This window comes from Pseudophryne corroboree, unplaced genomic scaffold (assembly GCF_028390025.1).
Source record: "Pseudophryne corroboree isolate aPseCor3 unplaced genomic scaffold, aPseCor3.hap2 scaffold_900, whole genome shotgun sequence".
Classification (NCBI taxonomy): domain Eukaryota; kingdom Metazoa; phylum Chordata; class Amphibia; order Anura; family Myobatrachidae; genus Pseudophryne; species Pseudophryne corroboree.
The window spans coordinates 38,511-99,458 of NW_026970480.1; the positions used below are offsets into that span (position 1 = coordinate 38,511).

The following is a 60,948-nucleotide window of genomic DNA, read 5'->3' on the forward strand; positions in this document are numbered from 1 at the left end:
CCAACTGAGGCAGCACAAGGGAACTCTCAAAAGAAGAACAAGGCTAGAGGAAGATCTGAGACAAAGAAATCTGACTTTTACCAGAGCTGACCAGAGGAAAGCACAAACACAGTCCACCACTACCACAAATAATGCAGTCGAGTTTCCCACATTTGGGGAAATCACAGGGGTCAGCATACCCAGAATGCAATGAATGAACCTCACCCTGGGAGAACAATCTTCATGACAATAGTATCTCCTATGCAAAATAAGTATGATTTGGGATAGGGCTGGGGAGGGCCGTTGCTCAGGCACATCTCTGTCAAGTAAAGGAGATTCAACTGAGGCAGCACAAGGGAACTCTCATCTGGGGACAACAACTGCAGGGAGAACACATATTTTCAGATGAACATGGGGTGGCAGAAGGCTGCCTAATACTGAAGCACCCCCAAACAACAAACCAAATGCAACAACTAGTGCAAGCATTCCTGGGGGATGGCCTGCAGCAGATGGATTTGAATATGGTGATGTCATCCAAGCAGTGGGTCAAAGTTGGCTTCAACCCTCGTCTGCATATGAAAAGAGAAAAGGAGCGTGCAGGGCATGGAGGCCTTTTGTGGTGCTTGGATGACCCCTAGTTCGCATTAAGCACCCCCACCCTCCTTCGGTGTGGGGCTCATGTTGGCCATTCCCCAGCCCCTGAAGCATTCAAGCTGATTTCTTGCAGCAGCTGGGCACTGTAACAGCTCCAGAGCTGCTCTGTAAAGCAAGTAAAAGGGTGTGGGCCCTGCAGCACTACCCGTAGTTTGCATTGTGCATTGGGAGGCACAAAGTAAGCAGACGGGAGGAGAAGTCAGGATAGTGCACAAGGGTATAGAAGGGAGGGGCTCAAGAAAAAAGAAGTGGAACCAGACAGCAAACTAGGCTGGAGAGAGACCTGAGACAAAGAGATCTGAATTACATGAGAGCCGACCAGGGAAAACTCAAATTATGCAGTCAAGTTTCCCACATTTGGGGAAATCGCAGGGGCAGCACACCCAGAGTGCAATGGGTGAGCCTTGCCCTGGGAGAAGCAACTTCATGATCATAGTATCTCACCTGGCAGGTAAGTAGGAGTTGGGCTAGAGCTGGGGAGGGTCGCTGCTCGGGCACCCCCCTGTCAAGTGAAGGAGATCCAACTGAGGCAGCACAAGGGAACTCTCGAAAGAAGACAAAGGCTAGAGGAAGATCTGAGACAAAGAAATCTGACTTTTACCAGAGCTGACCAGAGGAAAGCACAAACACAGTCCCCCACTACCACAAATAATGCAGTCGAGTTTCCCACATTTGGGGAAATCACAGGGGTCAGCATACCCAGAATGCAATGAATGAACCTAACCCTGGGAGAACAATCTTCATGACCATGGTATCTCCTATGCAAAATAAGTATGATTTGGGATAGGGCTGGGGAGGGCCGTTGCTCAGGCACATCTCTGTCAAGTAAGTTGCATTTGATTTGTTGTTTGGGGGTGCTTCAGTATTAGGCAGCCTTCTGCCCTACCATGTTCATCTGAAAATATGTGTTCTCCCTGCAGTTGTTGTCCCCAGATGAGAGTTCCCTTGTGCTGCCTCAGTTGAATCTCCTTTTGGAGAAGACCTCAATAAGATTGTAGCTGATCTGGCTACTGCTAAAACAGCTTGCCTACCTAGTATGACTCCTACCACGCAGAAGGCTAAAAGTACTTTTCTTGGCCCTTTCATCCTCCAGGTAAAGCGTACCCAAGGTCAGGCATACCCAAAGCAAGCTCATGTTTCCAGACCTGCCAAGCCCAGACTGAAGCAATCCTGGGCTGCCCATCAGCCTGCTTCCAAAACGGACAAGCCTGCCGCATGACGGTGCAGGCCTCCCTCTGGGGGATCCCAGGGTGGGGGGCCCGACTTCTAGGTTTGGCAAAGAAAGGTATAATTCTAAGCTAGAGAATTCTGTTTGGAGCTCACCTTGTACTTTGTGAAGAAATAATCAGCATTGTGGCTGAGCAGATACATGTAGTGTGTGGCTGCAAACTGCATGGATCTGCTGCGTTGTAATGCTGATTCTTTTTTTTTGCAAAGTACCAATAGCTTCATATAATGTTCACAATTTTTATGCAGGATCAAATAGCTCAATAGGTAGGGTGTTTGATTAGAATTCAACAGGTTATAGGTTTGAATCCTGGGTATGGTAGTTTGAGATGTGTTATTTAATAAAGTATGTTGTTCTGACTGCCGGCATCCTATCACCTGGGATATCATACTAAATAAATGGAGTTGATCAAATTTTTTTTTTTTTTTTAACTAGGGACAATTTCCAGATACTTCCCTTTATAACTGAGATTGCCCCCTGGAACTTCACATCAGTTGACAACTATGCATGAGTGGGCAGTGCTTGCCCTGGATCTGTCCACCCATTTATGTGCCGCCATAAAATAAAGCATGACTAACAGTTATCCTGGGCGTACACTACACAATTATCTGTCAGGCTATCTATCCAGTCTGGATGGTTGGAATGAAAATCTGGTAATGTATAGGAGCAAATGTCAATTAACCATTTGCTCCCAAACACTAGAAAAGTGGTCAAAAATGGTCATTACACAAATTGGTTAAACCCAAAATTTAACCAATTTGTTTAGGGGACCATTTTTGTCCATTTTTTAGTGTTTGAGAGTAAATCGTTGATGGTCATTTGCTCACATAGATAACCGGATTTCTATTCCAACCAGCCAGTGTTGGAGAGATGGTCTGCCAGATTACATAATGCATACCAGAGCCATAACTAGACTTTTTGGTGCCCTGTGACAGAGAATTATATGCCCTCCCCCCCATTTTTGCAATATGGACAAAAGGCGCATGCCTTGTGGGGAAGGGGCATAACAAGATTGGTCTCAGAGAAAGCACATGAGATATGAAGATATATCTAGTATACTTGACACTCAATGGTTTGTGGTATTGCAGGGGTGCCCTCCTTAAATGCATATACAGTCACACATGGCATGTTTGTGTAAATGGCATATCAGCAGTCAGCACTAACTGGTGACATGCCATTTGTACAAGTAAGCCATGTGTGACTAATATATAAACATACTTTATTAAATAACACCTCAAACTATCATACCCAGGATTCAAACCTAAAACCTGTTAAATTCTAATCAAACACCCTACCCATTGAGCTACTTGATCCTGCATCTATTCTAACCTCCAAAAACAGATTCAGTTGCATTTTCCAGCGTGTTTTGTTTGCGCCTTTGCAAATGTCTTACATCGACAAACTTATTTAGTACTATTTTGCAAATAGGGTTACATTGTCGCAACATTGTGTTCCCTAATTGCTTGATTTTTTAAATGCAAAAATTGATAAAGACACCTGATAATTGCTCTGTGGAGTCTTCTTTTGTGTCTACTTCTTATCTACATTTAATTCCCTACCTATAATCAAGGCATTTTTAAATGCTGGGTGCTGCCAGGACGTGAGGCCTACCTAGTCTTTAGATCTGAATTTGAATGTACTTGTGAACTAACTTAATTTCCTACTTCTAAATTCATTCCTAAATTCACTACTTACATTAATCCTGTAGTTGGGCATTTTGAGCCTTCAATTGTGGGCATTGTTTTGTGTCCAGACCAGCAGCTGGTGGTGTGCATTTGCTGGAAAGGCATCGAAGACCTCCGATATGCTGCATCTCCTGATGTGTGTCTGCCTCAAGTGGCTGTCAGCAAATGCATGCTAGACACCCCATTCCAAGCTGATTGTGACATCACGGAACATGCATCATAGAACAGGCATGCTAGAACATGGGTCTTCAACCTGCGACCCTCCAGCTGCTGTGGAACTACATATCCCAGCATGCCCTGCCTCAGTTTTAGCATACCTTAAAAGCAAAACTGTGGCAGGGCATGCTGGGATGTGTAGTTTCACAGCAGCTGGAGGGCCACAGGATGAAGACCCATGTGCTAGAACCAAACCGCAGGTACATTGAATGCTAGCAAGCTGAATGTTTAAATCCTTTTTGTTCCGCAGCATTCCAATGCGGAAGATTCCATGGAACCAGAGATTATTCCATTGAGAAGGACATGCTGCCTGGATGACTGCACTGTGCAAATTAAATCACGGAGCCAGTTGGCTTGTGGGTGGCTCTGGTGACTGGGTGGTTGGGTGGGCGGTGTGTCGGAGGTGGAGCACATGCAAATGAATGTGTATCATCCAGCTAGTGAGAGAGAAAACTCATGTAGGAGTGTGCCTGCTTGTCAGTGAGTTATGCACCTTGCCAGACGTCAAATCTACATGGAGCAACTGGAGGGGACAAGAGCAGGTTTGGAAAATATAGACAGAAGAGCATATATGCTGGCGCATTCTCCATGATTGTGTCAGCTTATGTTTTGGTGCACTGCACTTTCCTCCACTAAGTTTTAGCCATTTTGTTTAAACGCAAGTGTAGTTGCTTCTCGCTCTTTTGGCTGTGATATTGTATTGTGGTTGAAGAGTCTGCTGGAGGGATTGTTTTCTTCATTGGCGAGAGACTGAAGATATTCCAGGATGGAAGGCTTGGGAACACTATCCGTTTTTCAGTTGTGGAAGAGTTGAAAGACCGGATTGGACTACATTCTATAGTAAAGGGTATCTTTGTATTTATTAATCCTCCCTTTATATGTGTCTGTCTTTCAATAAAGCTTTGGGCTTGTGATTCCGTCACCCTCTTACACTCCACACCCATAGCCTTATTAACTATTGTATTGTTTAAATGTATAGTGCAGTTCATGATTTATAGTGTAGGCTGACCTGTGCTGTAGTTCTTGAACTGTACTATACCGACAGCATTTGTATTGTGTTTTGGCTGTGCTGCAACACAGTACTTATGTGTGTAATGTTTATGTATGTTTTTTTGCTTCTTTATGTCAATAAAGACTGCTTTTTTAATCCAATATCTGAAAACAATCAATGTTTATCTTTGATGGCAATAGAAGTGGTATGATATTTGCTGCTTTTGAAAGGCAATATCTGATATGTCCCCTATCTGGGAACCATATATTAAATGGCTTTTCAGAAAAGGGAGATGGGAGAAGAGCTTTCAGTACTTGTAGGACCGATGCACATTTCCTATTCTAGCCTCCAAAAACAGATTCAGTTGCATTTTCCAGCGTGTTTTGGATGCGCCTTTGCAAATGTCTTACATCGACAAACTTATTTAGTACTATTTTGCAAATAGGGTTACATTGTTGCAACATTGTGTTCCCTAATTGCTTGATTTTTTAAATGCAACAATTGATAAAAACACCTGATAACTGCTCTGCGGAGTCTTATTTTGTGTCTACTTCTTATCTACATTTAATTCCGTACCTCTAATCAAGGCATTTTTAAATGCTGGCGGCTGCCAGGACGTGAGGCCTACCTAGACTTTAGATCTGAATTTGAATGTACTTGTGAACTAACTTAATTTCCTACTTCTAAATTCATTCCTAAATTCACTACTTACATGAATCCTGTAGTTGGGCATTTTGGGACTTCGATTGTGGGCATTGTTTTGTGTCCAGACCAGCAGCAGGTGGTGTGCATTTGCTGGAAAGGCATCGAAGACCTCCGATATGCTGCATCTCCTGATGTGTGTCTCCCTCAAGTGGCTGTCAGCAAATGCCTGCTAGACACCCCATTCCAAGCTGATTGTGACATCACGGAACATGCATCATAGAACAGGCATGCTAAAACATGGGTCTTCAACCTGCGACCCTCCAGCTGCTGTGGAACTACACATCCCAGCATGCCCTGCCTCAGTTTTAGCATACCTTATAGCAAAACTGTGGCAGGGCATGCTGGGATGTGTAGTTTCACAGCAGCTGGAGGGCCACAGGATGAAGACCCATGTGCTAGAGCCAAGCCGCAGGTACATTGAATGCTAGCAAGCTGAATATTTAAATCCTTTTTGTTCCGCAGCATTCCAATGCGGAAGATTCCATGGAACCAGAGATCCTTCCATTGAGAAGGACATGCTGCCTGGATGACTACACTGTGCAAATTAAATCACGGAGCCAGTTGGTTTGTGGGTGGCTCTGGTGACTGGGTGGTTGGGTGGGTGGTGTGTCGGAGGTGGAGCACATGCAAATGATTGTGTATCATCCAGCTAGTGAGAGTGAAAACTCATGCAGGAGTGTGCCTGCTTGTCAGTGGGTTATGCACCTTGCCAGACGTTAAATCTACATAGAGCAGCTGGAGGGGACAAGAGCAGGTTTGCAAAATATAGATAGAAGAGCATATATGCTGGCGCATTCTCCATGATTGTGTCAGCTTATGTTTTGGTGCACTGCACTTTCCTCCACTAAGTTTTAGCCATTTTTGTTAAGCTCAAGTGTAGTTGCTTCTCGGCCTTTTGGCTGTGATCTTGTATTGTGGTTGAAGGGTCTGCTGGAGGGAGGGATTGCTTTCTTCATTGGCGAAAGACCAAAGATATTCCAGGATGGAAGGCTTGGGAACACTATCCGTTTTTCAATTGTGGAAGAGTTGAAAGACCGGATTGGACTACATTCTATAGTAAAGGATGTCTTTCTATTTATTAATCCTCCCCTTATATGTGTCAGTCTTTCAATAAAGCTTCGGGCTTGTGATTCCGTCACCCTCTTACACTCCACACCCATAGCCTTATTAACTGTTGTATTATTGTACAGTTTAAATGTATAGTGCAGTTCATGATTTATAGTGTAGGCTGGCCTGTGCTGTAGTTCTTGAACTGTACTATACCGTCAGCATTTCTATTGTGTTTTGGCATTGCCGCAACGCGGTACTTATGTGTGTAATGTTTATGTATGTTTTTTTGCTTCTTTATGTGCATCGGTCCTACAAGTACTGAAAGCTCTTCTCCCATCTCCCTTTTCTGAAAAGCCATTTAATATATGGTTCCCAGATAGGGGACATATCAGATATTGCCTTTCAAAAGCATCAAATATCATACCACTTTTATTGCCATCAAAGATAAACATTGATTGTTTTCAGATATTGGCTTGAAAAAGCAGTTTTTATTGACATTAAAAAAACATACATAAACATTACACACATAAGTACAGTGTTGCAGCACAGCCAAAACACAATACAAATGCTGACGGTATAGTACAGTTCCAGAACTACAGCACAGGCCAGCCTACACTATAAATCATGAACTGCACTATACATTTAAACTATACAATAATACAACAGTTAATAAGGCTATGGGTGTGGAGTGTAAGAGGGTGAGGGATTCACAAAACCGAAGCTTTATTGTAACACAGACACATATAAGGGGAGGGTCAATAAATAGAAAGATATCCTTTACTATAGAATGTAGTCCAATCCGACCTCTGTGCTCTTCCACAACTGAAAAACAGATAGTGTTCCCAAGCCTTCCATCCTGGAATATCTTTGGTCTTTCGCCAATGAAGAAAACAATCCCTCCCTCCAGCAGACCCTTCAACCACGATACAAGATCACAGCCAAAAGGCCGAGAAGCAACTACACTTGAGCTTAACAAAAATGGCTAAAACTTAGTGGAGGAAAGTGCAGTGCACCAAAACATAAGCTGACACAATCATGGAGAATGCGCCAGCATATATGCTCTTCTATCTATATTTTGCAAACCTGCTCTTGTCCCCTCCAGCTGCTCTATGTAGATTTAACGTCTGGCAAGGTGCATAACCCACTGACAAGCAGGCACACTCCTGCATGAGTTTTCTCTCTCACTAGCTGGATGATACACAATCATTTGCATGCGCTCCACTTCCGACACACCACCCACCCAACCACCCAGTCACCAGAGCCACCCACAAGCCAACTGGCTCCGTGATTTAATTTGCACAGTGTAGTCATCCAGGCAGCATGTCCTTCTCAATGGAAGGATCTCTGGTTCCATGGAATCTTCCGCATTGGAATGCTGCGGAACAAAAAGGATTTAAATATTCAGCTTGCTAGCATTCAATGTACCTGCGGCTTGGCTCTAGCACATGGGTCTTCATCCTGTGGCCCTCCAGCTGCTGTGAAACTACACATCCCAGCATGCCCTGCCACAGTTTTGCTATTAAGGTATGCTAAAACTGAGGCAGGGCATGCTGGGATGTGTAGTTCCACAGCAGCTGGAGGGTCGCAGGTTGAAGACCCATGTTTTAGCATGCCTGTTCTATGATGCATGTTCCATGATGTCACAATCAGCTTGGAATGGGGTGTCTAGCAGGCATTTGCTGACAGCCACTTGAGGGAGACACACATCAGGAGATGCAGCATATCGGAGGTCTTCGATGCCTTTCCAGCAAATGCACACCACCTGCTGCTGGTCTGGACACAAAACAATGCCCACAATCGAAGTCCCAAAATGCCCAACTACAGGATTCATGTAAGTAGTGAATTTAGGAATGAATTTAGAAGTAGGAAATTAAGTTAGTTCACAAGTACATTCAAATTCAGATCTAAAGACTAAACACAAAACACAAAATAAGACTCCACAGAGCAATTATCAGGTGTCTTTATCAATTGTTGCATTTAAAAAATCAAGCAATTAGGGAACACAATGTTGCGACAATGTAACCCTATTTGCAAAATAGTACTAAATAAGTTTGTCGATGTAAGACATTTGCAAAGGCGCAAACAAAACACGCTGGAAAATGCAACTGAATCTGTTTTTGGAGGTTAGAAAAGATGCAGGATCAAGTAGCTCCATGGTTAGGGTGTTTGATTAGAATTCAACAGGTTATAGGTTTGAATCCAGGGTATGATAGTTTGAGGTGTTATTTAATAAAGTATGTTTATATATTAGTCACACATGGCTTACTTGTACAAATGGCATGTCACCAGTTAGTGCTGACTGCTGATATGCCTTTTGCACTAAAACAAATTAAAATGGTAAAAGTTATTGTACTTTAAGTAAAAATAAAAGCTAAAATATCAATCCCAGTTTTGGATTACTTTAATGAACAAAAAAAAAATGCATATAGCAAAGGATAGTTTCAATCTGCCTACCTCTGGGTTATGGGCCCAGCATGCTTCCATTGCAGTACTCTGCTGCACATGTAAGTGCAAGAGATCCTGAAGCACTCACTCATCATGCGAAAGTACCAATGTGTTTCTTCATTGGTAGCTGGAAGAAACATCTTACAAAAACTCTCCAGATTATTGACTTTTTAAAGTTTTTCTAGGAAACGTTCTAGATGAATGCTTATTAATCTTTGTCAGTATGTACTTTTTGCAAAGTGTCTCTGTGGCGCAATCGGTTAGTGTGTTCAGCTATTAATCAAAAGGTTGGTGGTTCAATCCCACCCAGGGACGTAATTGACCTTGTAATCAGATTTTGGTGATATTTAAGTAGACAAGTCAAAATTGCAAACCCCCTCTTATGGTGTAGGGTACCTGGCCTTCTCTGATGTAATCAGAGTTAGATTTGATTAAGTGATTTTATAAAAAAAACAGATAGGAAGCACAATTTAGCAGTGGGTTGCAGAGAAAAAGAAAAATGCTGGCAGAAAAATCCAATTGAGTGATTAAACAGCTCTTCATTTTCTGGGTTTATTTTTATGATAACAAATTTGTTCTCTGAAAAGTGTCCACAAAGCCAAGTATCTGATTAACATCTTTGTAGGGATGTTTTTTCACCTATTACTAAATTAAACTTGCTTCATTGGAAAGGCAGCAAGATGCATCCTCATTTCAATATCTACGGAAATAATACAGGTTGACACCAGGAAACATTAACGCCACTGCATCTTTGTTGTTTTCTCATGTGGAAGTCTGTTTAATGTGAAAACAAGGTGATATCTAATTAGCACACAGGTAAGGAATTAAGAAAATCTTTATTTAAGGGTGAAGATGTTTCTCACAAAATCGTTGCCCCAATGCATCATTGAAATTCAAGCTGGAAAGATGATTTTAATATATCACTTGTACATTTTGTATTGCTCTTCTGGTGACAATGTAGTTTGTTTTTGTCAATTACCATTTTAATAATCGGGTAAAGAAAATTAATTGGATTTTTGAAAGAAAACAATACTGTCAATATACTATTAAAACAAATTAAAATGGTAAAAGTTATTGTACTTTAAGTAAAAATAAAAGAGCAAAAATATCAATCCCAGTTTTGGATTAATTTAATTAACAAAAAAAAATGCATATAGCAGAGGATAGTTTCAATCTGCCTACCTCTGGGTTATGGACCCAGCATGCTTCCATTACAGTACTCTGCTGCACATGTAAGTGCAAGAGATCCTGAAGCACTCACTCATCATGGGAAAGTACCAATGTGTTTCTTCATTGGTTGATGGAAGAAACATCTTACAAAAACTCTCCACATTATTGACTTTTTAAAATGTTTCTAGGAATCGTTCTAGATGAATGCTTATTAGCCTTTGTCAGTACGTACTTTTGCAAAGTGTCGCTGTGGCGCAATCAGTTAGTGTGTAAGGCTATTAACCAAAAGGTTGGTGGTTCAATCCCACCCAGGGACTTAATTGACCTTGTTATCAGATTTTGGTGATCTTTAAGTAGACAAGTCAAAATTTCAAACCCCCTGTTATGGTGTAGGGTACCTGGCCTTCTCTGATGTAATCAGAGTTAGATTTGATTCAGTGATTTTATAAAAACAGCTAGGAAGCACAATTTAGCAGTGGGTTGCAGAGAAAAAGAAATATGCTGGCAGAAAAATCCAATTGAGTGATTAAACAGCTCTTCATTTTCTGGCTTTATTTTTATGCTAACTAATTTGTTCTCTGAAAAGTGTCCACAAAGCAAAGTATCTGATTAACATATTTGTAGGGATGGTTTTTCACCTATTACTAAATTAAACTTGCTTCATTGGAAAGGCAGCAAGATGCATCCTCATTTCAATATCTACTGAAATAATACAGGTTGACACCAGGAAACATTAACGCCACTGCATCCTTGCTGCTTTCTCATGTGGAAGTCTGTTTAATGTGAAAACAAGGTGATATCTAATTAGCACACAGGTAAGGAATTAAGAAAATCTTTATTTAAGGGTGAAGATGTTTCTCACAAAATCGTTGCCCCAATGCATCATTGAAATTCAAGCTGGAAAGATGATTTTAATATATCACTTGTACATTTTGTATTGCTCTTCTGGTGACAATGTAGTTTGTTTTTGTCAATTACCATTTTAATAATAGGGTAAAGAAAATTAAGTGGATTTTTGAAAGAAAACAATACTGTCAATATACTATTAAAACAAATTAAAATGGTAAAAGTTATTGTACTTTAAGTAAAAATAAAAGCTAAAATATCAATCCCAGTTTTGGATTACTTTAATGAACAAAAAAAAAATGCATATAGCAAAGGATAGTTTCAATCTGCCTACCTCTGGGTTATGGGCCCAGCATGCTTCCATTGCAGTACTCTGCTGCACATGTAAGTGCAAGAGATCCTGAAGCACTCACTCATCATGCGAAAGTACCAATGTGTTTCTTCATTGGTTGCTGGAAGAAACATCTTACAAAAACTCTCCAGATTATTGACTTTTTAAAGTTTTTCTAGGAAACGTTCTAGATGAATGCTTATTAGTCTTTGTCAGTATGTACTTTTTGCAAAGTGTCTCTGTGGCGCAATCGGTTAGTGTGTTCAGCTATTAGTCAAAAGGTTGGTGGTTCAATCCCACCCAGGGACGTAATTGACCTTGTGATCAGATTTTGGTGATATTTAAGTAGACAAGTCAAAATTGCAAACCCCCTCTTATGGTGTAGGGTACCTGGCCTTCTCTGATGTAATCAGAGTTAGATTTGATTAAGTGATTTTATAAAAAATCAGCTAGGAAGCACAATTTAGCAGTGGGTTGCAGAGAAAAAGAAAAATGCTGGCAGAAAAATCCAATTGAGTGATTAAACAGCTCTTCATTTTCTGGCTTTATTTTTATGATAACAAATTTGTTCTCTGAAAAGTGTCCACAAAGCCAAGTATCTGATTAACATCTTTGTAGGGATGGTTTTTCACCTATTACTAAATTAAACTTGCTTCATTGGAAAGGCAGCAAGATGCATCCTCATTTCAATATCTATGGAAATAATACAGGTTGACACCAGGAAACATTAACGCCACTGCATCTTTGCTGTTTTCTCATGTGGAAGTCTGTTTAATGTGAAAACAAGGTGATATCTAATTAGCACACAGGTAAGGAATTAAGAAAATCTTTATTTAAGGGTGAAGATGTTTCTCACAAAATCGTTGCCCCAATGCATCATTGAAATTCAAGCTGGAAAGATGATTTTAATATATCACTTGTACATTTTGTATTGCTCTTCTGGTGACAATGTAGTTTGTTTTTGTCAATTACCATTTTAATAATCGGGTAAAGAAAATTAATTGGATTTTTGAAAGAAAACAATACTGTCAATATACTATTAAAACAAATTAAAATGGTAAAAGTTATTGTACTTTAAGTAAAAATAAAAGAGCAAAAATATCAATCCCAGTTTTGGATTACTTTAATTAACAAAAAAAATGCATATAGCAGAGGATAGTTTCAATCTGCCTACCTCTGGGTTATGGACCCAGCATGCTTCCATTACAGTACTCTGCTGCACATGTAAGTGCAAGAGATCCTGAAGCACTCACTCATCATGGGAAAGTGCCAATGTGTTTCTTCATTGGTTGATGGAAGAAACATCTTACAAAAACTCTCCACATTATTGACTTTTTAAAATGTTTCTAGGAATCGTTCTAGATGAATGCTTATTAGCCTTTGTCAGTATATAGTTTTGCAAAGTGTTGCTGTGGCGCAATCAGTTAGTGTGTAAGGCTATTAACCAAAAGGTTGGTGGTTCAATCCCACCCAGGGACTTAATTGACCTTGTTATCAGATTTTGGTGATCTTTAAGTAGACAAGTCAAAATTTCAAACCCCCTGTTATGGTGTAGGGTACCTGGCCTTCTCTGATGTAATCAGAGTTAGATTTGATTCAGTGATTTTATAAAAACAGCTAGGAAGCACAATTTAGCAGTGGGTTGCAGAGAAAAAGAAATATGCTGGCAGAAAAATCCAATTGAGTGATTAAACAGCTCTTCATTTTCAGGCTTTATTTTTATGCTAACTAATTTGTTCTCTGAAAAGTGTCCACAAAGCCAAGTATCTGATTAACATATTTGTAGTGATGGTTTTTCACCTATTACTAAATTAAACTTGCTTCATTGGAAAGGCAGCAAGATGCATCCTCATTTCAATATCTACTGAAATAATACAGGTTGACACCAGGAAACATTAACGCCACTGCATCCTTGCTGCTTTCTCATGTGGAAGTCTGTTTAATGTGAAAACAAGGTGATATCTAATTAGCACACAGGTAAGGAATTAAGAAAATCTTTATTTAAGGGTGAAGATGTTTCTCACAAAATCGTTGCCCCAATGCATCATTGAAATTCAAGCTGGAAAGATGATTTTAATATATCACTTGTACATTTTGTATTGCTCTTCTGGTGACAATGTAGTTTGTTTTTGTCAATTACCATTTTAATAATCGGGTAAAGAAAATTAATTGGATTTTTGAAAGAAAACAATACTGTCAATATACTATTAAAACAAATTAAAATGGTAAAAGTTATTGTACTTTAAGTAAAAATAAAAGCTAAAATATCAATCCCAGTTTTGGATTACTTTAATGAACAAAAAAAAAATGCATATAGCAAAGGATAGTTTCAATCTGCCTACCTCTGGGTTATGGGCCCAGCATGCTTCCAGTGCAGTACTCTGCTGCACATGTAAGTGCAAGAGATCCTGAAGCACTCACTCATCATGCGAAAGTACCAATGTGTTTCTTCATTGGTTGCTGGAAGAAACATCTTACAAAAACTCTCCAGATTATTGACTTTTTAAAGTTTTTCTAGGAAACGTTCTAGATGAATGCTTATTAGTCTTTGTCAGTATGTACTTTTTGCAAAGTGTCTCTGTGGCGCAATCGGTTAGTGTGTTCAGCTATTAATCAAAAGGTTGGTGGTTCAATCCCACCCAGGGACGTAATTGACCTTGTGATCAGATTTTGGTGATATTTAAGTAGACAAGTCAAAATTTCGAAAACCCCTGTTATGGTGTAGGGTACCTGGCCTTCTCTGATGTAATCAGAGTTAGATTTGATTCAGTGATTTTATAAAAACAGCTAGGAAGCACAATTTAGCAGTGGGTTGCAGAGAAAAAGAAATATGCTGGCAAAAAAATCCAATTGACTGATTAAACAGCTCTTCATTTTCTGGCTTTATTTTTATGCTAACAAATTTGTTCTCTGAAAAGTGTCCACAAAGCCAAGTATCTGATTAACATCTTTGTAGGGATGGTTTTTCACCTATTACTAAATTAAACTTGCTTCATTGGAAAGGCAGCAAGATGCATCCTCATTTCAATATCTACTGAAATAATACAGGTTGACACCAGGAAACATTAACGCCACTGCATCCTTGCTGCTTTCTCATGTGGAAGTCTGTTTAATGTGAAAACAAGGTGATATCTAATTAGCACACAGGTAAGGAATTAAGAAAATCTTTATTTAAGGGTGAAGATGTTTCTCACAAAATCGTTGCCCCAATGCATCATTGAAATTCAAGCTGGAAAGATGATTTTAATATATCACTTGTACATTTTGTATTGCTCTTCTGGTGACAATGTAGTTTGCTTTTGTCAATTACCATTTTAATAATCGGGTAAAGAAAATTAATTGGATTTTTGAAAGAAAACAATACTGTCAATATACTATTAAAACAAATTAAAATGGTAAAAGTTATTGTACTTTAAGTAAAAATAAAAGAGCAAAAATATCAATCCCAGTTTTGGATTACTTTAATTAACAAAAAAAAAATGCATATAGCAGAGGATAGTTTCAATCTGCCTACCTCTGGGTTATGGACCCAGCATGCTTCCATTACAGTACTCTGCTGCACATGTAAGTGCAAGAGATCCTGAAGCACTCACTCATCATGGGAAAGTACCAATGTGTTTCTTCATTGGTTGATGGAAGAAACATCATACAAAAACTCTCCACATTATTGACTTTTTAAAATGTTTCTAGGAATCGTTCTAGATGAATGCTTATTAGCCTTTGTCAGTATGTACTTTTGCAAAGTGTCGCGGTGGCGCAATCAGTTAGTGTGTAAGGCTATTAACCAAAAGGTTGGTGGTTCAATCCCACCCAGGGACTTAATTGACCTTGTTATCAGATTTTGGTGATCTTTAAGTAGACAAGTCAAAATTTCAAACCCCCTGTTATGGTGTAGGATACCTGGCCTTCTCTGATGTAATCAGAGTTAGATTTGATTCAGTGATTTTATAAAAACAGCTAGGAAGCACAATTTAGCAGTGGGTTGCAGAGAAAAAGAAAAATGCTGGCAGAAAAATCCAATTGAGTGATTAAACAGCTCTTCATTTTCTGGCTTTATTTTTATGCTAACTAATTTGTTCTCTGAAAAGTGTCCACAAAGCCAAGTATCTGATTAACATATTTGTAGGGATGGTTTTTCACCTATTACTAAATTAAACTTGCTTCATTGGAAAGGCAGCAAGATGCATCTTCATTTCAATATCTACTGAAATAATACAGGTTGACACCAGGAAACATTAACGCCACTGCATCCTTGCTGCTTTCTCATGTGGAAGTCTGTTTAATGTGAAAACAAGGTGATATCTAATTAGCACACAGGTAAGGAATTAAGAAAATCTTTATTTAAGGGTGAAGATGTTTCTCACAAAATCGTTGCCCCAATGCATCATTGAAATTCAAGCTGGAAAGATGATTTTAATATATCACTTGTACATTTTGTATTGCTCTTCTGGTGACAATGTAGTTTGTTTTTGTCAATTACCATTTTAATAATAGGGTAAAGAAAATTAAGTGGGTTTTTGAAAGAAAACAATACTGTCAATATACTATTAAAACAAATTAAAATGGTAAAAGTTATTGTACTTTAAGTAAAAATAAAAGCTAAAATATCAATCCCAGTTTTGGATTACTTTAATGAACAAAAAAAAATGCATATAGCAAAGGATAGTTTCAATCTGCCTACCTCTGGGTTATGGGCCCAGCATGCTTCCAGTGCAGTACTCTGCTGCACATGTAAGTGCAAGAGATCCTGAAGCACTCACTCATCATGCGAAAGTACCAATGTGTTTCTTCATTGGTTGCTGGAAGAAACATCTTACAAAAACTCTCCAGATTATTGACTTTTTAAAGTTTTTCTAGGAAACGTTCTAGATGAATGCTTATTAGTCTTTGTCAGTATTTACTTTTTGCAAAGTGTCTCTGTGGCGCAATCGGTTAGTGTGTTCAGCTATTAATCAAAAGGTTGGTGGTTCAATCCCACCCAGGGACGTAATTGACCTTGTGATCAGATTTTGGTGATATTTAAGTAGACAAGTCAAAATTTCGAAAACCCCTGTTATGGTGTAGGGTACCTGGCCTTCTCTGATGTAATCAGAGTTAGATTTGATTAAGTGATTTTATAAAAAATCAGCTAGGAAGCACAATTTAGCAGTGGGTTGCAGAGAAAAAGAAAAATGCTGGCAGAAAAATCCAATTGAGTGATTAAACAGCTCTTCATTTTCTGGCTTTATTTTTATGATAACAAATTTGTTCTCTGAAAAGTGTCCACAAAGCCAAGTATCTGATTAACATCTTTGTAGGGATGGTTTTTCACCTATTACTAAATTAAACTTGCTTCATTGGAAAGGCAGCAAGATGCATCCTCATTTCAATATCTACGGAAATAATACAGGTTGACACCAGGAAACATTAACGCCACTGCATCTTTGCTGTTTTCTCATGTGGAAGTCTGTTTAATGTGAAAACAAGGTGATATCTAATTAGCACACAGGTAAGGAATTAAGAAAATCTTTATTTAAGGGTGAAGATGTTTCTCACAAAATCGTTGCCCCAATGCATCATTGAAATTCAAGCTGGAAAGATGATTTTAATATATCACTTGTACATTTTGTATTGCTCTTCTGGTGACAATGTAGTTTGTTTTTGTCAATTACCATTTTAATAATCGGGTAAAGAAAATTAATTGGATTTTTGAAAGAAAACAATACTGTCAATATACTATTAAAACAAATTAAAATGGTAAAAGTTATTGTACTTTAAGTAAAAATAAAAGAGCAAAAATATCAATCCCAGTTTTGGATTACTTTAATTAACAAAAAAAATGCATATAGCAGAGGATAGTTTCAATCTGCCTACCTCTGGGTTATGGACCCAGCATGCTTCCATTACAGTACTCTGCTGCACATGTAAGTGCAAGAGATCCTGAAGCACTCACTCATCATGGGAAAGTACCAATGTGTTTCTTCATTGGTTGATGGAAGAAACATCTTACAAAAACTCTCCACATTATTGACTTTTTAAAATGTTTCTAGGAATCGTTCTAGATGAATGCTTATTAGCCTTTGTCAGTATATAGTTTTGCAAAGTGTCGCTGTGGCGCAATCAGTTAGTGTGTAAGGCTATTAACCAAAAGGTTGGTGGTTCAATCCCACCCAGGGACTTAATTGACCTTGTTATCAGATTTTGGTGATCTTTAAGTAGACAAGTCAAAATTTCAAACCCCCTGTTATGGTGTAGGGTACCTGGCCTTCTCTGATGTAATCAGAGTTAGATTTGATTCAGTGATTTTATAAAAACAGCTAGGAAGCACAATTTAGCAGTGGGTTGCAGAGAAAAAGAAATATGCTGGCAGAAAAATCCAATTGAGTGATTAAACAGCTCTTCATTTTCTGGCTTTATTTTTATGCTAACTAATTTGTTCTCTGAAAAGTGTCCACAAAGCCAAGTATCTGATTAACATATTTGTAGTGATGGTTTTTCACCTATTACTAAATTAAACTTGCTTCATTGGAAAGGCAGCAAGATGCATCCTCATTTCAATATCTACTGAAATAATACAGGTTGACACCAGGAAACATTAACGCCACTGCATCCTTGCTGCTTTCTCATGTGGAAGTCTGTTTAATGTGAAAACAAGGTGATATCTAATTAGCACACAGGTAAGGAATTAAGAAAATCTTTATTTAAGGGTGAAGATGTTTCTCACAAAATCGTTGCCCCAATGCATCATTGAAATTCAAGCTGGAAAGATGATTTTAATATATCACTTGTACATTTTGTATTGCTCTTCTGGTGACAATGTAGTTTGTTTTTGTCAATTACCATTTTAATAATCGGGTAAAGAAAATTAATTGGATTTTTGAAAGAAAACAATACTGTCAATATACTATTAAAACAAATTAAAATGGTAAAAGTTATTGTACTTTAAGTAAAAATAAAAGCTAAAATATCAATCCCAGTTTTGGATTACTTTAATGAACAAAAAAAAAATGCATATAGCAAAGGATAGTTTCAATCTGCCTACCTCTGGGTTATGGGCCCAGCATGCTTCCAGTGCAGTACTCTGCTGCACATGTAAGTGCAAGAGATCCTGAAGCACTCACTCATCATGCGAAAGTACCAATGTGTTTCTTCATTGGTTGCTGGAAGAAACATCTTACAAAAACTCTCCAGATTATTGACTTTTTAAAGTTTTTCTAGGAAACGTTCTAGATGAATGCTTATTAGTCTTTGTCAGTATGTACTTTTTGCAAAGTGTCTCTGTGGCGCAATCGGTTAGTGTGTTCAGCTATTAATCAAAAGGTTGGTGGTTCAATCCCACCCAGGGACGTAATTGACCTTGTGATCAGATTTTGGTGATATTTAAGTAGACAAGTCAAAATTTCGAAAACCCCTGTTATGGTGTAGGGTACCTGGCCTTCTCTGATGTAATCAGAGTTAGATTTGATTCAGTGATTTTATAAAAACAGCTAGGAAGCACAATTTAGCAGTGGGTTGCAGAGAAAAAGAAATATGCTGGCAAAAAAATCCAATTGACTGATTAAACAGCTCTTCATTTTCTGGCTTTATTTTTATGCTAACAAATTTGTTCTCTGAAAAGTGTCCACAAAGCCAAGTATCTGATTAACATCTTTGTAGGGATGGTTTTTCACCTATTACTAAATTAAACTTGCTTCATTGGAAAGGCAGCAAGATGCATCCTCATTTCAATATCTACTGAAATAATACAGGTTGACACCAGGAAACATTAACGCCACTGCATCCTTGCTGCTTTCTCATGTGGAAGTCTGTTTAATGTGAAAACAAGGTGATATCTAATTAGCACACAGGTAAGGAATTAAGAAAATCTTTATTTAAGGGTGAAGATGTTTCTCACAAAATCGTTGCCCCAATGCATCATTGAAATTCAAGCTGGAAAGATGATTTTAATATATCACTTGTACATTTTGTATTGCTCTTCTGGTGACAATGTAGTTTGTTTTTGTCAATTACCATTTTAATACTCGGGTAAAGAAAATTAATTGGATTTTTGAAAGAAAACAATACTGTCAATATACTATTAAAACAAATTAAAATGGTAAAAGTTATTGTTCTTTAAGTAAAAATAAAAGCTAAAATATCAATCCCAGTTTTGGATTACTTTAATGAACAAAAAAAAAATGCATATAGCAAAGGATAGTTTCAATCTGCCTACCTCTGGGTTATGGGCCCAGCATGCTTCCAGTGCAGTACTCTGCTGCACATGTAAGTGCAAGAGATCCTGAAGCACTCACTCATCATGCGAAAGTACCAATGTGTTTCTTCATTGGTTGCTGGAAGAAACATCTTACAAAAACTCTCCAGATTATTGACTTTTTAAAGTTTTTCTAGGAAACGTTCTAGATGAATGCTTATTAGTCTTTGTCAGTATGCACTTTTTGCAAAGTGTCTCTGTGGCGCAATCGGTTAGTGCGTTCAGCTATTAATCAAAAGGTTGGTGGTTCAATCCCACCCAGGGACGTAATTGACCTTGTGATCAGATTTTGGTGATATTTAAGTAGACAAGTCAAAATTTCGAAAACCCCTGTTATGGTGTAGGGTACCTGGCCTTCTCTGATGTAATCAGAGTTAGATTTGATTCAGTGATTTTATAAAAACAGCTAGGAAGCACAATTTAGCAGTGGGTTGCAGAGAAAAAGAAATATGCTGGCAAAAAAATCCAATTGACTGATTAAACAGCTCTTCATTTTCTGGCTTTATTTTTATGCTAACAAATTTGTTCTCTGAAAAGTGTCCACAAAGCCAAGTATCTGATTAACATCTTTGTAGGGATGGTTTTTCACCTATTACTAAATTAAACTTGCTTCATTGGAAAGGCAGCAAGATGCATCCTCATTTCAATATCTACTGAAATAATACAGGTTGACACCAGGAAACATTAACGCCACTGCATCCTTGCTGCTTTCTCATGTGGAAGTCTGTTTAATGTGAAAACAAGGTGATATCTAATTAGCACACAGGTAAGGAATTAAGAAAATCTTTATTTAAGGGTGAAGATGTTTCTCACAAAATCGTTGCCCCAATGCATCATTGAAATTCAAGCTGGAAAGATGATTTTAATATATCACTTGTACATTTTGTATTGCTCTTCTGGTGACAATGTAGTTTGTTTTTGTCAATTACCATTTTAATAATCGGGTAAAGAAAATTAATTGGATTTTTGAAAGAAAACAATACTGTCAATATACTATTAAAACAAATTAAAATGGTAAAAGTTATTGTACTTTAAGTAAAAATAAAAGAGCAAAAATATCAATCCCAGTTTTGGATTACTTTAATTAACAAAAAAAATGCATATAGCAGAGGATAGTTTCAATCTGCCTACCTCTGGGTTATGGACCCAGCATGCTTCCATTACAGTACTCTGCTGCACATGTAAGTGCAAGAGATCCTGAAGCACTCACTCATCATGGGAAAGTACCAATGTGTTTCTTCATTGGTTGATGGAAGAAACATCTTACAAAAACTCTCCACATTATTGACTTTTTAAAATGTTTCTAGGAATCGTTCTAGATGAATGCTTATTAGCCTTTGTCAGTATATAGTTTTGCAAAGTGTCGCTGTGGCGCAATCAGTTAGTGTGTAAGGCTATTAACCAAAAGGTTGGTGGTTCAATCCCACCCAGGGACTTAATTGACCTTGTTATCAGATTTTGGTGATCTTTAAGTAGACAAGTCAAAATTTCAAACCCCCTGTTATGGTGTAGGGTACCTGGCCTTCTCTGATGTAATCAGAGTTAGATTTGATTCAGTGATTTTATAAAAACAGCTAGGAAGCACAATTTAGCAGTGGGTTGCAGAGAAAAAGAAATATGCTGGCAGAAAAATCCAATTGAGTGATTAAACAGCTCTTCATTTTCTGGCTTTATTTTTATGCTAACTAATTTGTTCTCTGAAAAGTGTCCACAAAGCCAAGTATCTGATTAACATATTTGTAGTGATGGTTTTTCACCTATTACTAAATTAAACTTGCTTCATTGGAAAGGCAGCAAGATGCATCCTCATTTCAATATCTACTGAAATAATACAGGTTGACACCAGGAAACATTAACGCCACTGCATCCTTGCTGCTTTCTCATGTGGAAGTCTGTTTAATGTGAAAACAAGGTGATATCTAATTAGCACACAGGTAAGGAATTAAGAAAATCTTTATTTAAGGGTGAAGATGTTTCTCACATAATCGTTGCCCCAATGCATCATTGAAATTCAAGCTGGAAAGATGATTTTAATATATCACTTGTACATTTTGTATTGCTCTTCTGGTGACAATGTAGTTTGTTTTTGTCAATTACCATTTTAATAATCGGGTAAAGAAAATTAATTGGATTTTTGAAAGAAAACAATACTGTCAATATACTATTAAAACAAATTAAAATGGTAAAAGTTATTGTACTTTAAGTAAAAATAAAAGCTAAAATATCAATCCCAGTTTTGGATTACTTTAATGAACAAAAAAAAATGCATATAGCAAAGGATAGTTTCAATCTGCCTACCTCTGGGTTATGGACCCAGCATGCTTCCAGTGCAGTACTCTGCTGCACATGTAAGTGCAAGAGATCCTGAAGCACTCACTCATCATGCGAAAGTACCAATGTGTTTCTTCATTGGTTGCTGGAAGAAACATCTTACAAAAACTCTCCAGATTATTGACTTTTTAAAGTTTTTCTAGGAAACGTTCTAGATGAATGCTAATTAGTCTTTGTCAGTATGTACTTTTTGCAAAGTGTCTCTGTGGCGCAATCGGTTAGTGTGTTCAGCTATTAATCAAAAGGTTGGTGGTTCAATCCCACCCAGGGACGTAATTGACCTTGTGATCAGATTTTGGTGATATTTAAGTAGACAAGTCAAAATTTCGAAAACCCCTGTTATGGTGTAGGGTACCTGGCCTTCTCTGATGTAATCAGAGTTAGATTTGATTCAGTGATTTTATAAAAACAGCTAGGAAGCACAATTTAGCAGTGGGTTGCAGAGAAAAAGAAATATGCTGGCAAAAAAATCCAATTGACTGATTAAACAGCTCTTCATTTTCTGGCTTTATTTTTATGCTAACAAATTTGTTCTCTGAAAAGTGTCCACAAAGCCAAGTATCTGATTAACATCTTTGTAGGGATGGTTTTTCACCTATTACTAAATTAAACTTGCTTCATTGGAAAGGCAGCAAGATGCATCCTCATTTCAATATCTACTGAAATAATACAGGTTGACACCAGGAAACATTAACGCCACTGCATCCTTGCTGCTTTCTCATGTGGAAGTCTGTTTAATGTGAAAACAAGGTGATATCTAATTAGCACACAGGTAAGGAATTAAGAAAATCTTTATTTAAGGGTGAAGATGTTTCTCACAAAATCGTTGCCCCAATGCATCATTGAAATTCAAGCTGGAAAGATGATTTTAATATATCACTTGTACATTTTGTATTGCTCTTCTGGTGACAATGTAGTTTGTTTTTGTCAATTACCATTTTAATAATCGGGTAAAGAAAATTAATTGGATTTTTGAAAGAAAACAATACTGTCAATATACTATTAAAACAAATTAAAATGGTAAAAGTTATTGTACTTTAAGTAAAAATAAAAGAGCAAAAATATCAATCCCAGTTTTGGATTACTTTAATTAACAAAAAAAATGCATATAGCAGAGGATAGTTTCAATCTGCCTACCTCTGGGTTATGGACCCAGCATGCTTCCATTACAGTACTCTGCTGCACATGTAAGTGCAAGAGATCCTGAAGCACTCACTCATCATGGGAAAGTACCAATGTGTTTCTTCATTGGTTGATGGAAGAAACATCTTACAAAAACTCTCCACATTATTGACTTTTTAAAATGTTTCTAGGAATCGTTCTAGATGAATGCTTATTAGCCTTTGTCAGTATGTACTTTTGCAAAGTGTCGCTGTGGCGCAATCAGTTAGTGTGTAAGGCTATTAACCAAAAGGTTGGTGGTTCAATCCCACCCAGGGACTTAATTGACCTTGTTATCAGATTTTGGTGATCTTTAAGTAGACAAGTCAAAATTTCAAACCCCCTGTTATGGTGTAGGGTACCTGGCCTTCTCTGATGTAATCAGAGTTAGATTTGATTCAGTGATTTTATAAAAACAGCTAGGAAGCACAATTTAGCAGTGGGTTGCAGAGAAAAAGAAATATGCTGGCAGAAAAATCCAATTGAGTGATTAAACAGCTCTTCATTTTCTGGCTTTATTTTTATGCTAACTAATTTGTTCTCTGAAAAGTGTCCACAAAGCCAAGTATCTGATTAACATATTTGTAGTGATGGTTTTTCACCTATTACTAAATTAAACTTGCTTCATTGGAAAGGCAGCAAGATGCATCCTCATTTCAATATCTACTGAAATAATACAGGTTGACACCAGGAAACATTAACGCCACTGCATCCTTGCTGCTTTCTCATGTGGAAGTCTGTTTAATGTGAAAACAAGGTGATATCTAATTAGCACACAGGTAAGGAATTAAGAAAATCTTTATTTAAGGGTGAAGATGTTTCTCACATAATCGTTGCCCCAATGCATCATTGAAATTCAAGCTGGAAAGATGATTTTAATATATCACTTGTACATTTTGTATTGCTCTTCTGGTGACAATGTAGTTTGTTTTTGTCAATTACCATTTTAATAATCGGGTAAAGAAAATTAATTGGATTTTTGAAAGAAAACAATACTGTCAATATACTATTAAAACAAATTAAAATGGTAAAAGTTATTGTACTTTAAGTAAAAATAAAAGCTAAAATATCAATCCCAGTTTTGGATTACTTTAATGAACAAAAAAAAATGCATATAGCAAAGGATAGTTTCAATCTGCCTACCTCTGGGTTATGGACCCAGCATGCTTCCAGTGCAGTACTCTGCTGCACATGTAAGTGCAAGAGATCCTGAAGCACTCACTCATCATGCGAAAGTACCAATGTGTTTCTTCATTGGTTGCTGGAAGAAACATCTTACAAAAACTCTCCAGATTATTGACTTTTTAAAGTTTTTCTAGGAAACGTTCTAGATGAATGCTTATTAGTCTTTGTCAGTATGTACTTTTTGCAAAGTGTCTCTGTGGCGCAATCGGTTAGTGTGTTCAGCTATTAATCAAAAGGTTGGTGGTTCAATCCCACCCAGGGACGTAATTGACCTTGTGATCAGATTTTGGTGATATTTAAGTAGACAAGTCAAAATTTCGAAAACCCCTGTTATGGTGTAGGGTACCTGGCCTTCTCTGATGTAATCAGAGTTAGATTTGATTCAGTGATTTTATAAAAACAGCTAGGAAGCACAATTTAGCAGTGGGTTGCAGAGAAAAAGAAATATGCTGGCAAAAAAATCCAATTGACTGATTAAACAGCTCTTCATTTTCTGGCTTTATTTTTATGCTAACAAATTTGTTCTCTGAAAAGTGTCCACAAAGCCAAGTATCTGATTAACATCTTTGTAGGGATGGTTTTTCACCTATTACTAAATTAAACTTGCTTCATTGGAAAGGCAGCAAGATGCATCCTCATTTCAATATCTACTGAAATAATACAGGTTGACACCAGGAAACATTAACGCCACTGCATCCTTGCTGCTTTCTCATGTGGAAGTCTGTTTAATGTGAAAACAAGGTGATATCTAATTAGCACACAGGTAAGGAATTAAGAAAATCTTTATTTAAGGGTGAAGATGTTTCTCACAAAATCGTTGCCCCAATGCATCATTGAAATTCAAGCTGGAAAGATGATTTTAATATATCACTTGTACATTTTGTATTGCTCTTCTGGTGACAATGTAGTTTGTTTTTGTCAATTACCATTTTAATACTCGGGTAAAGAAAATTAATTGGATTTTTGAAAGAAAACAATACTGTCAATATACTATTAAAACAAATTAAAATGGTAAAAGTTATTGTACTTTAAGTAAAAATAAAAGCTAAAATATCAATCCCAGTTTTGGATTACTTTAATGAACAAAAAAAAATGCATATAGCAAAGGATAGTTTCAATCTGCCTACCTCTGGGTTATGGGCCCAGCATGCTTCCATTACAGTACTCTGCTGCACATGTAAGTGCAAGAGATCCTGAAGCACTCACTCATCATGGGAAAGTACCAATGTGTTTCTTCATTGGTTGATGGAAGAAACATCTTACAAAAACTCTCCACATTATTGACTTTTTAAAATGTTTCTAGGAATCGTTCTAGATGAATGCTTATTAGCCTTTGTCAGTATATAGTTTTGCAAAGTGTCGCTGTGGCGCAATCAGTTAGTGTGTAAGGCTATTAACCAAAAGGTTGGTGGTTCAATCCCACCCAGGGACTTAATTGACCTTGTTATCAGATTTTGGTGATCTTTAAGTAGACAAGTCAAAATTTCAAACCCCCTGTTATGGTGTAGGGTACCTGGCCTTCTCTGATGTAATCAGAGTTAGATTTGATTCAGTGATTTTATAAAAACAGCTAGGAAGCACAATTTAGCAGTGGGTTGCAGAGAAAAAGAAATATGCTGGCAGAAAAATCCAATTGAGTGATTAAACAGCTCTTCATTTTCTGGCTTTATTTTTATGCTAACTAATTTGTTCTCTGAAAAGTGTCCACAAAGCCAAGTATCTGATTAACATATTTGTAGTGATGGTTTTTCACCTATTACTAAATTAAACTTGCTTCATTGGAAAGGCAGCAAGATGCATCCTCATTTCAATATCTACTGAAATAATACAGGTTGACACCAGGAAACATTAACGCCACTGCATCCTTGCTGCTTTCTCATGTGGAAGTCTGTTTAATGTGAAAACAAGGTGATATCTAATTAGCACACAGGTAAGGAATTAAGAAAATCTTTATTTAAGGGTGAAGATGTTTCTCACATAATCGTTGCCCCAATGCATCATTGAAATTCAAGCTGGAAAGATGATTTTAATATATCACTTGTACATTTTGTATTGCTCTTCTGGTGACAATGTAGTTTGTTTTTGTCAATTACCATTTTAATAATCGGGTAAAGAATATTATTTGGATTTTTGAAAGAAAACAATACTGTCAATATACTATTAAAACAAATTAAAATGGTAAAAGTTATTGTACTTTAAGTAAAAATAAAAGCTAAAATATCAATCCCAGTTTTGGATTACTTTAATGAACAAAAAAAAATGCATATAGCAAAGGATAGTTTCAATCTGCCTACCTCTGGGTTATGGACCCAGCATGCTTCCAGTGCAGTACTCTGCTGCACATGTAAGTGCAAGAGATCCTGAAGCACTCACTCATCATGCGAAAGTACCAATGTGTTTCTTCATTGGTTGCTGGAAGAAACATCTTACAAAAACTCTCCAGATTATTGACTTTTTAAAGTTTTTCTAGGAAACGTTCTAGATGAATGCTTATTAGTCTTTGTCAGTATGTACTTTTTGCAAAGTGTCTCTGTGGCGCAATCGGTTAGTGTGTTCAGGGACGTAATTGACCTTGTGATCAGATTTTGGTGATATTTAAGTAGACAAGTCAAAATTTCGAAAACCCCTGTTATGGTGTAGGGTACCTGGCCTTCTCTGATGTAATCAGAGTTAGATTTGATTCAGTGATTTTATAAAAACAGCTAGGAAGCACAATTTAGCAGTGGGTTGCAGAGAAAAAGAAATATGCTGGCAAAAAAATCCAATTGACTGATTAAACAGCTCTTCATTTTCTGGCTTTATTTTTATGCTAACAAATTTGTTCTCTGAAAAGTGTCCACAAAGCCAAGTATCTGATTAACATCTTTGTAGGGATGGTTTTTCACCTATTACTAAATTAAACTTGCTTCATTGGAAAGGCAGCAAGATGCATCCTCATTTCAATATCTACTGAAATAATACAGGTTGACACCAGGAAACATTAACGCCACTGCATCCTTGCTGCTTTCTCATGTGGAAGTCTGTTTAATGTGAAAACAAGGTGATATCTAATTAGCACACAGGTAAGGAATTAAGAAAATCTTTATTTAAGGGTGAAGATGTTTCTCACAAAATCGTTGCCCCAATGCATCATTGAAATTCAAGCTGGAAAGATGATTTTAATATATCACTTGTACATTTTGTATTGCTCTTCTGGTGACAATGTAGTTTGTTTTTGTCAATTACCATTTTAATAATCGGGTAAAGAAAATTAATTGGATTTTTGAAAGAAAACAATACTGTCAATATACTATTAAAACAAATTAAAATGGTAAAAGTTATTGTACTTTAAGTAAAAATAAAAGAGCAAAAATATCAATCCCAGTTTTGGATTACTTTAATTAACAAAAAAAATGCATATAGCAGAGGATAGTTTCAATCTGCCTACCTCTGGGTTATGGACCCAGCATGCTTCCATTACAGTACTCTGCTGCACATGTAAGTGCAAGAGATCCTGAAGCACTCACTCATCATGGGAAAGTACCAATGTGTTTCTTCATTGGTTGATGGAAGAAACATCTTACAAAAACTCTCCACATTATTGACTTTTTAAAATGTTTCTAGGAATCGTTCTAGATGAATGCTTATTAGCCTTTGTCAGTATATAGTTTTGCAAAGTGTCGCTGTGGCGTAATCAGTTAGTGTGTAAGGCTATTAATCAAAAGGTTGGTGGTTCAATCCCACCCAGGGACTTAATTGACCTTGTTATCAGATTTTGGTGATCTTTAAGTAGACAAGTCAAAATTTCAAACCCCCTGTTATGGTGTAGGGTACCTGGCCTTCTCTGATGTAATCAGAGTTAGATTTGATTCAGTGATTTTATAAAAACAGCTAGGAAGCACAATTTAGCAGTGGGTTGCAGAGAAAAAGAAATATGCTGGCAGAAAAATCCAATTGAGTGATTAAACAGCTCTTCATTTTCTGGCTTTATTTTTATGCTAACTAATTTGTTCTCTGAAAAGTGTCCACAAAGCCAAGTATCTGATTAACATATTTGTAGTGATGGTTTTTCACCTATTACTAAATTAAACTTGCTTCATTGGAAAGGCAGCAAGATGCATCCTCATTTCAATATCTACTGAAATAATACAGGTTGACACCAGGAAACATTAACGCCACTGCATCCTTGCTGCTTTCTCATGTGGAAGTCTGTTTAATGTGAAAACAAGGTGATATCTAATTAGCACACAGGTAAGGAATTAAGAAAATCTTTATTTAAGGGTGAAGATGTTTCTCACATAATCGTTGCCCCAATGCATCATTGAAATTCAAGCTGGAAAGATGATTTTAATATATCACTTGTACATTTTGTATTGCTCTTCTGGTGACAATGTAGTTTGTTTTTGTCAATTACCATTTTAATAATCGGGTAAAGAAAATTAATTGGATTTTTGAAAGAAAACAATACTGTCAATATACTATTAAAACAAATTAAAATGGTAAAAGTTATTGTACTTTAAGTAAAAATAAAAGCTAAAATATCAATCCCAGTTTTGGATTACTTTAATGAACAAAAAAAAATGCATATAGCAAAGGATAGTTTCAATCTGCCTACCTCTGGGTTATGGACCCAGCATGCTTCCAGTGCAGTACTCTGCTGCACATGTAAGTGCAAGAGATCCTGAAGCACTCACTCATCATGCGAAAGTACCAATGTGTTTCTTCATTGGTTGCTGGAAGAAACATCTTACAAAAACTCTCCAGATTATTGACTTTTTAAAGTTTTTCTAGGAAACGTTCTAGATGAATGCTTATTAGTCTTTGTCAGTATGTACTTTTTGCAAAGTGTCTCTGTGGCGCAATCGGTTAGTGTGTTCAGCTATTAATCAAAAGGTTGGTGGTTCAATCCCACCCAGGGACGTAATTGACCTTGTGATCAGATTTTGGTGATATTTAAGTAGACAAGTCAAAATTTCGAAAACCCCTGTTATGGTGTAGGGTACCTGGCCTTCTCTGATGTAATCAGAGTTAGATTTGATTCAGTGATTTTATAAAAACAGCTAGGAAGCACAATTTAGCAGTGGGTTGCAGAGAAAAAGAAATATGCTGGCAAAAAAATCCAATTGACTGATTAAACAGCTCTTCATTTTCTGGCTTTATTTTTATGCTAACAAATTTGTTCTCTGAAAAGTGTCCACAAAGCCAAGTATCTGATTAACATCTTTGTAGGGATGGTTTTTCACCTATTACTAAATTAAACTTGCTTCATTGGAAAGGCAGCAAGATGCATCCTCATTTCAATATCTACTGAAATAATACAGGTTGACACCAGGAAACATTAACGCCACTGCATCCTTGCTGCTTTCTCATGTGGAAGTCTGTTTAATGTGAAAACAAGGTGATATCTAATTAGCACACAGGTAAGGAATTAAGAAAATCTTTATTTAAGGGTGAAGATGTTTCTCACAAAATCGTTGCCCCAATGCATCATTGAAATTCAAGCTGGAAAGATGATTTTAATATATCACTTGTACATTTTGTATTGCTCTTCTGGTGACAATGTAGTTTGTTTTTGTCAATTACCATTTTAATACTCGGGTAAAGAAAATTAATTGGATTTTTGAAAGAAAACAATACTGTCAATATACTATTAAAACAAATTAAAATGGTAAAAGTTATTGTACTTTAAGTAAAAATAAAAGCTAAAATATCAATCCCAGTTTTGGATTACTTTAATGAACAAAAAAAAAATGCATATAGCAAAGGATAGTTTCAATCTGCCTACCTCTGGGTTATGGGCCCAGCATGCTTCCAGTGCAGTACTCTGCTGCACATGTAAGTGCAAGAGATCCTGAAGCACTCACTCATCATGCGAAAGTACCAATGTGTTTCTTCATTGGTTGCTGGAAGAAACATCTTACAAAAACTCTCCAGATTATTGACTTTTTAAAGTTTTTCTAGGAAACGTTCTAGATGAATGCTTATTAGTCTTTGTCAGTATGTACTTTTTGCAAAGTGTCTCTGTGGCGCAATCGGTTAGTGTGTTCAGCTATTAATCAAAAGGTTGGTGGTTCAATCCCACCCCGGGACGTAATTGACCTTGTGATCAGATTTTGGTGATATTTAAGTAGACAAGTCAAAATTTCGAAAACCCCTGTTATGGTGTAGGGTACCTGGCCTTCTCTGATGTAATCAGAGTTAGATTTGATTCAGTGATTTTATAAAAACAGCTAGGAAGCACAATTTAGCAGTGGGTTGCAGAGAAAAAGAAATATGCTGGCAAAAAAATCCAATTGACTGATTAAACAGCTCTTCATTTTCTGGCTTTATTTTTATGCTAACAAATTTGTTCTCTGAAAAGTGTCCACAAAGCCAAGTATCTGATTAACATCTTTGTAGGGATGGTTTTTCACCTATTACTAAATTAAACTTGCTTCATTGGAAAGGCAGCAAGATGCATCCTCATTTCAATATCTACTGAAATAATACAGGTTGACACCAGGAAACATTAACGCCACTGCATCCTTGCTGCTTTCTCATGTGGAAGTCTGTTTAATGTGAAAACAAGGTGATATCTAATTAGCACACAGGTAAGGAATTAAGAAAATCTTTATTTAAGGGTGAAGATGTTTCTCACAAAATCGTTGCCCCAATGCATCATTGAAATTCAAGCTGGAAAGATGATTTTAATATATCACTTGTACATTTTGTATTGCTCTTCTGGTGACAATGTAGTTTGCTTTTGTCAATTACCATTTTAATAATCGGGTAAAGAAAATTAATTGGATTTTTGAAAGAAAACAATACTGTCAATATACTATTAAAAAAAATTAAAATGGTAAAAGTTATTGTACTTTAAGTAAAAATAAAAGCTAAAATATCAATCCCAGTTTTGGATTACTTTAATGAACAAAAAAAAAATGCATATAGCAAAGGATAGTTTCAATCTGCCTACCTCTGGGTTATGGGCCCAGCATGCTTCCAGTGCAGTACTCTGCTGCACATTTAAGTGCAAGAGATCCTGAAGCACTCACTCATCATGCGAAAGTACCAATGTGTTTCTTCATTGGTTGCTGGAAGAAACATCTTACAAAAACTCTCCAGATTATTGACTTTTTAAAGTTTTTCTAGGAAACGTTCTAGATGAATGCTTATTAGTCTTTGTCAGTATGTACTTTTTGCAAAGTGTCTCTGTGGCGCAATCGGTTAGTGTGTTCAGCTATTAATCAAAAGGTTGGTGGTTCAATCCCACCCAGGGATGTAATTGACCTTGTGATCAGATTTTGGTGATATTTAAGTAGACAAGTCAAAATTTCGAAAACCCCTGTTATGGTGTAGGGTACCTGGCCTTCTCTGATGTAATCAGAGTTAGATTTGATTCAGTGATTTTATAAAAACAGCTAGGAAGCACAATTTAGCAGTGGGTTGCAGAGAAAAAGAAATATGCTGGCAAAAAAATCCATATGACTGATTAAACAGCTCTTCATTTTCTGGCTTTATTTTTATGCTAACAAATTTGTTCTCTGAAAAGTGTCCACAAAGCCAAGTATCTGATTAACATCTTTGTAGGGATGGTTTTTCACCTATTACTAAATTAAACTTGCTTCATTGGAAAGGCAGCAAGATGCATCCTCATTTCAATATCTACTGAAATAATACAGGTTGACACCAGGAAATATTAACGCCACTGCATCCTTGCTGCTTTCTCATGTGGAAGTCTGTTTAATGTGAAAACAAGGTGATATCTAATTAGCACACAGGTAAGGAATTAAGAAAATCTTTATTTAAGGGTGAAGATGTTTCTCACAAAATCGTTGCCCCAATGCATCATTGAAATTCAAGCTGGAAAGATGATTTTAATATATCACTTGTACATTTTGTATTGCTCTTCTGGTGACAATGTAGTTTGCTTTTGTCAATTACCATTTTAATAATCGGGTAAAGAAAATTAATTGGATTTTTGAAAGAAAACAATACTGTCAATATACTATTAAAACAAATTAAAATGGTAAAAGTTATTGTACTTTAAGTAAAAATAAAAGAGCAAAAATATCAATCCCAGTTTTGGATTACTTTAATTAACAAAAAAAAAATGCATATAGCAGAGGATAGTTTCAATCTGCCTACCTCTGGGTTATGGACCCAGCATGCTTCCATTACAGTACTCTGCTGCACATGTAAGTGCAAGAGATCCTGAAGCACTCACTTATCATGGGAAAGTACCAATGTGTTTCTTCATTGGTTGATGGAAGAAACATCATACAAAAACTCTCCACATTATTGACTTTTTAAAATGTTTCTAGGAATCGTTCTAGATGAATGCTTATTAGCCTTTGTCAGTATGTACTTTTGCAAAGTGTCGCGGTGGCGCAATCAGTTAGTGTGTAAGGCTATTAACCAAAAGGTTGGTGGTTCAATCCCACCCAGGGACTTAATTGACCTTGTTATCAGATTTTGGTGATCTTTAAGTAGACAAGTCAAAATTTCGAAAACCCCTGTTATGGTGTAGGGTACCTGGCCTTCTCTGATGTAATCAGAGTTAGATTTGATTCAGTGATTTTATAAAAACAGCTAGGAAGCACAATTTAGCAGTGGGTTGCAGAGAAAAAGAAATATGCTGGCAAAAAAATCCAATTGACTGATTAAACAGCTCTTCATTTTCTGGCTTTATTTTTATGCTAACAAATTTGTTCTCTGAAAAGTGTCCACAAAGCCAAGTATCTGATTAACATCTTTGTAGGGATGGTTTTTCACCTATTACTAAATTAAACTTGCTTCATTGGAAAGGCAGCAAGATGCATCCTCATTTCAATATCTACTGAAATAATACAGGTTGACACCAGGAAACATTAACGCCACTGCATCCTTGCTGCTTTCTCATGTGGAAGTCTGTTTAATGTGAAAACAAGGTAATATCTAATTAGCACACAGGTAAGGAATTAAGAAAATCTTTATTTAAGGGTGAAGATGTTTCTCACAAAATCGTTGCCCCAATGCATCATTGAAATTCAAGCTGGAAAGATGATTTTAATATATCACTTGTACATTTTGTATTGCTCTTCTGGTGACAATGTAGTTTGCTTTTGTCAATTACCATTTTAATAATCGGGTAAAGAAAATTAATTGGATTTTTGAAAGAAAACAATACTGTCAATATACTATTAAAACAAATTAAAATGGTAAAAGTTATTGTACTTTAAGTAAAAATAAAAGAGCAAAAATATCAATCCCAGTTTTGGATTACTTTAATTAACAAAAAAAAAATGCATATAGCAGAGGATAGTTTCAATCTGCCTACCTCTGGGTTATGGACCCAGCATGCTTCCATTACAGTACTCTGCTGCACATGTAAGTGCAAGAGATCCTGAAGCACTCACTCATCATGGGAAAGTACCAATGTGTTTCTTCATTGGTTGATGGAAGAAACATCATACAAAAACTCTCCACATTATTGACTTTTTAAAATGTTTCTAGGAATCGTTCTAGATGAATGCTTATTAGCCTTTGTCAGTATGTACTTTTGCAAAGTGTCGCGGTGGCGCAATCAGTTAGTGTGTAAGGCTATTAACCAAAAGGTTGGTGGTTCAATCCCACCCAGGGACTTAATTGACCTTGTTATCAGATTTTGGTGATCTTTAAGTAGACAAGTCAAAATTTCAAACCCCCTGTTATGGTGTAGGGTACCTGGCCTTCTCTGATGTAATCAGAGTTAGATTTGATTCAGTGATTTTATAAAAACAGCTAGGAAGCACAATTTAGCAGTGGGTTGCAGAGAAAAAGAAAAATGCTGGCAGAAAAATCCAATTGAGTGATTAAACAGCTCTTCATTTTCTGGCTTTATTTTTATGCTAACTAATTTGTTCTCTGAAAAGTGTCCACAAAGCCAAGTATCTGATTAACATATTTGTAGGGATGGTTTTTCACCTATTACTAAATTAAACTTGCTTCATTGGAAAGGCAGCAAGATGCATCCTCATTTCAATATCTACTGAAATAATACAGGTTGACACCAGGAAACATTAACGCCACTGCATCCTTGCTGCTTTCTCATGTGGAAGTCTGTTTAATGTGAAAACAAGGTGATATCTAATTAGCACACAGGTAAGGAATTAAGAAAATCTTTATTTAAGGGTGAAGATGTTTCTCACAAAATCGTTGCCCCAATGCATCATTGAAATTCAAGCTGGAAAGATGATTTTAATATATCACTTGTACATTTTGTATTGCCCTTCTGGTGACAATGTAGTTTGTTTTTGTCAATTACCATTTTAATAATAGGGTAAAGAAAATTAAGTGGATTTTTGAAAGAAAACAATACTGTCAATATACTATTAAAACAAATTAAAATGGTAAAAGTTATTGTACTTTAAGTAAAAATAAAAGCTAAAATATCAATCCCAGTTTTGGATTACTTTAATGAACAACAAAAAAATGCATATAGCAAAGGATAGTTTCAATCTGCCTACCTCTGGGTTATGGACCCAGCATGCTTCCATTGCAGTACTCTGCTGCACATGTAAGTGCAAGAGATCCTGAAGCACTCACTCATCATGCGAAAGTACCAATGTGTTTCTTCATTGGTTGCTGGAAGAAACATCTTACAAACACTCTCCAGATTATTGACTTTTTAAAGTTTTTCTAGGAAACGTTCTAGATGAATGCTTATTAGTCTTTGTCAGTATATACTTTTTGCAAAGTGTCTCTGTGGCGCAATCGGTTAGTGTGTTCAGCTATTAATCAAAAGGTTGGTGGTTCAATCCCACCCAGGGACGTAATTGACCTTGTGATCAGATTTTGGTGATATTTAAGTAGACAAGTCAAAATTGCAAACCCCCTCTTATGGTGTAGGGTACCTGGCCTTCTCTGATGTAATCAGAGTTAGATTTGATTCAGTGATTTTATAAAAAAACAGCTAGGAAGCACAATTTAGCAGTGGGTTGCAGAGAAAAAGAAAAATGCTGGCAGAAAAATCCAATTGAGTGATTAAACAGCTCTTCATTTTCTGGCTTTATTTTTATGCTAACTAATTTGTTCTCTGAAAAGTGTCCACAAAGCCAAGTATCTGATTAACATCTTTGTAGGGATGGTTTTTCACCTATTACTAAATTAAACTTGCTTCATTGGAAAGGCAGCAAGATGCATCCTCATTTCAATGTCTACGGAAATAATACAGGTTGACACCAGGAAACATTAACGCCACTGCATCTTTGCTGTTTTCTCATGTGGAAGTCTGTTTAATGTGAAAACAAGGTGATATCTAATTAGCACACAGGTAAGGAATTAAGAAAATCTTTATTTAAGGGTGAAGATGTTTCTCACAAAATCGTTGCGCCAATGCATCATTGAAATTCAAGCTGGAAAGATGATTTTAATATATCACTAGTACATTTTGTATTGCTCTTCTGGTGACAATGTAGTTTGTTTTTGTCAATTACCATTTTAATAATCGGGTAAAGAAAATTAAGTGGATTTTTGAAAGAAAACAATACTGTCAATTATAAGGGCACGGTCGTGCCCTTATATTAAGGCTGAATCGAACAAACGGAATTCTCCCATAGGGAACTTCTGAGATGGGGGCATGGTGTTTGAGGGGCTACACCTCAAAACTGATAGGACGTACTGAGCTGAAATTTGGCATGGACGCGTAGAATCGTCACCCGCTGCTGCAGGCCAAATTTCAGGGCAAAATAATAAAAAATGAGGAATTGGGAGTAAGCTAAATTCCAACTGTCAGTTTTTTTCTGCCACTCCCTCTGTGGCTTTTTGACAACGTTTTCCTATAGAGTGAATGAAGATTTTTTTGGGAAGGCATAACTCAGGATAGAGGACGAATTAAGACTTGGGGTTTGTTTTACTAGATAGAGTATGCCCCAGTGTAGTGCCTTTTGGGGTTGTGGTTTTTCAGAAAGTTATAGGGGTTTTTTAATTAAGAGAAATATGCCCCATTATAGAGATAGGGCATTTCAATTTGTTGCGCGTGCGCAGTGACCGCCAGCAGGGGGTGTACAGAGAGTAGCTCTGGCAGTTGGGCACGAGGAGACAGAGCGGGAAGGAGTCACGTGGAGCTGCAGGAGGACAGCCAGCGGTTCCCGGCGTGTGAGTTCATTGAGGTCCATGAAGCGGGAGGAGATCGCCGGAGCTGCGTAGCACTGGGTGAGTTCTGTCAGGCAGCCCACCGCTGTGTACCCAGCTTCCACTTCTCCCCCGCGTGTCCGGCCACCCTCCCTTCCCGCCCGCCCGGCCACCCTCCCCTCCCGCCCGCCCGCCCGCCCGCTCGCCCGCCCGCTTGCCCGCTGTGTGCCCGGCCGCCCGCCGGACCTTCCCTGGTGGCTGCCTGCGTCTCCTCCCCGCGTCTGTGGTGCGGCTGGCAGTAGGAGGCGTCTCGGGCAGCTGTGTCCGGCCACTCCTCCCTCCTCCTCCTCCCGCTGTGTCCGGCCCTCCCTACCTGCAGTATGCGGTATTTATCAAGGTCTCTATGGTCACCAGTCACCCCCCCTTCCCCCTCTCGCCCTCCCTGCTGTGTGTCCGTCTCCCCCCCCCTGCTGTGTGTCCGTCGCCCCCCCCCCTTGCCCTCCCTGCTGTGTGTCCCCCCCTCCTCCCTGCAGTGTGTTCCCCCCCGTGCCCTCCCTGCTGTGTGTCCGGCCACCCTCCCCTCCTCCCGCTGTGTCCGGCCACCCCCCCTCCCGCTGTGTCCGGCCACCCCCCCCCTCTCGCTGTGTCCGTCCACCCCCCCCCCTCCCGCTGTGTCCGGCCACCCCCCCCTCCCGCTGTGACCGGCCACCCCCCCCACTCCCGCTGTGTCTGGCCACCCCCCCCTCCCTCTGTGTCCGGCCACCCTCCCCTCCTCCCGCTGTGTCCGGCCACCCTCCCCTCCTCCCGCTGTGTCCGGCCACCCCCCCCTCCCGCTGTGTCCGGCCACCCCCCCTCCCGCTGTGTCCGTCCACCCCCCCCTCCCGCTGTGTCCGGCCACCCTCCCCCTCCCGCTGTGTCCGGCCACCCCCCCCTCCTCCCGCTGTGTCCGGCCACCCCCCCTCCTCCCGCTGTGTCAGGCCACCCCCCCTCCTCCCGCTGTGTCTGTCCACCCCCCCTCCTCCTCTCTGCTGTGTGTCCGTTCTCCCCCCGCCCTCCCTGCTGTGTGTCCGTCCCCCCCCGCCCTCCCTGCAGCGCCTGACACACGCACATGCAGCGCCTGACACACACGCACACACGCAGCACCTGACACACACACACAGACGCAGCACCTGACACTCACACGGACCTGACACACACGCACACACTCACACGCAGCGCCTGACACACACAGACACGCAGCGCCTGACACACACAGACACGCAGCGCCTGACACACACACACTCACGCACCTGACACACACACTCACGCACCTGACACACACACACACACTCACGCACCTGACACACACATACTCACGCACCTGACACACGCACACTCACGCACCTGACACACGCACACGGCACGCAGCACCTGACACACACACACAGCACCTGACACACACACACACACGCAGCACCTGACACACAGACATGCAGCGCCTGACACACACACACAGACACGCAGCACCTGACACACACACGCAGACACGCAGCACCTGACACACACACACACACGCAGCACCTGACACACACACGCAGACATGCAGCACCTGACACACACACGCAGACACGCAGCACCTGACACACACACGCAGACACGCAGCACCTGACACAGACACGCAGCACCTGACACACACACACATACGCAGCACCTGACACACACACACACACAGCACCTGACACATACACACGCAGCACCTGACACAGACATGCAGCGCCTGACACACACACGCAGACATGCAGCACCTGACACACACATGCAGCACCTGACAGACACACACACACACACACACACACACACACATGCAGCACCTGACACACCCACACACACAGACATGCAGCACCTGACACACCCACACACACACGCAGCACCTGACACACATACATACATGTGGCATTTAACGCACACACGCACAGCACCTGACACACAATCATATACACTCAGAGCACCTAACACACACATACACTCGCAGCACCTCACACACACTCGTATACACACGCAGCACCTGCCACTCACACATATATACACATGTAGCACCTGCCACTCCCACATACATGAACAGCACCTAACACACACATATATACATGCAGCACCTGACACACACATACACGTGCAGCACCTGACAGTCACACACATACAGATGCGACACAAACACATACACGCTCAACACCTGACACCCACGTGGCAGCTGACGCATACAAATGCAGCACCTGAGATACACACATATACACGTGCAGCACCTGAGACACACACATACACGTACAGCACCTGACACACACACACATGTATGTACACGCGCGGCTCCAGGCACACACATACGTACGTACACACGCGGAATTTAACACACACACACACATACACGTGCGGCACCTGACACACATGTACGAACACGCGTGGCTCCTGACACACACACACGCGTGGCTCCTGACACACACACACACATGTACGAACACGCGCGGCTCCTGACACACACACGTATATACGTATACGCACGGCACCTGACACCTACACGTATGTACGTATACGCACGGCTCCTGACACCCACACGCATGTACACGCGCGGCTCCTGGCACACACACACACACACACGTACGTACACGCGCGGCACCTGACACACGCCTGTACGTACACACATGCACAGCACCTGACATACACACATGTAGGTACGCGCCACCTGACACACACACACACACACACGTACACGTACGACACTTGACACACACGTACGTACACGCACGGCACTGACACGTATGTACGCGCACGGCACCTGACACTCACGTACATACTAGTGATGAGTGGGTTCGGTTCGTCGGAATCCGAACCCCCCGAACTTCACCCATTTTACACGGGTCCGAGGCAGGTTCGAACCTTCCCGCCTTGCTCGGCTAGCCTGAGCGCGCACGAACGTCATCATCCCGCTGTCGGATTCTCGCGAGATTCGGATGTCTGCATTCGTGGAAAGGGATCCCATGTGTAAACATGGGACCCCTTTCAGTCCGTCTGGTCCGGGTGTTCGGTTTGTTGTTTTGCCAAGTACGTGGATTTAATCTGGAACCTGGATCAGGTGAGTATAATTATCTTTTATTTTCAGGTACCCGTGGATTCTACTTGGAGAAGAGGACCGACTGCTTCATGTCAACATAGGTAAGTATGTGTGTGTCGGCAGGTGGGAAATAAAGTTATACTTTCACGGTGTCTGTGTCCTGTTTTTATTTGGGTATTTTTTCCCCAGTAGAACTACAGGTACCAGCGGGCCCGTTTTTCTCCTGCATGCTGGTACTTGTGGTTCTCCAAGTACCAGCTTGCGGGGGAGGCTTGCTGGGACTTGTAGTACTACTAGAAAAAACAATATTCTTTAAATTTTCTCAAGGCTATCAGCCTCCCATCCGCAGCCCTTGGATGGGGGGGACAGCCTCGGGCTTCACCCCTGGCCCTTAGGTGGCTGGGGGGGACCCCTTGATTGAAGGGGTCCCCACTCCCCCAGGGTACCCCGGCCAGGGGTGACTAGTTGGATATTTAATGCCACGGCCGCAGGGCACTGTATAAAAGTGACCCCCGGCTGTGGCATTATCTGTCCAGCTAGTGGAGCCCGATGCTGGTGTAAAAAATACGGGGGACCCCTACTCTTTTTGCCCCCCGTATTTTTTGCACCAGCACCAGGCGCAGAGCCCGGTGCTGGTTTTAAAATTACGGGGGATCCCCTGTCCGTTTTTCCCCCGGATTTTTAGAACCAGGACCGGCTCGAAGAGCCCGAGGCTGGTTATGCTTTGGAGGGGGGACCCACGCAATTTTTTTTTCGGGTTTTTCACATTCCATTTAAAAAATAAATAATATTTTAAAAAATATATAAATAATACTTGTGCCTCCAAAAAAGACAAACCAAGTACCTAATCCCTTCTAATATAAATAGATATGCTATTACCAAAAAAAAAAAACTGCAAAAAAAAAACATGTTTTTAAATTTTTTTTATTAGATTCCGCCAGCAAAGTGTGGCGGATTGAAAATGACGAATTTACTGTTTAAAAGCACTGTTGTCGAATTTACAAACTTCAATTGAATATACTTTTGTCGAATTGCCGCATTTGTACCATTGCAGAAAAGTCGAATTTGTCAAATGTCGAATTTTAAAGTCGAATTTTGAAAGCCTGTAAGAATAGGCTCCGTCCCCTTCTACCCCTGTACCTTGCTCTCTCCTGTCTGTGCTCTCTCCCGTCTGTAGGACTAGGCCCCGCCCCCTTCTTACCATCCTGTGACTGCTCTCTCCTGACAAGTGGACCAGGCCTGCCCCCTACACGCTGCTGGTGTCTTCATTGTTACTTGGTCTGGAGCTCCGTTGGGGAGAGAACTCACGTGAGCTCATTAAGAATGAGGAACTGGGATGTTTTAATTTTATTGTGAGTAGTGTAGTGTGGTGATGTAGTATGTTGTATGGGGGGTATAGTGTAATTATGAAGTGCAGCATATGGGAGGGCTGTAGCATAGTGATGTAGTGTGGCATATGGGGGGTGGTAGCGCATAGGCATGCGTACAGGGGGTGCCTGGTGCGCACAGGCACTCCCTAATGTTCAGCACCGCTGCACGCCACGTCTGCCCTCCCACCCGCCGCCTGCCGTCCGGAACCCGCACTGACAAGTAAGTCTCAGCAGAATTAGAAGGGAGCGGCTGAAGAAAAGAGAAGTGGAAACAGACAGCAAACTAGGCTGGAGAGAGACCTGAGACAAAGAGATCTGAATTATACGAGAGCCGACCAGGGGAAACACAAATTATGCAGTCAAGTTTCCCACATTTGGGGAAATCGCAGGAGCAGCACACCCAGAGTGCAATGGGTGAGCCTTGCCCTGGGAGAAGCACCTTCCTGATTATAGTATCTCACCTGGCAGGTAAGTAGGAGTTGGGCTAGAGCTTGGGAGGGTCGCTGCTCGGGCACCCCCCTGTCAAGTGAAGGAGATCCAACTGAGGCAGCACAAGGAAACTCTCGAAAGAAGAACAAGGCAAGATCCAGGGAACAGTTGGTAGTCGGGGTAGCACTATCTCAAGTAGTGTTGCGGCAGCACGGTTGGATTCTTAATATTCCAAAATCGCAGCTGATTCCGACGACACGTCTTCTATTCCTAAGGATGATCCTGGACACAGTCCAGAAAATAAGAATTTACTTACCGATAATTCTATTTCTCATAGTCCGTAGTGGATGCTGGGGACTCCGAAAGGACCATGGGGAATAGCGGCTCCGCAGGAGACTGGGCACAAAGTAAAAGCTTTAGGACTAGCTGGTGTGCACTGGCTCCTCCCCCTATGACCCTCCTCCAAGCCTCAGTTAGGATACTGTGCCCGGACGAGCGTACACAATAAGGAAGGATTTTGAATCCCGGGTAAGACTCATACCAGCCACACCAATCACACCGTACAACTTGTGATCTGAACCCAGTTAACAGCATGATAACAGAAGGAGCCTCTGAAAAGATGGCTCACAACAACAATAACCCGATTTTTGTAACAATAACTATGTACAAGTAATGCAGACAATCCGCACTTGGGATGGGCGCCCAGCATCCACTATGGACTATGAGAAATAGAATTATCGGTAAGTAAATTCTTATTTTCTCTAACGTCCTAGTGGATGCTGGGGACTCCGAAAGGACCATGGGGATTATACCAAAGCTCCCAACCGGGTGGGAGAGTGCGGATGACTCTGCAGCACCGAATGAGAGAACTCCAGGTCCTCCTCAGCCAGGGTATCAAATTTGTAGAATTTAGCAAACATGTTTTCCCCTGACCAAGTAGCTGCTCGGCAAAGTTGTAAAGCCGAGACCCCTCGGGCAGCCGCCCAAGATGAGCCCACTTTCCGTGTGGAATGGGCTTTTACAGATTTTGGCTGTGGCAGGCCTGCCACAGAATGTGCAAGCTGAATTGTACTACAAATCCAACGAGCAATCGTCTGCTTAGAAGCAGGAGCACCCAGCTTGCTGGGTGCATACAGGATAAACAGCGAATCAGATTTTCTGACTCCAGCCGTCCTGGAAACATATATTTTCAGGGCCCTGACTACGTCCAGCAACTTGGAATCCTCCAAGTCCCTAGTAGCCGCAGGCACCACATATGAAAAATTAGGTAAGGGCTTTTATAGGATAAAGCCGCCAATTCTGAGACACGATGTACAGAGAGCCAACGTAAAAAATAACAATGTTTATTAATAAAACATATAAAAAGATTAATTGTCAAATAACCGGTGAAAAATATATATAAATATATATAAGAACATTCTACCTTTGAGAAAGTCACGTGAACGTGACGAAACGCGTCAGGACCCGCCCCTATCCACACTCAGCTCAGGTGAAATCTTCCAGGTGTTCCTTGGTCCCCGCTGCACCCTCCTTCTACAGCATCCGACATCAGCGGCTTCAGCGCACACGCCGCCACGACCGGGTTGTGAGAGAGACGGTCCATTCCTTTCCGCTGCACAGCGTATATGGGCATTGCAGGACATTGAAGCCGAGGACGCTCGGCTCTTACCAGCCCATTTTGGAAAGGTATTGAATATCAATTTCAACTGAGGGACTTTTTTATTCATTAGGATCCTACCAACACACCTGGTATTTATCAACTATCTAACAAGTGAATCACTGAACTTTTCACCCCAATAAGCTGAGTCATTACAATATACCAGTAGTTCACGTCTAGTGACTGTTCTTATATATATTTGTATATATTTTTCACCGGTTATTTGACAATTAATCTTTTTATATGTTTTATTAATAAACATTGTTATTTTTTACGTTGGCTCTCTGTACATCATGTTTCGTTCCTGATATTCAGCGCAGCCGTTTGTTCTTTTTCTATGCTATCACCACAATACTACACATAGTATTCCGGCAAGCGCAGACTATCAGGAACATAAAATTGTGATTATTTAATTCTATGAAACACGTATTGGTTTTCACTTTTTATTTTGATGATTAGGCGCTCGTTTGTTGCAGTTTTTTGTTTTGGTCAATTCTGAGACACGCCTGGCTGAAGCCAGGGCTAACAGCATTACCACTTTCCATGTGAGATATTTTAAGTCCACAGTGGTGAGTGGTTCAAACCAATGTGATTTTAGGAATCCCAAAACTATATTGAGATCCCAAGGTGCCACTGGAGGCACAAAAGGAGGCTGTATATGCAGTACTCCCTTGACAAACGTCTGAACTTCAGGAACAGAAGCCAGTTCTTTTTGGAAGAATATTGACAGGGCCGAAATTTGAACCTTAATGGACCCTAATTTGAGGCCCATAGACAGTCCTGTTTGCAGGAAATGCAGGAAACGACCCAGTTGAAATTCCTCTGTAGGGGCCTTCCTGGCCTCGCACCACGCAACATATTTACGCCAAATACGGTGATAATGTTGTATGGTTACATCCTTCCTGGCTTTGATCAGGGTAGGGATGACTTCATCCGGAATGCCTTTTTCCTTCAGGATCCGGCGTTCAACCGCCATGCCGTCAAACGCAGCCGCGGTAAGTCTTGGAACAGACATGGTCCCTGCTGGAGCAGGTCCTTTCTTAGAGGTAGAGGCCACGGGTCTTCCGTGAGCATCTCTTGAATTTCCGGGTACCAAGTCCTTCTTGGCCAATCCGGAGCCACGAGTATAGTCTTTACTCCTCTCCTTCTTATGATTCTCAGTACTTTTGGTATGAGAGGAAGAGGAGGGAACACATACACTGACTGGTACACCCACGGTGTTACCAGAGAGTCCACAGCTATTGCCTGAGGGTCCCTTGACCTGGCGCAATATCTGTCCAGCTTTTTGTTGAGGCGGGACGCCATCATGTCCACCCTTTGGTTTTTCCCAACGGTTCACAATCATGTGGAAGACTTCTGGGTGAAGTCCCCACTCCCCCGGGTGAAGATCGTGTCTGCTGAGGAAGTCTGCTTCCCAGTTGTCCACTCCCGGAATGAACACTGCTGACAGTGCTATCACATGATTCTCCGCCCAGCGAAGAATCCTTGCCACTTCCATCATTGCCCTCCTGCTTCTTGTGCCGCCCTGTCTGTTTACGTGGGCGACTGCCGTGATGTTGTCCGACTGGATCAACACCGGCTGACCCTGAAGCAGAGGTCTTGCCTGACTTAGGGCATTGTAAATGGCCCTTAGTTCCAGGATATTTATGTGAAGTGACGTTTCCATGCTTGACCACAAGCCCAGGAAATTTCTTCCCTGTGTGACTGCTCCCCAGCCTCTCAGGCTGGCATCCGTGGTCACCAGGACCCAATCCTGAATGCCGAATCTGCGGCCCTCTAGGAGATGAGCACTCTGTAACCACCACAGGAGAGACATCCTTGTCCTTGGAGACAGGGTTATCCGCTGATGCATTTGAAGATGCGATCCGGACCATTTGTCCAGCAGATCCCACTGAAAAGTTCTTGCATGGAATCTGCCGAATGGAATCGCTTCGTAAGAAGCCACCATCTTTCCCAGGACCATTGTGCATTGTACTGACACTTGGCCTGGTCTTAGGAGGTTCCTGACTATGTCGGATAACTCCTTGGCTTTCTCCTCCGGGAAAAACACCTTTTTCTGTACTGTGTCCAGAATCATCCCTAGGAACAGCAGACGTGTCGTCGGAATCAGCTGCGATTTTGGAATATTTAGAATCCATCCGTGCTGTCGTAGTACTACTTGAGATAGTGCTACTCCGACCTCTAACTGTTCTCTGGACCTTGCCTGCTTACTTTGTGCCTTCCAATGCACAATGCAAACTACAGGTAGTGCTGCAGGGCCCACACCCTTTTACTTGCCGTACAGAGCAGCTCTGGAGCTGTTACAGTGCCCAGCTGCTGCAAGAAATCAGCTTGAATGCTTCAGGGGCTGGGGCATAGCCAACATGAGCCCCACACCGAAGGAGGGTGGAGGTGTTTAATGCGAACTAGGGGTCATCCAAGCACCGCAAAAGGCCGCCATGCCCTGCACGCCCCTTTTCTCTTTTCATATGCAGACGAGGGTTGAAGCCAACTTTGACCCACTGCTTGGATGACATCACCGTATGCAAATCCATCTGCTGCAGGCCTTCCCCCAGGAATGCTTGCACTAGTTGTTGCATTTGGTTTGTTGTTTGACCCACTGCTTGGATGACATCACCGTATGCAAATCCATCTGCTGCAGGCCTTCCCCCAGGAATGCTTGCACTAGTTGTTGCATTTGGTTTGTTGTTTGGGGGTGCTTCATTATTAGGCAGCCTTCTGCCCTCCCATGTTCATCTGAAAATTTGTGTTCTCCCTGCAGTTGTTGTCCCCAGATGAGAGTTCCCTTGTGCTGCCTCAGTTGAATCTCCTTTACTTGACAGAGATGTGCCTGAGCAGCGGCCCTCCCCAGCCCTATCCCAAATCATACTTATTTTGCATAGGAGATACCATGGTCATGAAGATTGTTCTCCCAGGGTGAGGTTCATTCATTGCATTCTGGGTATGCTGACCCCTGTGATTTCCCCAAATGTGGGAAACTCGACTGCATTATTTGTGGTAGTGGGGGACTGTGTTTGTGCTTTCCTCTGGTCAGCTCTGGTAAAAGTCAGATTTATTTGTCTCAGATCTTCCTCTAGCCTTGTTCTTCTTTCGAGAGTTCCCTTGTGCTGCCTCAGTTGGATCTCCTTCACTTGACAGGGTGGTACCCGAGCAGCGACCCTCCCCAGCTCTAGCCCAACTTCTACTTACCTGGCAGGTGAGATACTATGATCATGTAAGTGCTTCTCCCAGGGCAAGGCTCACCCATTGCACTCTGGGTGTGCTGCTCCTGCGATTTCCCCAAATGTGGGAAACTTGACTGCATAATTTGTGTTTCCCCTGGTCGGCTCTCATATAATTCAGATCTCTTTGTCTCAGGTCTCTCTCCAGCCTAGTTTGCTGTCTGTTTCAACTTCTCTTTTCTTGAGCCGCTCCCTTCTATGCCCTTGCGCACTATCCTGACTTCTCCCGTCTGCTTACTTTGTGCCTTCCAATGCACAATGCAAACTACAGGTAGTGCTGCAGGGCCCACACCCTTTTACTTGCCGTTCAGAGCAGCTCTGGAGCTGTTACAGTGCCCAGCTGCTGCAAGAAATCAGCTTGAATGCTTCAGGGGCTGGGGCATAGCCAACATGAGCCCCACACCGAAGGAGGGTGGAGGTGTTTAATGCGAACTAGGGGTCATCCAAGCGCCGCAAAAGGCCGCCATGCCCTGCACGCCCCTTTTCTCTTTGAAGCCAACTTTGACCCACTGCTTGGATGACATCACCATATGCAAATCCATCTGCTGCAGGCCTTCCCCCAGGAATGCTTGTACTAGTTGTTGCATTTGGTTTGTTGTTTGGGGGTGCTTCAGTATTAGGCAGCCTTCTGCCCTCCCATGTTTATCTGGAAATATGTGTTCTCCCTGCAGTTGTTGTCCCCAGATGAGAGTTCCCTTGTGCTGCCTCAGTTGAATCTCCTTTACTTGACAGAGATGTGCCTGAGCAGCGGCCCTCCCCAGCCCTATCCAAAATCATACTTATTTTGCATAGGCGATACCATGGTCATGAAGATTGTTCTCCCAGGGTGAGGTTCATTCATTGCATTCTGGGTATGCTGACCCCTGTGATTTCCCCAAATGTGGGAAACTCGACTGCATTATTTGTGGTAGTGGGGGACTGTGTTTGTGCTTTCCTCTGGACAGCTCTGGTAAAAGTCAGATTTATTTGTCTCAGATCTTCCTCTAGCCTTGTTCTTCTTTCGAGAGTTCCCTTGTGCTGCCTCAGTTGGATCTCTTTCACTTGACAGGGGGGTGCCAGAGCAGCGACCCTCCTCAGCTCTAGCCCAACTCCTACTTACCTGCCAGGTGAGATACTTTGATCATGAAGGTGCTTCTCCCAGGGCAAGGCTCACCCATTGCACTCTGGGTGTGGTGCCCCTGCGATTTCCCCAAATGTGGGAAGCTTGACTGCATAATTTGTGTTTCCCCTGGTCAGCTCTCGTATAATTCAGATCTCTTTGTCTCAGGTCTCTCTCCAGCCTAGTTTGCTGTCTGTTTCCACTTCTTTTTTCATGAGCCCCTCCCTTTTATACCCTTGTGCACTATCCTGACTTCTCCTCCTGTCTGCTTACTTTGTGCCTTCCAATGCACAATGCAAACTACAGGTAGTGCTGCAGGGCCCACACCCTTTTACTTGCCGTACAGAGCAGCTCTGGAGCTGTTACAGTGCCCAGCTGCTGCAAGAAATCAGCTTGAATGCTTCAGGGGCTGGGGCATAGCCAACATGAGCCCCACACCGAAGGAGGGTGGAGGTGTTTAATGTGAACTAGGGGTCATCCAAGCGCCGCAAAAGGCCGCCATGCCCTGCACGCCCCTTTTCTCTTTTCATATGCAGACGAGGGTTGAAGCCAACTTTGACCCACTGCTTGGATGACATCACCGTATGCAAATCCATCTGCTGCAGGCCTTCCCCCAGGAATGCTTGCACTAGTTGTTGCATTTGGTTTGTTGTTTGGGGGTGCTTCAGTATTAAGCAGCCTTCTGCCCTCCCATGTTCATCTGAAAATATGTGTTCTCCCTGCAGTTGTTGTCCCCAGATGAGAGTTCCCTTGTGCTGCCTCAGTTGAATCTCCTTTACTTGACAGAGATGTGCCTGAGCAGCGGCCCTCCCCAGCCCTATCCCAAATCGCGTGTCAATGCTTTATCAACCCTAGGGGAGGATTCCCACCGTATCCTGTCCATTGGCGGGAAAGGATACGCCATAAGAATCCTTTTGGGAATCTGCAGCTTTTTGTCTGGAGATTCCCAAGCTTTTTCACATAATTCGTTCAACTCATGTGAGGGGGGAAAGGTTATCTCAGGTTTCTTTCCCTTATACATGTGTACCCTCGTGTCAGGGACAGGGGACTCTGTGATGTGCAAAACATCTTTTAGTGCAATAATCATATATCGAATACATTTAGCCAATTTTGGCTGTAACTTTGCATCATCGTAGTCGACACTGGAGTCAGAATCCGTGTCGGTATCTGTGTCAACTATTTGGGATAGTGGGCGCTTTTGAGACCCCGAAGGTCCCTGCGACATAGGGACAGGCATGGGTTGACTCCCTGACTGTTCCCTAGCTTCAGCTTTGTCTAATCTCTTGTGTAATAAGTTTACATTAGCACTTAAAACATTCCACATATCCATCCAGTCAGGTGTCGGCGTTGTCGATGGAGACACCACATTAATTTGCTCCTGCTCCTCTCTAGGAGAGCCTTCTACCTCAGACATGTCGACACACGTGTACCGACACACCATACACTCAGGGAATCCTCTTATCTGAGGACAGTTCCCCAACAAGGCCCTTTGGAGAGACAGAGAGAGAGAGTATGCCAGCACACACCCCAGCGCTATATGACCCAGGAAAAAAACACAATAATTTTATGTTTACCCAGTAGCGCTGTATTTCCATATATATATGCGCCTAATTATGTGCCCCCCTCTTCTTTAAGACCCTCTTTCTACCGTGGTATAAGCAGGGGAGAGTCCGTGGAGCTTCCCCTCAGCGGTGCTGTGGAGAAAATGGCGCTGGTGAGTGCTGAGGGAGAAGCCCCACCCCCTCAGCGACGGGCTTCTGTCCCGCTCAAATATAGTAAAAAAAAGGCGGGGGCTCTTATATATATATACAGTGCCTAGCTGCATATATATTTATTTTGCCAAAGAGAGGTCTATATTGCTGCCCAGGGCGTCCCCCCTGCGCCCTTCACCCTTACACTGACTGCCGTGTGAGAGGTGTATGGGAGCAATGGAGCACAGCTTTACTGCTGTGCGTTACCTCAGTGAAGATCATGAAGTCTTCCGCCGCCTCTGAAGTCTTCTTTTCTTCTCATACTCACCCGGCTTCTATCTTCCGGCTCTGCGAGGGGGACGGCGGCGCGGCGCTGGGACGGACGGCGAGGGTGAGACCTGCGTACCGATCCCTCTGGAGCTAATGCTGTACAGTAGCCTAAGAAGCAGAGCCTATCAACTCACAGAAGTAGGTGTGCATCTCTCCCCTCCGCCCCTCGATGCAGGGAGTCTGTTGCCAGCAGGCTCCCTGAAAATAAAAAAATCTAACAAATATACTTTCTGTCAGGAAACTCAGGAGAGCTCCCTGAAAAGCACCCAGTCTCCTCTGGGCACAGTAGTAAACTGAGGTCTGGAGGAGGGGCATAGAGGGAGGAGCCAGTGCACACCCAGATCTAAAGTCTTTCTTAAAGTGCCCATGTCTCCTGCGGAGCCCGTCTATCCCCCATGGTCCTTACGGAGTCCCCAGCATCCTCTAGGACGTAAGAGAAAAATTATGCTGGCAGAAAAATCCAATTGAGTGATTAAACAGCTCCAGAGCTGCTCTGTAAGGCAAGTAAAAGGGTGTGGGCCCTGCAGCACTACCTGTAGTTTGCATTGTGCATTGGAAGCCTAGTTTGCTGTCTGTTTCCACTTCTTTTTTCTTGAGCCCCTCCCGTCTATACCCTTGTGCACTATCCTGACTTCTCTTCCCGTCTGCTTACTTTGTGCCTTCCAAAGCACAATGCAAACTACAGGTAGTGCTGCAGGGCCCACACCCTTTTACTTGCCTTACAGAGCAGCTCTTGAGCTGTTACAGTGCCCAGCTGCTGCAAGAAATCAGCGTGAATGCTTCAGGGGCTGGGGCATGGCCAACATGAGCCCCACACCGAAGGAGGGTGGGGGTGTTTAATGCGAACTAGGGGTCTCGCACAATGCGAACTACAGGTAGTGCTGCAGGGCCCACACCCTTTTACTTGCCTTACAGAGCAGCTCTGGAGCTGTTACAGTGCCCAGCTGCTGCAAGAAATGTGAACTAGGTGTCATCCAAGTGCCGCAAAAGGCCGCCATGCCCTGCACGCCCCTTTTCTCTTTTCATATGCAGACGAGGGTTGAAGCCAACTTTGACCCACTGCTTGGATGACATCGCCATATGCAAATCCATCTGCTGCAGGCCTTCCCCCAGGAATGCTTGCACTAGTTGTTGCATTTGGTTTGTTGTTTGGGGGTGCTTCAGTATTAGGCAGCCTTCTGCCCTCCCATGTTCATCTGAAAATATGTGTTCTCCCTGCAGTTGTTGTCCCCAGATGAGAGTTCCCTTGTGCTGCCTCAGTTGAATCTCCTTTACTTGACAGAGATGTGCCTGAGCAGCGGCCCTCCCCAGCCCTATCCCAAATCATACTTATTTTGCATAGGAGATACCATGGTCATGAAGACTGTTCTCCCAGGGAGCGGTTCATTCATTGCATTCTGGGTATGCTGACCCCTGTGATTTCCCCAAATGTGGGAAACTCGACTGCATTATTTAATGCGAACTAGGGGTCATCCAAGCACCGCAAAAGGCCGCCATGCCCTGCATACCCCTTTTCTCTTTTCATAAGCAGACGAGGTTTGAAGCCAACTTTGACCCACTGCTTGGATGACATCACTTGCTGCCTTTCCAATGAAGCAAGTTTAATTTAATAATAGGTGAAAAACCATCCCTACAAAGGTGTTAATCAGATACTTGGCTTTGTGGACACTTTTCAGAGCACAAATTTGTTAGCATAAAATAAAGCCAGAAAATGAAGAGCTGTTTAATCACTCAATTGGATTTTTCTGCCAGCATATTTCTTTTTCTCTGCAACCCACTGCTAAATTGTGCTTCCTAGCTGTTTTTATAAAATCACTGAATCAAATCTAACTCTGATTACATCAGAGAAGGCCAGGTACCCTACACCATAACAGGGGGTTTGAAATTTTGACTTGTCTACTTAAAGATCACCAAAATCTGATAACAAGGTCAATTAAGTCTCTGGGTGGGATTGAACCACCAACCTTTTGGTTAATAGCCTTACACACTAACTGATTGCGCCACAGCAACACTTTGCAAAAGTCCATACTGACAAAGGCTAATAAGCATTCATCTAGAACGATTCCTAGAAACATTTTAAAAAGTCAATAATGTGGAGAGTTTTTGTAAGATGTTTCTTCCATCAACCAATGAAGAAACACATTGGTACTTTCCCATGATGAGTGAGTGCTTCAGGATCTTTTGCACTTACATGTGCAGCAGAGTACTGTAATGGAAGTGCTGGGTCCATAACCCAGAGGTAGGCAGATTGAAACTATCCTCTGCTATATGCATTTTTTTTTGTTAATTAAAGTAATCCAAAACTGGGATTGATATTTTTGCTCTTTTATTTTTACTTAAAGTACAATAACTTTTACCATTTTAATTTGTTTTAATAGTATATTGACAGTATTGTTTTCTTTCAAAAATCCAATTAATTTTCTTTACCCGATTATTAAAATGGTAATTGACAAAAACAAACTACATTGTCACCAGAAGAGCAATACAAAATGTACAAGTGATATATTAAAATCATCTTTCCAGCTTGAATTTCAATGATGCATTGGGGCAATGATTTTGTGAGAAACATCTTCACCCTTAAATAAAGATTTTCTTAATTCCTTACCTGTGTGCTAATTAGATATCACCTTGTTTTCATATTAAACAGACTTCCACATGAGAAAACAGCAAAGATGCAGTGGCGTTAATGTTTCCTGGTGTCAACCTGTATTATTTCCGTAGATATTGAAATGAGGATGCATCTTGCTGCCTTTCCAATGAAGCAAGTTTAATTTAGTAATAGGTGAAAAACCATCCCTACAAAGATGTTAATCAGATACTTGGCTTTGTGGACACTTTTCTGAGAACAAATTTGTTATCATAAAAATAAAGCCAGAAAATGAAGAGCTGTTTAATCACTCAATTGGATTTTTCTGCCAGCATTTTTCTTTTTCTCTGCAACCCACTGCTAAATTGTGCTTCCTAGCTGTTTTTTTTATAAAATCACTTAATCAAATCTAACTCTGATTACATCAGAGAAGGCCAGGTACCCTACACCATAAGAGGGGGTTTGCAATTTTGACTTGTCTACTTAAATATCACCAAAATCTGATCACAAGGTCAATTACGTCCCTGGGTGGGATTGAACAACCAACCTTTTGATAAATAGCTGAACACACTAACCGATTGCGCCACAGAGACACTTTGCAGAAAATACATACTGACAAAGACTAATAAGCATTCATCTAGAACGTTTCCTAGAAAAACTTTAAAAAGTCAATAATCTGGAGAGTTTTTGTAAGATGTTTCTTCCAGCAACCAATGAAGAAACACATTGGTACTTTCGCATGATGAGTGAGTGCTTCAGGATCTCTTGCACTTACATGTGCAGCAGAGTACTGCAATGGAAGCATGCTGGGCCCATAACCCAGAGGTAGGCAGATTGAAACTATCCTTTGCTATATGCATTATTTTTTTGTACATTAAAGTAATTCATAACTGGGATTGATATTTTAGCTTTTATTTTTACTTAAAGTACAATAACTTTTACCATTTTAATTTGTTTTAATAGTATATTGACAATATTGTTTTCTTTCAAAAATCCAAGCCACTGCATCTTTGCTGTTTTCTCATATGGAAGTCTGTTTAATGTGAAAACAAGGTGATATCTAATTAGCACACAGGTAAGGAATTAAGAAAATCTTTATTTAAGGGTGAAGATGTTTCTCACAAAATCGTTGCCCCAATGCATCATTGAAATTCAAGCTGGAAAGATGATTTTAATATATCACTTGTACATTTTGTATTGCTCTTCTGGTGACAATGTAGTTTGTTTTTGTCAATTACCATTTTAATAATCGGGTAAAGAAAATTAATTGGATTTTTGAAAGAAAACAATACTGTCAATATACTATTAAAACAAATTAAAATGGTAAAAGTTATTGTACTTTAAGTAAAAATAAAAGCTAAAATATCAATCCCAGTTTTGGATTACTTTAATGAACAAAAAAAAATGCATATAGCAAAGGATAGTTTCAATCTGCCTACCTCTGGGTTATGGGCCCAGCATGCTTCCAGTGCAGTACTCTGCTACACATGTAAGTGCAAGAGATCCTGAAGCACTCACTCATCATGCGAAAGTACCAATGTGTTTCTTCATTGGTTGCTGGAAGAAACATCTTACAAAAACTCTCCAGATTATTGACTTTTTAAAGTTTTTCTAGGAAACGTTCTAGATGAATGCTTATTAGTCTTTGTCAGTATGTACTTTTTGCAAAGTGTCTCTGTGGCGCAATCGGTTAGTGTGTTCAGCTATTAATCAAAAGGTTGGTGGTTCAATCCCACCCAGGGACGTAATTGACCTTGTGATCAGATTTTGGTGATATTTAAGTAGACAAGTCAAAATTGCAAACCCCCTCTTATGGTGTAGGGTACCTGGCCTTCTCTGATGTAATCAGAGTTAGATTTGATTAAGTGATTTTATAAAAAAACAGCTAGGAAGCACAATTTAGCAGTGGGTTGCAGAGAAAAAGAAAAATGCTGGCAGAAAAATCCAATTGAGTGATTAAACAGCTCTTCATTTTCTGGCTTTATTTTTATAACAAATTTGTTCTCTGAAAAGTGTCCACAAAGCCAAGTATCTGATTAACATCTTTGTAGGGATGGTTTTTCACCTATTACTAAATTAAACATGCTTCATTGGAAAGGCAGCAAGATGCATCCTCATTTCAATATCTACGGAAATAATACAGGTTGACACCAGGAAACATTAACGCCACTGCATCTTTGCTGTTTTCTCATGTGGAAGTCTGTTTAATGTGAAAACAAGGTGATATCTAATTAGCACACAGGTAAGGAATTAAGAAAATCTTTATTTAAGGGTGAAGATGTTTCTCACAAAATCGTTGCCCCAATGCATCATTGAAATTCAAGCTGGAAAGATGATTTTAATATATCACTTGTACATTTTGTATTGCTCTTCTGGTGACAATGTAGTTTGTTTTTGTCAATTACCATTTTAATAATCGGGTAAAGAAAATTAATTGGATTTTTGAAAGAAAACAATACTGTCAATATACTATTAAAACAAATTAAAATGGTAAAAGTTATTGTACTTTAAGTAAAAATAAAAGAGCAAAAATGTCAATCCCAGTTTTGGATTACTTTAATTAACAAAAAAAAATGCATATAGCAGAGGATAGTTTCAATCTGCCTACCTCTGGGTTATGGACCCAGCATGCTTCCATTACAGTACTCTGCTGCACATGTAAGTGCAAGAGATCCTGAAGCACTCACTCATCATGGGAAAGTACCAATGTGTTTCTTCATTGGTTGATGGAAGAAACATCTTACAAAAACTCTCCAGATTATTGACTATTTAAAGTTTTTATAGGAAACGTTCTAGATGAATGCTTATTAGCCTTTGTCAGTATGTACTTTTGAAAAGTATCGCTGTGGCGCAATCAGTTAGTGTGTACGGCAATTAACCAAAAGGTTGGTGGTTCAATCCCACCCAGGGACGTAATTGACCTTGTTATCAGATTTTGTTGATCTTTAAGTAGACAAGTCAAAATTTCGAATACCCCTGTTATGGTGTAGGGTACCTGGCCTTCTCTGATGGAATCAGAATTAGATTTGATTCAGTGATTTTATAAAAACAGCTAGGAAGCACAATTTAGCAGTGGGTTGCAGAGAAAAAGAAATATGCTGGCAAAAAAATCCAATTGAGTGATTAAACAGCTCTTCATTTTCTGGCTTTATTTTTATGCTAACAAATTTGTTCTCTGAAAAGTGTCCACAAAGCCAAGTATCTGATTAACATCTTTGTAGGGATGGTTTTTCACCTATTACTAAATTAAACTTGCTTCATTGGAAAGGCAGCAAGATGCATCCTCATTTCAATATCTACTGAAATAATACAGGTTGACACCAGGAAACATCAACGCCACTGCATCCTTGCTGCTTTCTCATGTGGAAGTCTGTTTAATGTGAAAACAAGGAGATATCTAATTAGCACACAGGTAAGGAATTAAGAAAATCTTTATTTAAGGGTGAAGATGTTTCTCACAAAATCGTTGCCCCAATGCATCATTGAAATTCAAGCTGGAAAGATGATTTTAATATATCACTTGTACATTTTGTATTGCTCTTCTGGTGACAATGTAGTTTGCTTTTGTCAATTACCATTTTAATAATCGGGTAAAGAAAATTAATTGGATTTTTGAAAGAAAACAATACTGTCAATATACTATTAAAACAAATTAAAATGGTAAAAGTTATTGTACTTTAAGTAAAAATAAAAGAGCAAAAATTTCAATCCCAGTTTTGGATTACTTTAATTAACAAAAAAAAATGCATATAGCAGAGGATAGTTTCAATCTGCCTACCTCTGGGTTATGGACCCAGCATGCTTCCATTACAGTACTCTGCTGCACATGTAAGTGCAAGAGATCCTGAAGCACTCACTCATCATGGGAAAGTACCAATGTGTTTCTTCATTGGTTGATGGAAGAAACATCTTACAAAAACTCTCCACATTATTGACTTTTTAAAATGTTTCTAGGAATCGTTCTAGATGAATGCTTATTAGCCTTTGTCAGTATATACTTTTGCAAAGTGTTGCTGTGGCGCAATCAGTTAGTGTGTAAGGCTATTAACCAAAAGGTTGGTGGTTCAATTCCACCCAGGGACTTAATTGACCTTGTTATCAGATTTTGGTGATCTTTAAGTAGACAAGTCAAAATTTCAAACCCCCTGTTATGGTGTAGGGTACCTGGCCTTCTCTGATGTAATCAGAGTTAGATTTGATTCAGTGATTTTATAAAAACAGCTAGGAAGCACAATTTAGCAGTGGGTTGCAGAGAAAAAGAAATATGCTGGCAGAAAAATCCAATTGAGTGATTAAACAGCTCTTCATTTTCTGGCTTTATTTTTATGCTAACTAATTTGTTCTCTGAAAAGTGTCCACAAAGCCAAGTATCTGATTAACATATTTGTAGGGATGGTTTTTCACCTATTACTAAATTAAACTTGCTTCATTGGAAAGGCAGCAAGATGCATCCTCATTTCAATATCTACTGAAATAATACAGGTTGACACCAGGAAACATTAACGCCACTGCATCCTTGCTGCTTTCTCATGTGGAAGTCTGTTTAATGTGAAAACAAGGTGATATCTAATTAGCACACAGGTAAGGAATTAAGAAAATCTTTATTTAAGGGTGAAGATGTTTCTCACAAAATCGTTGCCCCAATGCATCATTGAAATTCAAGCTGGAAAGATGATTTTAATATATCACTTGTACATTTTGTATTGCTCTTCTGGTAACAATGTAGTTTGTTTTTGTCAATTACCATTTTAATAATAGGGTAAAGAAAATTAAGTGGATTTTTGAAAGAAAACAATACTGTCAATATACTATTAAAACAAATTAAAATGGTAAAAGTTATTGTACTTTAAGTAAAAATAAAAGCTAAAATATCAATCCCAGTTTTGGATTACTTTAATGAACAAAAAAAAATGCATATAGCAAAGGATAGTTTCAATCTGCCTACCTCTGGGTTATGGGCCCAGCATGCTTCCATTGCAGTACTCTGCTGCACATGTAAGTGCAAGAGATCCTGAAGCACTCACTCATCATGCGAAAGTACCAATGTGTTTCTTCATTGGTTGCTGGAAGAAACATCTTACAAAAACTCTCCAGATTATTGACTTTTTAAAGTTTTTCTAGGAAACGTTCTAGATGAATGCTTATTAGTCTTTGTCAGTATATAGTTTTTGCAAAGTGTCTCTGTGGCGCAATCGGTTAATGTGTTCAGCTATTAATCAAAAGGTTGGTGGTTCAATCCCACCCAGGGACGTAATTGACCTTGTGATCAGATTTTGGTGATATTTAAGTAGACAAGTCAAAATTGCAAACCCCTCTCTTATGGTGTAGGGTACCTGGCCTTCTCTGATGTAATCAGAGTTAGATTTGATTAAGTGATTTTATAAAAAAACAGCTAGGAAGCACAATTTAGCAGTGGGTTGCAGAGAAAAAGAAAAATGCTGGCAGAAAAATCCAATTGAGTGATTAAACAGCTCTTCATTTTCTGGCTTTATTTTTATGATAACAAATTTGTTCTCTGAAAAGTGTCCACAAAGCCAAGTATCTGATTAACATCTTTGTAGGGATGGTTTTTCACCTATTACTAAATTAAACTTGCTTCATTGGAAAGGCAGCAAGATGCATCCTCATTTCAATATCTACGGAAATAATACAGGTTGACACCAGGAAACATTAACGCCACTGCATCTTTGCTGTTTTCTCATGTGGAAGTCTGTTTAATGTGAAAACAAGGTGATATCTAATTAGCACACAGGTAAGGAATTAAGAAAATCTTTATTTAAGGGTGAAGATGTTTCTCACAAAATCGTTGCCCCAATGCATCATTGAAATTCAAGCTGGAAAGATGATTTTAATATATCACTTGTACATTTTGTATTGCTCTTCTGGTGACAATGTAGTTTGTTTTTGTCAATTACCATTTTAATAATCGGGTAAAGAAAATTAAGTGGATTTTTGAAAGAAAACAATACAGTCAATTATAAGGGCACGGTCGTGCCCTTATATTAAGGCTGAATCGAACAAACGGAATTCTCCCATAGGGAACTTCTGAGATGGGGGCATGGTGTTTGAGGGGCTACACCTCAAAACTGATTGGACGTACTGAGCTGAAATTTGGTATGGACGCGTAGAATCGTCACCCGCTGCTGCAGGACAAATTTCAGGGCAAAATAATAAAAAATGAGGAATTGGGAGTAAGCTAAATTTCCAACTGTCAGTTTTTTTCTGCCACTCCCTCTGTGGCTTTTTGACAACGTTTTCCCATAGAGTGAATGAAGATTTTTTTGGGAAGGCATAAGTCAGGATAGAGGACGAATTAAGACTTGGGGTTTGTTTTACTAGATAGAGTATGCCCCAGTGTAGTGCCTTTTGGGGTTGTGGTTTTTCAGAAAGTTATAGGGTTTTTTTAATTAAGAGAAATATGCCCCATTATAGAGATAGGGCATTTCAATTTGTTGCGCCTGCGCAGTGACCGCCAGCAGGGGGTGTACAGAGAGTAGCTCTGGCAGTTGGGCACGAGGAGACAGAGCGGGAAGGAGTCACGTGGAGCTGCAGGAGGACAGCCAGCGGTTCCCGGCGTGTGAGTTCATTGAGGTCCATGAAGCGGGAGGAGATCGCCGGAGCTGCGTAGCACTGGGTGAGTTCTGTCAGGCAGCCCACCGCTGTGTACCCAGCTTCCACTTCTCCCCCGCGTGTCCGGCCACCCTCCCCTCCCGCCCGCCCGGCCACCCTCCCCTCCCGCCCGCCCGCCCGCCCGCTCGCCCGCCCGCTCGCCCGCTGTGTGCCCGGCCGCCCGCCGGACCTTCCCTGGTGGCTGCCTGCGTCTCCTCCCCGCGTCTGTAGTGCGGCTGGCAGTAGGAGGCGCCTCGGGCAGCTGTGTCCGGCCACTCCTCCCTCCTCCTCCTCCCGCTGTGTCCGGCCCTCCCTCCGTGCAGTATGCGGTATTTATCAAGGTCTCTATGGTCACCAGTCACCCCCCCCTCCCCCTCTCGCCCTCCCTGCTGTGTGTCCGTCTCCCTCCCCCCCCCTGCTGTGTGTCCGTCGCCCCCCCCTTGCCCTCCCTGCTGTGTGTCCCCCCCCCTCCTCCCTGCAGTGTGTTCCCCACCGCGCCCTCCCTGCTGTGTGTCCGGCCACCCTCCCCTCCTCCCGCTGTGTCCGGCCACCCTCCCCTCCTCCCGCTGTGTCCGGCCACCCCCCCCTCCCGCTGTGTCCGGCCACCCCCCCCTCTCGCTGTGTCCGTCCACCCCCCCTCCCGCTGTGTCCGGCCACCACCCCCTCCCGCTGTGTCCGGCCACCCCCCCCTCCCGCTGTGTCTGGCCACCCCCCCCTCCCGCTGTGTCCGGCCACCCTCCCCTCCTCCCGCTGTGTCCGGCCACCCCCCCCTCCCGCTGTGTCCGGCCACCCCCCCTCCCGCTGTGTCCGTCCACCCCCCCCTCCCGCTGTGTCCGGCCACCCCCCCCCTCCCGCTGTGTCCGGCCACCCCCCCCTCCCGCTGTGTCCGGCCACCCCCTCTCCTCCCGCTGTGTCCGGCCACCCCCCCTCCTCCCGCTGTGTCCGGCCACCCCCCTCCTCCCGCTGTGTCCGGCCACCCCCCCTCCTCCCGCTGTGTCCGGCCACCCCCCCTCCTCCTCTCTGCTGTGTGTCCGTTCTCCCCCCGCCCTCCCTGCTGTGTGTCCGTCCCCCCCCGCCCTCCCTGCTGTCCGTCCTTCCCGCCCTCCCTGCAGCGCCTGACACACGCACACGCAGCGCCTGACACACACGCACACACGCAGCACCTGACACACACACACAGACGCAGCACCTGACACTCACACGGACCTGACACACACGCACACACTCACACGCAGCGCCTTACACACACAGACACGCAGCGCCTGACACACACAGACACGCAGCGCCTGACACACACACACTCACGCACCTGACACACACACTCACGCACCTGACACACACACACACACTCACGCACCTGACACACACACACTCACGCACCTGACACACGCACACTCACGCACCTGACACACGCACACGGCACGCAGCACCTGACACACACACACAGCACCTGACACACACACACGCAGCACCTGACACACAGACATGCAGCGCCTGACACACACACGCAGACATGCAGCACCTGACACACACACGCAGACACGCAGCACCTGACACACACACACACACACACACACACGCAGCACCTGACACACACACGCAGACACGCAGCACCTGACACACACACGCAGACACGCAGCACCTGACACACACACACACACACACACAGCACCTGACACACACACACACACGCAGCACCTGACACAGACATGCAGCGCCTGACACACACGCAGACATGCAGCACCTGACACACACATGCAGCACCTGACAGACACACACACACACACACATGCAGCACCTGACACACCCACACACACAGACATGCAGCACCTGACACACCCACACACACACGCAGCACCTGACACACATACATACATACATGTGGCATTTAACGCACACACGCACAGCACCTGACACACAATCATATACACTCAGAGCACCTAACACACACATACACTCGCAGCACCTCACACACACTCGTATACACACGCAGCACCTGCCACTCACACATATATACACATGTAGCACCTGCCACTCCCACATACATGAACAGCACCTAACACACACATATATACATGCAGCACCTGACACACACATACACGTGCAGCACCTGACAGTCACACACATACAGATGCGACACAAACACATACACGCTCAACACCTGACACCCACGTGGCAGCTGACGCATACAAATGCAGCACCTGAGATACACACATATACACGTGCAGCACCTGAGACACACACATACACGTACAGCACCTGACACACACACACATGTATGTACACGCGCGGCTCCAGGCACACACATACGTACGTACACACGCGGAATTTAACACACACACACACACATACACGTGCGGCACCTGACACACATGTACGAACACGCGCGGCTCCTGACACACACACACGCGTGGCTCCTGACACACACACACATGTACGAACACGCGCGGCTCCTGACACACACACGTATATACGTATATACGTATACGCACGGCACCTGACACCTACACGTATGTACGTATACGCACGGCTCCTGACACCCACACGCATGTACACGCGCGGCTCCTGGCACACACACACACGTACGTACACGCGCGGCACCTGACACACGCCTG

At 41.3% G+C, this 60,948-nt stretch overlaps 7 non-coding genes and 2 pseudogenes across 7 annotated transcripts; 5 read left to right on the plus strand and 4 right to left on the minus strand.

The window, feature by feature from the left end:
- Nucleotides 1–91: 91 nt before the first annotated feature.
- On the minus strand, nucleotides 92–255 carry LOC135045315 (U1 spliceosomal RNA). The gene has a single exon (XR_010237802.1). It is a non-coding gene; the product is annotated as a U1 spliceosomal RNA (small nuclear RNA).
- A 674-nt stretch (nucleotides 256–929) lies between these two features.
- On the minus strand, nucleotides 930–1,092 carry LOC135045353 (U1 spliceosomal RNA). The gene has a single exon (XR_010237837.1). It is a non-coding gene; the product is annotated as a U1 spliceosomal RNA (small nuclear RNA).
- A 152-nt stretch (nucleotides 1,093–1,244) lies between these two features.
- On the minus strand, nucleotides 1,245–1,408 carry LOC135045309 (U1 spliceosomal RNA). The gene has a single exon (XR_010237797.1). It is a non-coding gene; the product is annotated as a U1 spliceosomal RNA (small nuclear RNA).
- Nucleotides 1,409–41,023: 39,615 nt separating this feature from the next.
- LOC135045349 (U1 spliceosomal RNA) lies at nucleotides 41,024–41,186 on the minus strand. Its single transcript, XR_010237833.1, has one exon. It is a non-coding gene; the product is annotated as a U1 spliceosomal RNA (small nuclear RNA).
- A 4,475-nt stretch (nucleotides 41,187–45,661) lies between these two features.
- On the plus strand, nucleotides 45,662–45,825 carry LOC135045319 (U1 spliceosomal RNA). The gene has a single exon (XR_010237806.1). It is a non-coding gene; the product is annotated as a U1 spliceosomal RNA (small nuclear RNA).
- A 152-nt stretch (nucleotides 45,826–45,977) lies between these two features.
- Nucleotides 45,978–46,119, plus strand: LOC135045333 (U1 spliceosomal RNA; annotated as a pseudogene).
- Nucleotides 46,120–46,792: 673 nt separating this feature from the next.
- LOC135045310 (U1 spliceosomal RNA) lies at nucleotides 46,793–46,956 on the plus strand. The gene has a single exon (XR_010237798.1). It is a non-coding gene; the product is annotated as a U1 spliceosomal RNA (small nuclear RNA).
- Nucleotides 46,957–47,108: 152 nt separating this feature from the next.
- Nucleotides 47,109–47,271, plus strand: LOC135045358 (U1 spliceosomal RNA). Its single transcript, XR_010237841.1, has one exon. It is a non-coding gene; the product is annotated as a U1 spliceosomal RNA (small nuclear RNA).
- Nucleotides 47,272–50,462: 3,191 nt separating this feature from the next.
- LOC135045360 (U1 spliceosomal RNA) lies at nucleotides 50,463–50,641 on the plus strand (annotated as a pseudogene).
- The last annotated feature ends 10,307 nt before the right edge of the window (nucleotides 50,642–60,948 follow it).